The sequence below is a fragment of the Paramisgurnus dabryanus genome, chromosome 3 (genome assembly GCF_030506205.2).
Source record: "Paramisgurnus dabryanus chromosome 3, PD_genome_1.1, whole genome shotgun sequence".
Classification (NCBI taxonomy): Eukaryota; Metazoa; Chordata; class Actinopteri; order Cypriniformes; family Cobitidae; genus Paramisgurnus; species Paramisgurnus dabryanus.
Window position 1 is genome coordinate 32,638,928 of NC_133339.1, and position 72,089 is coordinate 32,711,016.

Here is a 72,089-nt window from a genome sequence, read left to right on the forward strand (position 1 = left end):
TATAAAAAAAACTGAAGCAAAACATTATTTATTATTTTTACACTCCATTTATGTTTTGATAATCGTTTTGAATCTGATCTCTGAACAAAATTCCTTCACAAAAATGCAATTATTTCAGCTTTTTGCTCAACATTTTGTATTTTTGAAGTACCCGTATGGTATTGTTTGTTTGTTCCCGTATGGTATTGCTTGTTTGTTTATTGTTTGTTTGAAAGCAGAAGGTCTGTTCTTTCATTTGATATATTTGTATGTTAATATATTTTTAGAAGAACATTTTCCTGGTAGGCATTTTGTGAAACTTTTGTGAAAATCACAAAAAATGCTGGTGGGCAACTTTTAAAAAAAAGGCTGGTGGGGAATGAGTTATATAACAGTGACATGGTCACATATATCACATATTATCCATAATTATTGTTGGAAAATGTAAACTGTAAAATATCACATTTTGGATAATAATTTAAATCTATATATAATATGTAGCAATGCAAATGAAGCTCCGACCAGCTTGATCTCACAAGAATTCCTGCATATTTTACGAGTTGGGTAACTTGTATGAATTAATTGTGCAAAAACGTACGATTCTCAAGGAAAAAACAACAACGAAACCGAACCCCTAACCCCAACGTCACGGGTGTCAATGCAAATCGTACAAAAACTTACGAATGTGATCATATGAATTTATACGAACTCCTAAAATATGTACAAATTCTTGTGAGATAGCATTGGCTCCGACTCCACCAAAAACTCCAGCACTATCGGCAGGTATTGAAATAAATGCTGACATACGCCATTGCACTTTTTTTTTCATCGTTTCCATAAAGTTAAACATTTCTTGACTTATAGACGCTTTCACCACTTGCTGCACATGGCAGTCAATCCCACAATCCCCAGTGTGAGCCTGACACTCAGCTAGTATAGCGAATGAATTGAAAACACGCAATCATCTCCGATCACTCTGCACTAGTGGGATTTGTTAAATCACTTGGTTTCTATTTGTGTCGTGTTACGCTGGGTACACTGTAAAAAATTACTCTGGAGGGTGTTAAATTTAACCCATGAAAATTAGTTATAATTTAATTAAGTATATAAGCTAGCAAGTAAAATAAAAAATAATGGGTATATTCTACCTTCACTATCCAATTTTTAACAGTAATAACTGCAATACTAAAAAAATAAGTAACATATACCCCAAAATATTGGCCTTAGCACCGCAAAGTGCGCATGAATCAACATCCAGGCGGGACTCGAGTCACCATTTTTTCATATCATATCGGCGGGAGAACTGTGGTTTGTTGACAGGTAAGTTTTTATTTAACTTGTTGATATCATCATGAATGGAAATGTTAAGTTGGTTAACTGTAAAATCTACCAGAAGTTTAGTCATTTGCGTGCTTCTCTGTCTCTGTTGTTGACAGATTGATAGGTTAGAATATGTCATTCAGGTTAGCTTTGAATGAAACATCGCCCAGTTCTTGCACCTGCGAATACGAATAAATATCCATATTTATGATTAAAATATTAACTTCCATTATTATTATTTACATGTCTGAATCTCGTGAACAGCGGAGCTGCTCAATATGAGTGGTTGAACTTGAGCAAGCCACGTGACGAGAGAGAGCAGCGGACGGTTGATGTACGATACAGACGGGAGGGCGTCGAGCAGACAAACAAACAACGGTAAAGCTGTCGATGCTAGATAATTACTGTAAAAGTTTTCTTGCATTTATCTGTTAATATATTGAGTTTTGTTTTAGAAGGGATCCATTTATGAAGCCATTTTATTATTATTATTATTATTATCATTTACGGATATATACTTAACGTTGCCTTTCGCTTTTTAATGTCTGTTCAAAAAAGTATTTCGGAGTTCATATGTTATATATGAGACTTGTATATGAAGTTGAATCACTTAAAATTGAATGTAAGTACTTCTTGTTAGTGTTCAATGTTTTATGCACGTGTACTGTGAGTTATAGCATAATATGAAGTTGTATTTTTGCACTTAATACGTTTTAAATGAAGTTGAAATGTTTGTTTGTATCGATATAGCATGCTAGTCTACTGAGGTAAATGAGATCAGTTTTTCCTCTCATATTATTGTCTTCTTTAATTTTCTAATGATAACGTGAAGAACAGTATTTAGGAATCTTGCTTTTAATGGTTTTTTAACATCTCATGAAGCCTTGGTTTATTTTGTTTTATGAAATAATATGTTCAAGAAGCTTTATGTAAAACTATGATATGTTGTATTTCACTTGAAATGTATTGGGGTTATTATACGTCCAATAATTAGTTTTAAATGTTTACAGAATGTTATTTGGTCAATAAAGCAAGCAATTTATGCAATCTTGTGCATGACTATTTTCTTATTCAACCCTCTCTGAATAAGTAATATGTAATGTTTCTTAATGGCTTATCATTATTAATAATAATTTAATAGATCTGTGCCTTAATACCAATAGGGTTAATGTTATTCATTTTTTTATAAGTAATTAGTTATGAAAAAAATAGGTAGACCTTACCTAATTTTTTTTACTTTATCATAGTAATTAAATTTAGGTACTTTTTAATCAAATATATAGGATATAATTTACTCAAACAAAGTGAGTGCAAATTGTTACAACAATTTTTTTGAGTAAATTCTATAGGTTGTTTTTTACAGTGTAGCGTGCAATGCTATTGGCCAAAACTCCTTTTCCACACAACCAAATAAAAAGAGTGCAAAATATTACCTGTCATTTTCAAATCGCCTGTCGCAGGCAACTTGACACGCCGCTTCTATTTTTGCCCCGAATGTACGACAAACTTCAAAACATCAGTCTTTATGTTCTCTTGATGCAGGGATAATATCCTAGTACTGGATGTGTTCTTTGAAGCTCTGAATTATGAGACAATAGAACAGAAGAAGGCTTATGAAGTGGCAGGTCTACTAGGTAACAGAACACATGGCAATATCAAAATAATCCCTCTTTTATCTCTTCTTTCTCTCTAAACCATAACTATGTTTATGTTGCAGGTGATATTGGTGGTCAGATGGGCTTGTTCATCGGTGCAAGCATCCTTACCATTCTGGAGCTCTTTGATTATGCGTACGAGGTATGCATGCTTTAAATACACCGAGCGGTCAGTGACTACATTTTCGGAGGTAAAGAAAGGCCATACACACTACCATGAGCACAGTAAAAAACACACATTAGGAAAATGTAAAGTATTCAGAGACACACACACACACACAGATTTCCCCCGATACAGTGATGGGTGTGTGAGACATCAGTCTGTCTCTGGTGTAGGATGAATGACACTATGATGGAGAGTTTTATCATAATGAACCTTCATTAATTCTACATTGCTGCCGGTGTCTTTGCTCTGTGGACGGCAGCCAGCACAAGTCCTTACACCACTCATACCCTTGGGTGGGGGTACACACACACACACGTTTTGCATTCTGTCCTCCCCTAATGGACTTTTGATGCAGTAAAACTTTAAATGCATAGATTTTAAACATTTTCATGACACTTTAACCCCTCTGGATTTTTGATCCTACAAAAGAAATCCGTTTTGCTTTATTAAAATGCCTGAGACTGTATATGCCTAATGAGATTTTAGCTTTTTGTGAATGTTGTCATCTTTAAAACTCACCAATTAGCCAGTGATGTTACAAGATTCAAAGCGTCCATGGGGAACGTTAAACCCCCCTGAGGCCCCCCTCCTAGTGTCCCCTCTGTTTTGAATCTTTCTACAGTCTCTGTCAAACAGCAGTCTGCTTGGCTACTCTTTTGAAACGGCACTTTAAAAGCTGTACCACTGTGAAATGCATAATGTTGGAATGCAAATCAAAACCCTCATTTTAAAATGTAATCGCCTGTTCCGGGGCCCCCTAGTGGTCGGGGGCATGGGCTGCAACCCGTGTGGATTTAATTAACACAGCCCTGGCATATCTACAAGGCTGTTTCGAGGCCAACAGTTTTGAGACCTGGTTTAGCAGTAATGAATGAGATGGTGGTTTGTGGTGTGTACTGGCAGGTGGTGAAGGAGAGACTGTTGGACATGTTAAACCGAGAGGAGGAGGAGGAGAGCCGTGGAGAGGATGTGGTAATAAAATACTTCTCTGTTATGTATCAAAGCATTTATTTAGGCATAATTGCACAAGTGTTTAAAGATGTTATAGACAAGAAGTTACCATAACTACATACAAAAATGTGCTTAATTAATTTGTAATACATTCCCAATTAGATATTAAGAACCTAGTGCAGGAAATTAAATAAAAAGTTCACCCAAATATCAAAATTCTCTCATTATTTTCTCACCCTCATTCCTCTTTCCAGATGTATGTGACTTCCTTTCGTCAGTTGAACACAGTTTTATATTAAATGCTGTCATGTTATCTTCTCATATGGAACAAGCTAAAGCTCCAAAAACCACAAACATTCATCATTAAAATGACTGCAGTGGGTCAATGTTTGTCTTCTGAAGCCAAACAATACTTCTTTGAGAAAAAACAATGGGTCTCATTCACTAAACATGCATACGCACAAATTTGTGCGTACGGATGTTTTCACAAACAAATCATGATTCAACAAAAACTTTCTTTTCAAAATGTCTTCTAAATGTACACAAAAATTCAAGAAAACCTAAAACCACTTGTACGCAATAATCACGTACACTATCAAATAGGTTATAAATATAATGTTTATAATATTGTTGATGAATATTTTATGATAATATTTTCTGTATTATATATTATTATACATGATCTATATTTTTATTATTATATACATTATATTATACATTATTATAGCCTACTTATATTTTCTAAACATCTTTCCTTCCTCACTTTTTAAATCTCTATTTGAAAGTGTCTGCTTAATGCCTAATGTAAACGTCATGTAAATGTAATGAGAAGTCCAAACGTCAATCACTTGATCTCCTGTCTGTTTTATTTTAGATACAGATGCGCGTCTCTACAGTATTAATGAAATGTCATATTTGTTAACAAACGCATTTCTTTAATGTTACGATCTGGTCGGTGGACAGCACTGGCTTCCTCCAACGACAGCAAAACCTTCCAAATAAAAAATGCAAAGCAAAACGGAAATTTACTGATAATAAACATGATCATGGATTTCTTTTTTAGCTCTTTTGCTTCTATGACAAACTCCTCTCAAATTTTCTGTGGACCAGCGCAGCGGAAAACCCTGATATGGAGCTGTGGCCGGTTGCATAAACATAGCCGTGACATTAAGACTGCATCTTAAGAATGATTCTGACTAACTAGCAATTAGTTAGGGCTAATCAGTCTTATAATTTGGATTTAAATTAGATCAATCTACCTTTCAATGTAACATACTTAAAACAGTTATGATCAGTCTTGAAGAAAAAAATTCATGACTAACTTTTAAGACTAGTCTTTACGTTTTATGCAACCGGCCACTGGTGTGTTTTATGCAAATACCCAGACTCGTGCACGCGACCGCTCATGTAGAACACTCCAAATTCACTAACGTGAGAACAAACTCATGTGCGTATGCACATGTTGTGAATTAGGTGGAATATTTTTATGAGAAGTTCAAATGTGCCTATAAATATACGAAAATCATATGCAATTATTAGTGAATAAGACCCAATAAATATTTGAAACTTATTTAGCGATCGATATGTTGTGTATTCTTGGAAGCATAGAGATCAAGAATGCCAAATTCAAATATGCGGATATATCGATGTTACAAGTTGTCCAGACTGATTTCACGGTAAGTCGTAATAGTCACGGAAAATTTGATTAATTTATTTGTGTCCATGGCACGAAATTCTTTTTTTTTGTGCCTTGAGCATGAATGTCTTTTTCGTGTCAGTCGCACGAATTTCTATATAATAGTTTTTCGTGTTCTTGGCACAACTTTCTTTTTTGTGTCATTTTATGTATTGTTTTCTCATAGTTTTTTCCTATTTTCTTACCGTTGTCGCTTGGGGTTGGTGTTAGAATCACTTTCTGTTACATTTTTTAGACATCCTAACCTAAACCCCAACTCCAGGTGAGAATAGTTTTAAAAGCAGAAGAAAAACATGTAAAAACCAATACATAAAAGAACATCCTAACCCAAAACCCCAAATCTAATCCCAACCCCAAGTGAAAATAGCGGTGAAAAAATGAGAAAACAATACATAAAATGACACAAAAAAGTCATGCCACGGACATGAAAAACTATTTATAGAAATTCGTGCGACTGACACGAAAAAGACATTCGTGCTCAAGGCACAAAAAAGCTGAATTTCGTGCCATGGACACAAATTAATCACATTTTTTGGGACTATAACACGACTTGCCATGACATCCTGTTGTAGTTGTCATATGAGAGTTTGGCATGCAGGAACAAATTCGATTTAATTTTATCATTATTTGACCCTGCTGAGCACCATGTAGGATATTTTTTTTTGAGTCAAATCTAGAATTGCATTGAGTAATACATTAAAGATTAACGCTTTAATTTGTGTTAACACCGTTTTTTCAGAGTACCTGTGATCCTGTGGTGAACCATTCGGAAACAATCAGTCACTCGGTCAGCGTTCCTCTACAGACCACCCTGGGCACCCTAGAGGAGATAGCCTGTTGAGTGCATTTACTCTCAACACCACCAGGGGGAGACATGAAATTTGCCTGGCTTAGGAACCATGGGGTTAAGGGTAAGAGAAAACAAGGAAAAGAGCTTAAGTTTCTTTTTCTTTCTCTAACCTTTCAAACGGTTGTGATATCATTTGGCGCAAAGAAGACAACTGGAAGCCAATGAGCTTCTTAAGCAACACGAGGACCTCGAAGTTTCTCACAAACACCATCTGTTTGTTCTGGACTGATGAAGAAAATCCGAAGCTTGTGGACCTGTCAGGACAACCCCTTGTAAACAAACACGAGCATGTGGGAAACTGCAAATGCGTAAGGCCTCAGTATGTCCTCGCATTCTGCCCGGTCGCCATTTTGAAGTCTACTGCCAAAAACACTGTAAATTATTAACCACACGAAATGTTGTGAAACTGTTCTAACTGTGCACGTGTCGATTTCATGCGTTACAATGCAGTTTTCTCAATCGTCATCCTCTTCGCACACACAAGACTGAACTGGCTCCTTGTGCTGTTTGTTTGTTTGCTATGTGTTTCTGCATCTGAATTGGCTTGTTGAACTTGAGGTATCATTGATGCATTATAAAATCGAAAGCCTTTTTTCCTTATTTTTAGCGCAAACTAAAATGGGCTGCACTGCAATGGCAGCAAATGTGAGCATATTGTGGCTATGAATGGCTCTTCAAGTAGATTTAAGAAGAGAGAGAGTGACGAATAAAGAGAAAAGAGAGGGTTTTGCATTAGATTATACTGATGCAGCCAGCAGCTTTAATATCATCAAATGAGAGCAAAAGTTTTCATTTTTTACTTCGACCCTCTATATCGACCCTCTAGTTAGATACCGGAAATGATCCTCCATACACTTTATTAAGGCTCTCATTGAAAATACATCAAAGCACTTATGTTCAGTTATGAAAAGCCCTCTAGATCTTAAGCAGACAACCGTCATGATGCTACTTACCTGACCATCTTTTAACAGGAATATAGCAGGTGTGAAAAGTTTTGAGATTTATCATGCCAACTCATATTAACAGTCTTTGTCCAAGTCAACTCATGAGTCCAGCTTTTTATGTGTGCTGCAATTTGTAATACTGTAACTGTTACATTATCTAATATTTACTATGTTGCCGCAGTGTTCATGGACGATAGCCAGTTCAAAGAGGTGGTTGTGTTTTTTTTTTTTTTTTTTGGTTTCTTACTAAATAAGGTTCTTGGATCAATATATATACTTTGAATGAACGCTCAATTGACCCATTCATTCTTCAGTATGTACAGTATTTCAGCCACAATTTATTAACTAAAGAAAAAACTATTAAAGCAGAACATACTTTAAAAAGATGGTTTGTCCCGGGTGAGAGAGCGAGTGATTGCATTTCTGAATTTAACATGCTTCACTATAATGTCTACTGGCACAAAATTGGCTACAAATTAAAAGCTTGTCAAAGTTTATGTGTGTTAACATTGTAAGGGAGGATTTTGAACAAATTGTTATGGGATGAAAAGTCCCCTTACAGATCACAGCAGTAACAACGCACATTTGTCGACAAGCTCTCAAATATCACAAATAAATAATAAACACTTTTTAATTTTGTTTAAAAATTGCAGGATTTTATTAAATCATGGGCCACCTTGTCCAGATATGGTATTTTGACGTTAGAGATGTAAGAGGATGCAAATATCTGTCATACAGTAAATATCCATGTTAAGCTAATTTTATTTTCATGTTATTAGTAGTTATCACTTCCATCCATCCTTCGGAGGTAAGGCCTGATTTAAAGGTGCAATGTGGGATCTCTTGACAGAAATGGAATATAATATACAGAAGTATATTATCAGAGGTGTATAAAGACCTTTATTGTTTTTATTACCTTAGTAGGAGCCGTTTTTATCTATATACACCGCGGGTCCCCTAACATGGAAGTGGGTCGCCATCATGTTTCTACAGTAGCCCTAAACGGACAAACTGAACAGAACGGGTTTCATGCCTTCGATGTCTGAGTCGAAGACATGTTTGTCCTGTACACTGCAAAAAATGACTTTCTTACTTAGTATTTTTGTCTTGTTTTTAGTGGAAATCTCTAAAATTCTTAAATTAAGATGCTTTTTCTTGATTAGCAAAATGACTTAAAGCAACACTATGTAGTTTTTTTACCTGTAAATAATGTCTCTAAAATTATTTCAGTGATAGAACAACTTTTAACTGGATAAATTGTACTGTTGCTGCAACCTGAGCAGCCTCCTAGCTGCTACAAGCACACTCTGAAAGTGGCGGTGGAGGGTAGGAAACACAGCCCCGCCCCTCCCCCTGCCTGCAGAAGAGTGTCTGATACCAGGCACTGTTGCGCTTTTCAACCACATGGGGGAGCTGTTAGTCATTTTTACATGGAAACTAAGAAAATAAGTTTAGACAAAAACTATACAATGTAAGTAAATTAAAACTTAAAACAAGCAAAAATATGTGCCAATGGGGTGAGAAAAAAATCTAAAAATAAGTTATCTTTTTTCTTAAACGCTTCATTTAGGCAAAATTTTCTCACCCCATTGGCAGATAATTTTGCTTGTTTAAGCACAAATTCCCTTAAATTGTATATTTTTTGTCTAAAAACTAGACTTATTTTCTGAAGTCATTTTGCTCATCAGAAAAATACATCTTGATTTAAGACTTTTTAGATATTTCTACTGAAAACAAGTCAAAAATACAAAGTAAGAAAGTCATTTTTAGCGACTACCGTAGCTTCTCATTGTGTTTTAAAATTGAGGCTAGCTACAATTCGCAATCTCACCTCTAGATATCGCTAAAAACCCACACTGGACCTTTAAACCCAAATGTCTCATAATGCAAAATTAAAAAACCATGATGTTAAAAGTGGAAACTATAGTTTTGCACAGAGAATAAAATAATGAATGTGTGCTATATGTCGCCAATGTTACTGTGTTAATACAGACACACGTTGCTTAATGTATGTTACGTTTTGTTCAATGAAAACAGTGTTGGGTGGTACATGCAGATATCAAGTCTGGAAACGTCTTGCAGAGTTTTTGCAAATTTGTAAAGTATGCTATCTGTGAGAATGTAGATTTTGTAACAATAGACCAGATTTGTTTTCAGAATTCAATTTACAAAGTTTCATCAAATATAATAGGCTGTGGAGGATAAACATGTCTTATCTTTTTTTTGTCCTAAATTGTGATTTCTAAATCTGTAACAAAGCCTCACAGGGTTTCAAGATGAAAAAAGAACATAGAAGAAAGATAATGAACAGACACGCAATAAAACGTAAAAAACCTGCCAGTCTGATCTCACGGGAATTCGCACTTTTTTACAAGTTGGCTAATTTGTATGAATTCCTACGAAGTGAATTGTACAGACACGTATGATTATCTTGAAAAAAACAGGGTCGCAGAGGTGAGCTAAAAATTATACAAAAACGTTGAAATGAAGTCACAAATTAGCCACCTGGTAAAATATGTATACATTTTGTTTAAATAATAGCATCGGTCTTAAATGCACACAAGTATTAGAAAATCCCTCATAATGTTAAATAATTTTAGAATTCTTTTTCTTGCTATGTTGCTATGAAACACCAAAGGGGTGTAACATCAACTTTGATATTTTCTCATTAGTGGAAACCAGACAGGTTGATGGTTTCCAACCCTAAGGGTATTTGCTTCAGTACCTCAGACTTTAGAGATAAAAACAATAAAAGCTAAATGGATTACAACTTCTTTATCCTTGCCTGTCTCCGTCTCTATCGTTTGTTTCTTCTGTTGACTCATTATTTCCGGTTAGCTTTAGGGCAGAGACATAGAAAATAAAGCTTTCGTCGTGAGATTTCGGTTTTCAAGGAAATTCTTCTGTTTTTCTAATGTAATTTTTCTTTCACACTTTTCTTTTAATATTGCTCGTTACTTTATTGTATGGATGAAGGCTACGTCTCTCTGTGTTGTCAGAAACGTAGCAAAAAAACTATTTTGACAGCATGTTATTACTTGTGGCTCTGTGCAGTAAAGAAGAAAGAGAGGACAGCAAATGCATAAAATCTCAATTTTCTTAAACAAAAACAAATTCATTTTCACCTCTCTTATGCATGGAGACCAATATAAACAAACATCAAGACATAAGAGCTGTCTTTGAGCTCGGAGATAATTCGTTGAAGGGCTCTTCCATTTTATTTTTCTAAGAAAAACTGTTTGCTAGCTGTCCACTCCAATCATCTTTATAGTAACTTAGTTTAATAGGAATGGACTTCTTAAGATTGCATTGGTTACTGTATGTTGTTACTGAACATCACTACAACAATCATTTTATATAAACCTATATCTAGCAGCTTATCACATTATCAGTACTGGAAATCAAACCCATGATTGTTGCATTGCTATACCAATTGAGCTAAAGTCATTTCACCATAGACGTTTCCTATCGAAATACCACGAATGCGTGCAGTTGTTTTAAAGGCAGGTCTGTGTAATGACTTGTTGCTCTTGTTTATTGCCTCTGCGAGTTTGTTTGCTAATTGAATGGCGAATACACTGATGATAGAAGAGCCTCCACTGTAAGCATAACAAGACCTGGGAAATCAATGGCATTCTTAAGCGACTGCTTTAACAAAGGAGCAACAGCTCTAATGAAGAACGTGGCATTAGTGTCAACCATTTCTCCCTGCTGACAAACAACAGTCTCAGCGTGATCATTCACGCCGACTTACAAACATAGGTTACTCTGAATCCATTCTACCCAAAGGATTTGCATAATAGCTCCCTTACAGGAATACTGCAGATTAAATACAAATTGAGCTCCATCAACAAACGCATAAACACAAAATATGGTGAAAGTTAAGCACTTACAGTGGATGAGCCAACATGCAATGATTTCTCTACAGACTAAGACAATAATGTGTTTTTACAAATTCATATTTGTGATAAAAATTCAACTAGAGTCATTTTTTATGATTTACATAATGTTAAAAACATTCTGGGAAAATATAACCTCCTAATCTCAGTTTTAGTTTATAAGACTTAACCTTACAGGGTCACATATATTAAAATGATTTCTGTGATGGTTTCCAAAATATTTCTTTAAATAGTCGCATATCGTTGGCTTCTAATGTGACAGTATTTTAACAATATCATTAATTCTCATATCCCAGCATGTTAGAGAACTGTCTAAAAGATTTAAAGGCATGAATCCCAAATTTATGTTCATTTTCTAATTTCTTCGGAAATGTATGACAATCTGTATAAAATATGGTTGTCTGTTTTTAAACCCCCTAAGGCTAAAACAATAGATATATGAATAAACAAAAACAGCGAGAGGTTATTTGTCTAAGACAGATTGACAGATTACACAAGGCTTTTCATTTTTCCTCACAATTGTCATGTATGAAATAGAAATGTTTTGCTTGTTGGCAAATCCACTTGTAACTATTCGGCAAACATAGAAACAGCATGACATGATATGAGTATACAAATAATGGTAGGTGGTCACCTGTAGCAAAGAAGCTTTTAGAAAAGGTTTTTATTGCATGCTGTATATTTAAAACATATTTGTAAAAACTTTATATCAGTCCAGGGTTTAATCAAAAGAAGCCGTTATGTTTTACCTTTCCTCATTTGTTCAAATGCTAGTACTTGTAAAGTAAAGTGCCTATAAAATCAGAGGTCATTCAATTAATAAACCTTTTATTTTTCCTCTTATGTTTGTGTGTGTGTGCGTGCGTGCGCGCGTGTGTGTTATTAGTCTTTTTAAGGAAGTCACGTCACTGCACCTGCACTATGTTTGCAAGACCTGTCAGATACTGTGCATGGGCAAACAATCTTCTGGGACTGTCGCAAAAAACAGGCGGGTCTGTACAAAGCCCCTCCCCAGAGGATGTAATTCTTTAACAGTTGACGATTGGCCTTTTTTATTGGAAGGCAGGACTTCCTTTGCTAAAGCGACCATTGCAATCTCCTCCATTCAAAGTAATAGCCAGTGGCGGCCGGTGAGTTCTCTTCCAAGGGGCCAAATTAAAAATATGTTTTCAGAGTGTCACGTGTGGCTCTTTCATGTCAAAATATGTGTTCGGTGTGTCATGTGTATGGCTCTTTTATGTCAAAATATGTTTTCAGAGTGTCGTGTGTGGCTCTTTCATGTCAAAATATGTGTTCGGTGTGTCGTGTGTGGCTCTTTTATGTCAAAATATGTGTTCGGTGTGTCGTGTAAACCTATGTGCATCATGTGTCATGTCAAAATACATGCCTGCTGCACATGCATCGAAAGGGTTTATGATGAAAGAGATGTTCACAAAATCTCACAAACTTAACAGTAAACTCTGATTGCACATAAGATTAAGCGAGTATCTGGCAAACGTGATCATTTCTTATCATAAACCCTTTAGACGCATCTGCAGCATCGTGCACCCTTAAAAAAGAAGTTACTGGAAGTCACTGGTTATAGCAGTGATGTATCTTGGGTAAAATATATTTGGTTTCACTCATATAGTTATAAATATAGAGTGCTGCAGAGATTACGTATTTTCGTAGGCCAACCCGGAAGTTAGCGGGACACTGGTTCCCTCACCAAAAAGCCCATTTATTTTTTTTCACATAGGATTATTGCAAAAAATAATTTTTTAAGAAAAGTTTATGGAAAATTCTATTATAAAAACCCATTGACTTCGGGACGATGGAAGCGAAAGTGCTGAAGTGCTAACTCGCATGCACTCAATTTACACTGGATTTCAATCACAAGAACACTGAGTAAAGCTCATGCTGCGCCCTCTTGTGTTTTTAAGAGACATTAGCTGTGGGCATTCATGGTTTTGGGAAAGATGGATTACCATTGTATGACCATAGATTTTCATTTTTTTTCTATGACTGTAATAAATCATAGTTTATTTGTGGTTACTTTGGTTGTACTATGGTTAGCCCACTATAGATAAACAATGATACATTTTTTATAAAGGCTGGTTGCGTTGAGATTTGAGTGATGTGCTTGCCTGCCTGTCAGTTTTTTGCATGTATCCAATAAATACCCCTAAACCCTGCTGATACAGTACCTGAAGTGTATACTATTTTCAATATTATTTTCAACCCAGCGTTGTGTCAAAAAGTAACAAACCCAGTCGTTGCAACAATGGGTTAAAACAACTCTGCATACAGTAGGTTCATTTAAAATACAGCCGGTTGTGTTTTTCTTTCACAGAGTAAGAAAGAATCTTTGGTGTCCCCGGAGTACATATGTGAAGTTTTAGCTCAAAAAACCATATAGATAATTTATTATAGCATTTTAAAATTGACACTTTTTAGGTGTGAGCAAAAATGTGTCCTTTTAAATGCAAATGAGCTGATCTCTGCACAAAATTGCACTGCCATGTTTGAATAGTGCAGATTAAGGGGCGGTATTATCCCCTTTTGACATCACAGGGGGAGCTAAATTTCAATGTCCTATTTTTTTATTTCACATGCTTGCAGAGAATGGTTTACCAAAACTAAGTTACTGGGTTGTTCTTTTTCACATTTCCTAGGCTAGAAGCACTGGGGACCCAATTATAGCACTTAAACATGAAAAAAGTCAGATTTTCATGATGTGACTTCTTTAAATAAAGTATCCTAAATTTTGAACTAAAAGTTGAGTAGCAGTTTTATGTTAACTGGCCCATTTATCTGCAAAACCTGCTTTCTATGATACTTCCCTAGTCACTTTGCAATTAGTTTTCCATCTTATATGTATTGTAAACTTTGGCAATTTTTTTCCATCCCATTAAGAAGGGTTTAAGCATGTGCATCACGTGTATTGTCAAAATAAGTGCCTGCTGCAGATGCGTCTTAAGGGTTTATGATAAAAGAGACGCTCGCGTTTGCCAGATACTCACATAATCTCATGCGAAATCAGAGTTTACTGTTAAGGAAGTGTCTTTCGTGTATTTTGTGAACGTGAGCATCTCTTTTATCATAAACGGTTTTGACGCATGTGCAGCAGGCACTTATTTTGACAAAACACGTGATGCACATGGTTCACATGACGCAACAAACACATATTTTAAAAACACGAGCAACAAACATGACACTCCGAACACTTATTTTGAATTTGCGTCCCTTGAAAGACAAGTCACCAGCCGCCACTGGTTAGTAGTTTTGTCTGACATGCCGACCACAAAAAACCGCTTCCACATTTTCTTTTGTGTGTTAAAGTAATGGCCATTGCCTTTTTATGTGCCTATCATGCATCTGAAGTCGCCTACTTCTATGCTAGTATCAATATGCAAAATAAGTATATATTTTTATACAGTATAGCTAAGTGGAAGAGAATTGTGTTAACGGTGCAGAACGGAAACAAACCTTGGGGAGCACACATGCTAATAAAAATGTATATGTTGCAATGCATTGTTGCTTTGGATAAGTCCCATAAAGTTGATCATTAGAGTCACTTGACAATGAAAGCATGAGAAAGGTGGTGCAGTATGTTCAGAATGTATGCATATTGTATAGAAAGTCACTAAACTGTGACACTAAATTGTGTACATTATGATCAGAATTATATTTAGCGATTCAAATAGGATTAACCTCCTAAGACCTGGGGCCTCATTTATAAAATGCTGCGTAAAAACCATCCTAAATTTGATATTGCGATCATTTAACAAAAATGCGTACGTGTGATTCATAAACCGAACGTACACGCAGAAAACGCGCGTACCCCTTTCAAATCTATAAATCAGAAATGAACTTGAACTTGTGCGCGCAGCCAAGCAGTTTCAGATCTCCGCCTTTAAACGATGCGTAATTAATGTCAGACATATAAAAAGCGCTTGTCAATGTTTAAACCCAATTTCAAACAGCAAGAATGGCTTATATTTCCAAAAACCTGCAGCAATCAGACAAGCAAAAGTGCGTACGTCTGCTCAGACACTGACGTGACGCTAAGCACTTTTCCACGTCAAAGACGGTTTTTATAAATATGGACTTTGCCGTGGATTTTCGCCTACGCACACTTTACGATCAAATCTGTGCGTACGCAGGCTTTATAAATGAGGCCCCCGGTGTGTTACTATATGTGGACATCACATTTTTATTGTTTGCATCATAATACTTAATTCTGTGTAACTGGAATCTGTTAAACATAAACGTGGACATTTAATCTGCTTCATGTTCAAAGAAGTATATTTGGATATTATATTTAAACCAAACCAAAGCTTGGGTCTTAGGAGGTTAAGAGAACTGTATTCCAGTGCTGTGTAAATGCAGCCAATTAATGTTTCATGCCCCTTAAGTTTTAACAGGTAGTACTGACCATGTTCTCGTAAAAAGACATCATCAGATTTAATGTAAGTTTAATTGACATCAATTAAGCTGATAATAAATCCTCAGGGTACCGCATACATTTAAATCGTTTCAAATAACTGCTACGTAATGGAACAGCCTACCTATTTTAAATGTTATTAATGTTGGCTTTTAGTAGCATTATTAGCAATACCTCATACTGATACACAATTCAATGCAGCGAAATCAGTGTGCTGTGAGATGAATGTTTTACACAGAAAGATAAATGAGTCTTCACACAGTTTTCCGTTTTCAAGAGTTTGTTGGTGGATTGAGCTTTATTCCTTCTGCTGCTTCTAAAAATGTCACGTGTTTATGGCATTATAATTCACTGCTAGTAACAGAAATCCATTTCTGTCAAGACACTTTCATGCTAATGCGATCAATTGCCACCCAGTTTAATTGTTTTTCTTTATCCAGCTGTCTCATTGGGAAAGCATAATGTTCTAGGACTTAATTGCTATAGAGAGAGCGAACAAGACAAAGATGGGATATACTTCAAAGGAGCTTTCTGTTACCAAACAAACAACACTTCTACCCACACAATCAAACTAATGTCTATTAACAAGCATCCCAATCCCCCTTAACCCAATTAAGTGGATGACATTTTATCACACATGTCAATGCTCACAGACCTGTGAAATAAAGCTGGTGAAAAATATGTGAGGTTTCAAAGTGTCTGGGCCTTTTTGTCTTTATTCCATTCAAAGACGGTGATCCATTAATGATCGGAGCACTCTGCCTGTCATTTACAGGAAAGCTTGTCTTTCTGCAGGATTTTTGATGGATTTTAAGATATCACTGAGAAAATGCATTTTGTTTGCGTTGAGTTCCAAATTGAATTTAGCAACGTCACAACCCTGACTGATTGACGCTGTGTTTGCTCTGTTCAAGATTATTCATCTGTGTGTCATGGACATTTCAAATATTCCTCACAGATTCGTAATAGAAGGTAACAGATTTGGGATTGTATTTTTGTTATTGCAGTTTTGATTTAGGTACTGTCAAAATGTCCTGAAAGTAATCTAGCATGAAATAGGAGAGAAGAAACAATAGCCTGCATAGACTGAAAATGGAATAACATGGAGTCTTATTTGATCGCCTGCAGCAAAGCATTCACTATACTCATAATGTTAGTACAATAGTGTCTAGCAGAACAATTCGGGAAACATGCAGCGCTGCATATTTCCTAAAGCAAGATAAATAATGTAATATAATCCCAATGTAAGATACATATAAAATCAAATCTAAAAGATTATTTGAGACAAGCAAAGATTTTTTATCGTTTTTATTTGCAATCAATACATGACATATCATAAGTAATTTGACAGAAGATTAAGACAAATACGACACGCCTTCAAAACCAAGATGAGGTAAGATCAAGAGAAATTCATGATACAAGACAGAAAGAGATTGTAGAAGTTACAGTCAATGTATACCGATACAGGCGAGATCTTGATGTGACTGTGATATAAACACACAGGACTTTCACTCCGAGCCTTACAACCAGATTTTTACAAACCATTTAAAGCAAAACCAAAGAGTTTTTTTTACCTTAAAATAACGTTTCCAAAAAAGTTTCAGTCGTTCATCCACTCGAAACAGGGTGAACGGCACTTTCATATTCGCTTTGCAGCCCTCTATCGGCCAAAACCGCACTTAAGAAATTTCCTACAGTCGGGTCAAGTGAAAACTACAAAAACTTGCTTTACGGCAGACCTACAACACTCTAAAAACAAACGGTGCTATATAGCACCAAAAGTGGTTCTTTGCTCGTAATCATAGAAGAACCATTTTTAGTGCCATATAGCACCGGAGAAGCACCAGTGAAGCACCTGTGTAGAACCAAATAGTGCTATGTAGAACCATATGTGGTCCTATATGGCCCCTATTTGGTTCTATACAGGTGCTTCACTGGTGCTTCACCGGTGCTATATGGCACTAAAAATGGTTCTTCTATGATTACGAGCAAAGAACCACTTTTGGTGCTATATAGCACCGTTTGTTTTTAGAGTGAATCCAATCAGAGCCAGCTTTGCTGCAGTAGGCTAAATTATTTACGATAGTGGTAATGGACAATTCCGCTTCCAACCTGTAGGGGGAGCAAAGACTAAAAACTCTTTAGTGTTGCTTGAATTAAAAGTTTTGTATCTGGTTTTAAATTAAGGGGCTAGGTATTACTGTCTCGGTTCGTCTACAACTAAAACCCCAAGCTTAACGAAGCTTAGTTTTAACATATTTACACAGATATTGTACAGCTTAAGTGCTTTGGCATGTATCTCATAACCCTCTTGTTAAAGAAAATCCGAAGTCAAGAAAAGCTACAGTAGGTGCATTGTGACAGGCATTGGCACCGCAGAAATTTGCTAGGATTAAACATTGATCAGTCATGCTCTGCAAAGAGAACCTGATTTTATGATGAAAGTAGACGACATAATAGCGAAAGCTTTAGGACGGTAAAACAAAATGATTTGTCACTAAGAAAGTCTCTTTATGGGTGTGCATTACAATGAATCAGCTTGATATTTGTTTAAAAATTTATGGTCCAACCTATAAATTTCCCAAAGTGCCCTTTTCCAGTAGAGCCTCGACATCCAGGGGGCGGAGTTGGATCCAGATTCAGGTCCAAAGATCTCTTCCCACTGCATTTTGATCGGTCGGCAGTTTTACCACAAGACACGTTGTAAACTTGTTGTTGCGTTACCATTTCATTTAAAGATGCAATTTGTATAATCCGCGCCGCTAGGGGGCGCCAGATCACATCAATAACAATGACGTAGATTAATGACGCTCTGAAGCAGCGTGGACTGATGGGATTTGTTGTCTTTAACTCAAACGTTGATGGCCATCAATCAGACGGGAATGAGCAATCATGTTACACATGAGGTAAAGTAATCAAGTTTTATAAATGTTGTGTTTGATGACATTATGTAAGGTTTCATGTAATGTTCAAAACACAATTGTTAGTCATAGATGTTACAGTATTAGTCCAATACAATGGTTTGTTAACATAGCACAGAATTAAGTGTTCAGATTAACAAACTTACCATAAAAAAGCGAGTGGCCCGACAGACGCTATTACTTCCGCATTTGTCCACAACACTGTTGTCATGTGTTTTTTACGTCAGTAAAGGCGCTAACAAATGGTAACGTAGATATTAACGTCATTTACAGGCAACCGCACTGCCCCGTGTCACTGTTTAGGGCAGCAATTTTCTCATAATTTACAAGTAGTTGAAAACATTATAGATTTTGATAGTAATAAGCTGGACAAAATATATAACACCGGACTAGTGGTTTTTGGATATTTTACTGCAAATATCTTACAAATTGTACCTTTAAGTTGTAACTAAATTAAGTTATTATTTTGATGGAGAAACAAACTTTTACTTTATTATGACTACAATAAAAGTAGTGCTGTTAAGGTGAAATGTAAGTTTTTTTTGTTATAATGTTTTGGAGTAAAACATTTCCGGTACTACGAGTAATCTTACCACGCGCAGTTTAATACCTATGAATGGATACAGTATTAATATGCATAGTTATTAACATATATATGGCATGTTATTTTGAAATTAATAAATTGAATGTTTATCTTGTATGGACTTTGAACTTGTTTTAATGAGTCTTACAGCCATTAAGAAACAGATTTCCCTCACAGAAGGTTTACTTTTCTTACAAATGTGCTAAATCAAATAAAATTGTGTTTTTATAATAACTCGTATAGGAATAGCAGTGTAATAAGTGGGATAATGTACAGCCAAGCAGGTCGCAAATAAATCCCTTCAGTGATATCATGCTGTCAGGAACGTGTCCCTCACCTCCTCTTACACCTAACTGTGATCATTACTTACTAAATTATGAATCTCTCTCGACTATATTATTAATCAAACGTAGACTTAAATTGATAAGAGCGAACGTTGGCGACCACAGGTTGCAACAACTCAAATATACTGGTTCATTTGTGGGAGGAGCATGATCTAGATCCAACCTCGCCCCCTGGATGTCAGGTTCTGCAGTGAGGACCATCTCCTTTTCCCCAGGAAGAATACTGATGTTGAATAGCAATTTAATATCAATCATTTTTTTGTTATAGCTTTGCTGTCATGAATATGCTACAAACAAATTTCATGACATGTACAAAAAACTAATGTCATTAAAAATAAATAAGATCATTCATGGCCATTTAAGTGCATATGTGCCTACATGTCCCAGCCTACAACCAAAATCTGTACATTTACCCTCAACGGTCTCATTGTGCCAATGTACCTGTAAAGATGGCAGTGCTCAGAGGAGCCAGACCCTAGAGGACAAGAGCAGTCAAGCTGCACAGAATGGAAGAAAATAAGCCCAGCACTGAAAGGCTATCAGTGGGGGTGTTGGTCAACAGTCTGAAGAGGAAGTATGGGGGTACTAAGCCCTGACCCAGCTCAGAGGAACCCAAAAAGTCTCCCGTTCCAATCTCTCCAAGATGCTACGCAGTTCTGCACAGGCACTGGCGGTGTCCTCTTTGATCAGGACCCGATCCACTAGGTGTCCATACTGCTGATCTATCTGGTGTGCCGACAGACGCATTTCCTGCAGGTCCTCTTCCTGAAAGACGAAGAGAAAATGATACAGTGGGGCATGAATATGAATGAAAGTGAGATGATAGTATGCGTGCAATTTAAAAAGAAATAAATAATCAGGCTAGCTAAACGCAAGACCTGTGGATGATGTGATTTTACGAAAAATGTAAATGCGAAATTTGTCTCATTCTGAAACCAGACAGTCTCTGCAATTTCATCCCGATTGTTATTAGATGGCTGATTTTGGAGAGGTGGATTATCTTTGATCAGTATCACGTGGTTTCCTCAGAGATGGATGATGTAAACCTGTGGTCAGACTCACTGTCATTCGTCCGTGTTCGACGCCTCCTGGTGAGGTGGTAGCACTGCGGCGCCTGCGACCTTCTGGAATTTTAGGTTTTACAAAAATGACATAAGGCTTAAACTCTGCTGTCCGCAGGGTCTTCAATGCCTATGACAGAAGGAAAAAAACCGAAAACTTCATTGGTGGTGTAACATTATGCCTTTTTCTTATATCTGCAACAAAATCAAAAAGTTTTAAACCAATATAAAATTAATAATGTGCGTCTAAGTGCGTCTAATTAAAAATGTTTAATCATTTTTAAAGGGATAGTTCGGCCAAAAATGATATTAAACCCGTGATTTACTCACCCCCAAGCTGTCCGAGTTGCATATGTCCATCGTTTTTCAGACAAACACATTTTCGGATATTTTAGAAAATGTTTTAGATCTTTCAGTTGATTAAATGTAATGTTACGGGTCCACGACCTTCAAGTCCAAAAAATTGCGTCCATCCTTCACAAGTTAAATCCAAACGACTCCAGGATGACAAACAAAGGTCTTCTGAGGGTAATCCGCACGAACCGGTGTTGTTGTAGAAATATCCATATTTAAAACTTTATTAACGAAAATAAATACCTTCCGGTAGCGCCGCCATCTTAGTCGCGTCCGCATTCAGGATGAGAGCTTACGCAGCCTACGGAGGCTACTCTGCTGCTGCTCTGTGCCCCCGCCCTCCGAATACGTCACTAAGAAAAGTGCGTACACTACGCTAATACTCTCTCCTGAATACAGAGGAGTCTAAGATGGCGGCGCTACCGGAAGTTAGTTATTTTCGTTAATAACGTTTTAAATATGGATATTTCTACAACAACACAGCGCGGATTACCCTCAGAAGACCTTTGTTTATCATCCTGGAGCCGTTTGTATTTAATTTGTGAAGGATGGACGCACACTTTTTGGACTTGAAGGTCGTGGACCCCGTAACATTACATTTAATCAACTGAAAGATCTAAAACATTTTCTAAAATATCCGAAAATGTGTTTGTCTGAAAAACGATGGACATATGCAACTCGGACAGCTTGGGGGTGAGTAAATCATGGGTTTAAAATAATTTTTGGCCGAACTATCGCTTTAAGCGAGCCATAATTCATTTTTGACAGAGATGGAGGAGGCAGCTCTATCTATCTATCTATCTATCTATCTATCTATCTATCTATCTAGATGGCAAAGGAACTAGTAAACAAGTTAGGAACCTGGTGATGACAGAGGCATCTCATTCTGTGATGTGCTGTAGCATCCAAAGTACAACAAATGCGAGCATTTTAGCCAGATATGTATTAAGTAAATTGAACAATATAGAACACTGAATGCCTGTATACCTCGACAAACTGGCTGTTCAGCTTTAAACACAGTTGTAGTCAAATGTTGCATTAAAAATGCATGAGAGGAAGTTAAAAGATAATCTCCCCCTGACTACAGGAACGATTCTTGTCATTAGGGGTTAATGTAATGGTTGTGCTATCTGCTCTAGATAAGTAGCTCCACCTAATGGATAAAGTGGTCAACACATAGCAGAAGAACCTGGATTATGAAAGAAATGGGAATACAGTAGGACTCCTTGTTCAATTGCTGTTTTCTTATAAATCATAAATGGCAATATTTATAGTTTAGAAGAGCATCATAGCCTGAGGGACAAGCTGTTCAATATTACCTCAGGCTGTACATCCACCAGGCACATCTTGTTCTTGGCTTGAACAGAGCGGATGGCTTCTATACTGGTCCCATACAGATTCTCTTTATACTCCCCGTACTCTATGAATCTACAGATAAAATATTAAAGCCAGAGTACAGCAGACAGTCACGTACACAGGGACTGCTAAAGGAGAACGTCACAATGTCAGTCTATAACTTACTTGTTATTCTGGACATCGGCATCAAAGGCTTGCTTGGTCACAAAGTGATACTCCACTCCCTCTTTCTCATGAGGCTTTCTGAGTCGTGTGGTGTCTGTGATAAAGGACAGAAGCCAGGATGCAAGAGAAGCTTTCAGGTGTTTGTGTTGATTTCTCCCAAAGTGTATAATGACATATTTTAACTATGCCAAAAGGCAACAGCTCCCTGTTATATTCATCACATTTTAAAGGGGACAATTTACAAGACATTTTTAAGATGTCCGATAAATCTTTGGTGTCCCCAGAGTGTGTATGTGAAGTTTAAGCTCTAAATAACATATGATAATTTATTACAACATTATAAAATTGCCACTTTGTAGATGCGAGCAAAAATGTGCCGATCTCTGCGTTAAATAGGAGTGCTGTAGTTAGATTAGAGTGCAGATTAAGGGGTGGTATTTTCCCCTTCTGACATCACAAGGGGAGCTAAATTTCAATGACCCTTTTTTCACATGCTTGCAGAGAATGGTTTACCTTGAGGTAAAGGTGATGTGTTTATTGTGATAGTTAAAACATGTCAGGGTTATGCTGTGTTATAGGTTCAGGGTGTTGGTGTAGGCTGCCTAGTAATTTATTTGAGCAATTGTGTTTTTGCTGTTGTTGTTGCTGTTGTTGTTGTTGTTTTATGTTATGTGTATTGGACCCTCTTGAAAATGAGATGTTGCATCTCAAGGGGCTATCCATAAATAAATAAATTACAAATTACAAATTATAAAACTAAGTTACTGGGTTGATCTTTTTCACATTTTCTAGGTTGATAAAAGCATTAGGAACCCAATTATAACACTTAAACATGAAAAAAGTCAAATTTTCATGATATGTCTCCTTTAACAATAGTGAAATTTCATATTGTCATAAATATTTTATTACTTCTGGTCTGATTTCATTCAAATATTGGTGTGCAATATTTTCTGTGCTAAAAATATAGCAGTTTTTATGAAAATAAGTAAAAATTGGTATTACCCTATAAAGGTTCATGTTATCAAAATGATTTGTAAAAAAATATATATAAAAATATTTTTTAAAGACTAAACGTAAGTAAAGACTTACGGGGCACAGCCACGGCATATCGATAGGGATTTTCAGCTATTAATTTCTGCTTCAGCTCATTGATTCGTGCTCCCAGAGAACCTGCACACAAACACAGTAAGAGTGAGATTATGTGCATAGTAAACGTACTTTACACAATTTTCTTTTAGAAATTATTGCCACTAGGGGTCAGTGTTGTATAATAATGTGAGGTACATTTGCATCAAGTTTTTAAACTGTACAGGCCTTTATCTTGAAGCTAATATGCGTTTATTTTCAATATCCAAATTGTGACCCTGTCTGAAATCCAGGCTAAAGTCTCCTAATCTGAGATTAAAGGCATTTATTTAGATTTCAATCTTTGATATTACCTTACTCAGTCGATATTAAAGATATCAAGGTTATCCGAATGGTTTTATAATGGATGATTTTATTTAGAAAACTTTTACAGAGTGGGTCACAAATATTTAAACATATTTGGGATGTGCAGTTCATGGACTTTGCTATTACAATGCACCAAAAAAATATTTTCAAATTCTCTGTACTTTAATAAATTCCTCAGATTTCCTGTTTACACATTAAAGGAACAGTTCACCCAAAAATGAAAATTCTTTCATTATTCACTCACTCTCATGTTGTTACAAACCTGTATTAATTTCTTTGTTCTGATGAACACAAAGATAGATATTTTGAGAAATGTTTGTAACCAAATAATTTGTGGACCCCATATACTTCTATAGTAGGAAAAAGAATACTATGGAAGTAAAAATGGGGTCCATGAACGATTTGGTTAAAAAACATTTCTCAAAACATCTTCCTTATTTTTTAATACAGGTTTGTAACAACATGAGTTTCAGTAAATGATGACAACATTTTCATTTTTGAGTGAACTATCCCTTTCAAAACATAATATGTATATTTTTCCAAATATAATAACATAATATTTATGGTCTGGTATTTATATTTTATATTGTCTTACCAATGAGAACTACTAATCGAGGTCTCTCATTGGGTCTCTGCTGGTATCGTGTCACTTCTTCATAAGTCAGATACTCCGTCTCATTCAGGTCAGAAACACTGGCATCTCCTGCAGAACCACGACGATCCTTCCGGCTTAGACGAAAACTTCTCCGCAAACCAGCTGAGACACAGAAGAGGTACAAATTAGAAAGACTTTTTTGGATATTTAATAAAAAATTTACTCATACACTTATACAGTGTGATTGTTTGAAAGACAGTTACATCTTCATTAAACTGATTAACCAAGTGTAGAAATGTATACTAACATTAAGGCAACTGATGAAACCAAACCAGTCATTATTATTTTTAAAGCTGTTTGGATAAGCTTTTTTACAATTACTAAACAGAGAATTAAGCTAAATAAATAAGATATAACCAACCCTGAGCCTTTAACATAGTCCATATTTTAATTTAGCCTAACTAACTTCCCACTCCATTTCCCATCATAAGCATCTTCACCCTAACATACAGTACAGTATGCTTCATTGCTGCAGTTATGAAGAACAATGTTAAATGAGTTATATATCAGAATATGGAGGTTAGTGTTGGTCTCTGTGTGAAGAACAAGCACTATACCTGAATAAAAATCCCAGGAAAACACCTGGCCACAGGAGGGTACCACTGCATTACACTTTGAAGAGACTACAATGCGCATTAGACCACCTCACACTTCCGCATACACCACACTCAGCCCTCAACGACTGACCCACAATCAGTTTAATCAAACTATTGAACTCATATATAACTGACCATGAGTGAAAACAACATCAGTATTATTTTCACCAATGGATACCACTCATGTAGTCCCACGAGTTTTCTGTGGAATTATTCTTTTAGGTAGCTGTAATTCATTCACTCACAAAATATATGCAAAATTTGTACCTACCTATAGCTTAACAGTGGGGGGAACTACCCTCAAAGGTACATCTACTGTCCCATAAACATCTTAAGATGTTCTTTAGGGGTATATAAGGTACAAAGATACATATTAGACTGGCGTACAGCAAATTGGGCAGGAATGAGCAGATTCCATACAAAATTCCAGATCGCCTTTATTTAGAGTTCTCTTTTTGCCACTTCCCAAAAGATTAACATTATATGAAATTAAATGATCCTAGGTCAGTGTTTATAGGCTGAGAGTTGTTATTACGTATATTAGGTATCACACACTTGACTCAGTGAGTGAGTGCACAGCCAGTCGTGCAGGGTAAAATGTGCAGAGTGTCCAGCAGCAGGGCAACAACTTTACAGTGGCTATATAAGGGGTGGGTTTAGTAGAAAAAAGGAAGAAAGCAGGCAAGGGAGTTGTAGTGCCTGTCAGAGGGGAGGAAGATCTTTTCACCTGGTTTGGTACTTGGTCACATTTTAACCAGAGACGAAGGTTCCCTAAGATCTGGACCTACTGAGTTGTTTATTTGCATATGCTGTCTGGGTTTTTTTATTATACGGTTTACCTTATCAGGTAGTTGAAGAAATTATTTTTTTCAAGCTCAGCTTCAGAGATCTCTCATAAACAGACTTGGGCTTCAAAGAAAACGTGAACAGATTTTTTATGCAGATAGTAGCCTACATCAGATCTAAAACCATATTGTGTCCTTTCCTCTCTCTTAACAGCTTCTCAAATTAACACTCACTCGCTAATGAGATTTCAAACATGCCAGACATGTTGCTCACACTTGAAACACCAACGCTCGCTCTACCTACTCTTTTTTTATTTTGCTTTATTCATAGCAAATCATTGTTTTGACCTACAATTTGCTTCACGCTGATCAATACGCTCAATCAAGCTCCAGGAAGAGATCTCCCATAACTGCTTCAATAAAAAAAAAACTTTAGCCACGAAGCAGCAACTGAAGCACACTCAGGCGAAAGGTTAGTGTATCTCAGGCACCGGGTACAGGAGAGGGCATGCAGGTTCTCACCTATGTACTGTCCATTGAAATAGCCCTCACAGTCACAGTCCTCTGTAGGGAGGCAAGCAGGGAGAGAGAGGGAGTGAGCAGAGGAAACAAGGAGAGAGGTAACTAGATTTGGGCTGCAGAACTACAGTTAGACAAGCAGGACAAGAAACAGAATGCAGGGAGGCAGGTGGATGGGAGATATTCATTGAGTCCAAACCATAGGGTTTGTTAGTGACTGGATGGAAAATGATGTAATGATAAGAAATAGTTTATTGCATAATGAAATGTCTGTCATTATCTGCATGAGTTTCTTCATTTTCTGAAACACAAAACCTTCATGCAGTTATTTTCTATAGTGACCACATCTGTAAAGCTCCAACAGAAAAAAAAAAACACAATAGTATAATAACATTTTAGGCATTATTTATTATAATCCCCATTTGGTGGCTAGATGCCTAAAACAAGAACTGTATCATAAGGAGTTAATTTAATACGCTCCTGAACAAAAATTGTTCCTGTGGTGCGAAATGACAAAAAGAGGGAGCTCCTGGCAAATAGTCCCAGAAATACAAAATTGTTCCTTTGGTGTTAAACTTAATTAATTAATAAATGTACAGTTAAATGATAGTAACCACACATTTTTTTTCCTTCTGGAAGCCTGAAAATATTGTTTTGTGTTTCACCAATGCTATCTCAAGAGAATTTATACATATTTTACAATTTTCGTATTAATTCATATGACCACATTCGTAAATTTTTGTACGATTTGCCTTGACCCCTGTGAAGCTGCGGGGTTAGGTGCAGGGTTAGAGGTTTGGTGTTGTTGTTTTTTTTTTTTTTTCATGAGAATCGTATGTTTTTGCACGATTAGCCAACTCTTAAAATATGTACAAATTCTTGGGAGATCAGGCTGGTTTCACATGAAAAAACAAATAAGAGTGAATAAATAATGACAGAAGTTTCATTTTTGGGTGAATTGTTTCTTTTAAAATTTCCTGCATGTTTAAGAAGTACTTCAAATGGAATGTGTTGACTGCAAACATTAATTGTTAATAACCCAAGGGAGCATGAGGTCGAAGATTGAGATTGATACAGATGAAAGATGAATGCACCATAGCACCACTTGACAACTGAAAACATTGTAAAAAAAAAAAAACTGGAAATACCCTTAATAAGGTTAAAGATGAGAATAAAATCAGAATGTTGGAAAATATGACACATGGAAAATGACAATGAAGTGAAGATGTGTTTTTAAATATCTCTTCTCTCTTTTTTTAAATGTTACCCTGACACGTTTTATGTGACTGTAATAATTCAGGTCTTAAACTTAAAGTCCTACAGAAAATAAATTAGATTTCAAATGTAAAACTTGACTGGTAGACTCAGTCTTGACTGGTGTGCATGTGTTTGTATAGTAAAGTGGTAATATTACTGTAGTAGCATATGTCCACACACACTGAGGTATTAAAGTGGATTTAGTAAGAGACTGGCCTAAATCCACAACAATCCTGTGGCCCCACCATGTGTATGTGTGTGAATGTGTTATCTAGAAGACTCACCTTTATCACATCCCTGGTCATCTGGTGTTGGCAGAAATAAAAAATGAAAAAATGTTGATGACAAAAAAGGCAAAACTACACAGTTAATTTTACATTTTAAATTATTGACTTTGGTGCTTGAAGATAGGAGAGAGAGAAAGTTTTCTATAGACGATTTCATCGGATGCACGTGCGGTGATGCGGTTACGCATCTGGTCAGAACTTTACTTCCGGTTTCAGTTCGTTTAATGGTCTGATTAGTTGCTGAAACTGAACTCTTGAACAAATACCTCGTGGAAAATAACAAATGTTTTGGTTTCCTACGTAGTTAAATCTACGTGTTGTTCATTTTGTATGTTATATAAATAAACTACTATAAAAGAACTTTGTTGTTATTTATTCTTAGCAGAGTTTTCCGAAGTTACGTGTTTTCCATGAAAGCCGTTTGTTTATGTTGTTACTGCTGAAATTGTCTATACACTCTAAAAATGGCTGGGTTATTTCTAACCCATACATATTGGAAAGAACACATGCTGGGTTAAAAATGACCCAATGTTGAGTTGCTGTTATGCAACCATGGGTTATACCAGGAGTGGGGAACTCTGGGTCCTGGAGGGCCACTGTCCTGCAGAGTTTACTTCCAACCCTAATCAAACACACCTGCATTTCTTTTCCAAGTAATCCTGAAGACTTCAATTAGATTTTTCAGGTGTGTTTAATTAGGGTTGGAACTAAACTCTGCAGGACAGTGGCCCTCCAGGACCAGGGTTCCCCACCCCTGGGTTATACCAACCCAGCAGTTGGGTTAAAACAACGGTGTGTCCTGTACAATATTTACCCAGCATGGCTTAAAAATAACACAACCATTTGTATGAGGGTTGGGGTTAGGGTTTACGTTTATGGAATGTCCCCACAAAACATGAAAACCAGTGTGTGTGCGTGCATGTGTGAGAGTGAGAGAGAGAGCAAGAGCGAGAGAGAGAGCGAGAGAGAGAGAGTTGACATGTTTCTAAATTGCAGATGTGTCTGTTTTCTAATCAGCTTAGATTAGTAGACCTGAAGCACTTGGTTGAAGCTCAAATAAGCTTAAATAATTAAAATAAAGAAATCCATTAAGCGTCTATTACCACTAAATAATGACTGAATGGATTTTCGATAAGAATACGTAAATACTCACAGAAAGATTTTTTTGGCGATTTGGAATTTGGAAGAGAGCCCATTTTTGTTCTGTATGCTAATCGCCTGAACGGAAAAAAAACACATAATTAAAACTTCAGACAATGTGAAACATGCTATATCTTGACAATAATCTCATGTCCAACTTTCCACAATACACTCTAAAAAACAAACGGTGCTATATAGCACCAAAACAGTTGCTTTGGATCGTAACGATAGAAGAACCATTTTTAGTGCCATATAGCACCGGTGAAGAACCAGTGAAGCACCAGTGAAGCACCAGTGAAGCACCTGTGTAGAACCATATAGTGCTATGTAGAACCATATGTGGTGCTATATGGCCCCTATATGGTTCTACACTGGTGCTTCACTGGTGCTTCACTGGTGCTTCACTGGTTCTTCACCGGTGCTATATGGCACTAAAATGGTTCTTCTATCGTTACGATCCAAAGCAACTGTTTTGGTGCTATATAGCACCGTTTGTTTTTTTAGAGTGTAGTCTCAAATATAAATCCCGGAGCAGTGAGAAATGTTACTGAACAAGATCAAACACATTGATGAGTAAAACTTTTAACAATTCTTAACATGAGAGTATCCAGTCAAGATAAAACCGGAAGACCACAGGTCCAATTCTATACCTAGTAAGATCTACATGGGATTAATCTGAGATCCAGAATTCAGTTTTATTCCCACTGATTTTAACAAGAGAACTTATAGCAATTATTTATTGCTAGCAATAGTCAAGCTTCACTGTTTTTATTCACATGCATTTGGCAGATTAGAAAGCAATTTACAGTGCATTCAAGCTACGCTTTATTTTATTATCAGTACATTCCATATCAGAATATTCTGTAGCTCTATGTTAGGATGGTTTATTCGGATTGGTATTGGTTTGATCCTGGTCAAGCCTGTGGACTAACATAGCAGATTTGTTTATGTTTTTTTTGAAGACACCAGTGGCAAGATATGACCTAAAGTATTTCCCGATAATAACTTTTTTTTTTTTGAAGACTCCTAAAATGTACAATAAGCTGTTTGGTGTATTTCAGGAGTTGTTAGTCTCACCTCTCCTGAAAGAGTTTTGATGGGATGAGTCCTGCACGCAGGTTGCTGTCTCCGACTCTCTTGGCCTGCCACCACGTTTGATCATCGTGACTGACCACCTGCAGAATGTCGCCACGTTTAAACGGAAGCCCCGCCTCCTGGCATGGCGTGGCTTTGTCCTCCAATGGAATGTAGTCAAATAGTGCCCGCATGTACACCTGAAGTTACACAGTTACTTCATTATGAGGCAGTGGTCAACAAGAATGAGGTAGGGTTTCTAAATCTCTTTGGTTTTAATAATCATTTACCTTGCTCTCCTTCAGCTTGTCTTCCTCTTTTATCGCTGGGATGATCTTCAGTGTAATAGAACCTTGAGATTGAGACTAAGAAAAAACCTCTTGATTAATTCTATAAAATGAAATTATTATAATCAGGAGAAAGATTGGATCCAAAAGAAAGTATTACCAGCAGTTGACTGATCTCATCCGGCCTCTTGTACATTACAGAGATGCCATTCACCTCTCTTAGTTCATCACCTACATGCACCAGACCTTTGGAGAGATAGAAGGGCTACCAGATTCACAGACTGTCATTACACATTTTCGCTGTGCCTATACCTGTCTTTGAATCCATTATGCGCTTTATATAAGCGGTTCAATGAATTTTTAATGAAGGAGAAAATCATTCCAGCCACTACACACACTGCCTGGAGGATGGATGATGATGACAGCTGTGGTCAGGTGGTTAGTGAGTCTCTTTGATTCACTTGATTGGGTCTCTGGAGACTCTGCTTGACCACACAGATTCAGCAGATATGCATGCATGACAATAAGCATACCTATTGGTATGTTTAGAGACAAAGAAGTGTGTGAAGGCTGGAATGGTTTTCTATTGATATAGCCCATACAATGCCAAAAACAGCAAAATAGTTGACTTAAAGTGGTCATATGATGCAATTTCATGTTTTTTTTCATGTAGTCTTTGGAGTGTTCAAAGCTGTTAGTGCATATAGAAGATCTGTAAAGTCTCAAATCCAGGGAGATGTGAAATGAAGGCTCATCTACTCTTTCCTAAAATGCCTCATACAAACACACACCCACATATTTATGTCACTGTGTGGAAAGATTTGCACAACATTGCCCAAATGTTTATCCAAAAATAGAAGGCATAACTTTTATTCTCGCCCGTAGTAGTGTTGCCGCTGATGCTATGTCATGGAGACACCGTGTCAGTGTTGCTTTGGGATGAAACGTCTTTGTTATGACAACTTGACATAAACCGATACATCATAACTTGTCATATATCTGTAATAAACAATGACATAGAAGAATAATTATGAAACTTAAAAACTACCTAGCTATATGGGTTAACATTACATTAAACTGTCATTTAAATGTCATTTGTACTGTTTTTATTTAATTATATGAGTCAATTTTCAAATGCAATAAAATATAATTTGATCAATTTTAATTATTATTATTACTATTATTGAATGATTGATTTTATTTGTTAAACACATATAGAAAACTTAAAAAAAAAATGAACTGAAGAATATTTATGATTCTGTTTGAAGAGTATTAACACTTAATGAAATTTAAATGACATTATATTTGTACCACTATAGATGAGGTCAAGAAAAATATTCATGACGCTTTTATACAACTATAGGACATATAAGCCTATTAACACTAAATTACATTTGAATGACAAATACAATTTGCATCATCGATAAAACGTGGTCAGTTATGTTGTCTTGGTAATGTCAAGTTGTCATGAGGAGTTATGATGTATTGGTTAATGTCAAGTTGGCAAAGACATCTCAGACAATGTCATCTTTGCAATATAAATGAAATAATTGAACAACTGACACTTAATGACATTTGTCAAAAACGTCTTTAAAATCTCCTTCATGTTTATGGCACGTGTCATGTCATGAATATGAAGGTGTCATGTCAGTCTTATGAACACCCCTTTAAGTAAAGTGTTGATCTTTGGAAAAATCAATGAGTTTCAGAAAGGCAGTGCATATGGGAACAACTATACAGTAGGTAGAGCATGGGCGAAAGTACAATTTTTCAGAAAAACTTAATTTTAAAAGCTAATGTTATAGACAGAGATATATTTTGCTGTGGTCAGTAACTCACAAGTGTGCTCTATCAATACCAGGTGAAATTTTGAACAAATGTAAAACGACTTCAGTATAATTTCACTTTGAACATAAGTAGTGAATTGTTACTTTTGACCTTGTCAGCTGGGACGAAAGTAACACATACCTGTATGTGGGTCAAAAGTAACACAACAAAACAAGAAAGATTTTTGTGTTACACTTGTTAGTATTACATACAAATCACTATGACCTCTTCAATATGTAACTGCAAACATATTTTGACATTATCTTTGCAAAAAATAATGAAATTACATTTTTATTTTAAAATTTCAGTTTTATCCAATGTTTCAAAAGCAACCAACAGTACAAATTTAAATTGTTGAGCTTGAGATTGAACACTATGAAAATGAAATTAAATCAAATTAGAATAAGATAAATTTACAACAGTATTAGCAGCGGGACAAAAGTACAAGTGTTACTTTCGTCCCGACAGGATCTCCTCACATTTAAACCCGATTTACTTTTATATTGAAGAACTCTGAGGAGGCAAAGTTTAGGATGTGTTAGAACACTAAATAACCTGTAGATTGATCAGTATTGTAACACATGAAATGAGAAACACAACACGTTATAAGAAAAAGAAAAACGTTTTTGGAATTTACTTATCATGGTTGAAAACACCTTTCTAGATCTACACGCAGAAAACGGTGAGTAAATAACGTGATATTTGACAGGTCTGTCAAGGGTTTGTGTGGTAAAGATGCTGTCATAGTTTGGAATGCAAATGTTATCAGGGCTCTGAGAAAATTGCTTTGTTACTCTTGTCCAGTAATTCTTAAAGTGTGGTCCGCGGAAACCCCCCCAGTGGTCCGCCAAAAGATGACCTAAACTAGGCAAGTGTTTATACAATCGTCACTTATTAAAGTAGATTTTTAATGCACTTGCGAAACTGTGATATCAGTTCTTGCCATTCTGTTTTAATAACGTAAAAATTGATCGGTGGCTAAACCAAAGAGGAGTCAAAAGAAAAGATCAAGCGTCTACTGAAAGCAGCTAAAATCCACAGACCTCTTAGTTTTGTAATGTACTCGTTTTTGTTTCATGTGTAAAATCCCTGTAATTTCAGTGATTTTGGACATTAAGGCGACATTTTTTTTCTTCAGTATTTTATTGTTACCATAGTTACAACCATAGACTTCATATAGCCACCACCAGTTTTAAACTAATGGCTCTTTGGAATGACATTAAGTGGGACCTAGGCTGCTACAGTATGTTTAATTGCAGTTTTTTGCACATGTGCAGTTTGTTGTTCATCTTAAGCTGCAACTCATTTCACATTTACTTTTTCAAATGAAATAAAATTCATACTGTATAATAATTTCTGAACATAGCATTGCATTTGTGTTTAAAAAATAAGTTTTTGACTTGAAACAGTTCCATATTAAATTTAAATTTAGCTTATCCTTCATATTTGGTTGTTTTTTGGGGGCGTGTTAGAGTGGGATTCTGTTAGGTGGTCCTCAGAAAAAAATTGGAAGATAAAGTGGTCCTTGGGCTGAAAAAGTTTGAGAAACACTGCTCTTGTCCAACGTTACTTTTGCCCCGTTTCTCCCCTAATGCACGGTGTGTGGAAAAGAATGTTTTTTTACCTAAAGCCACGTAAACACGTTGTATGACACGAAATACACAAAATATACGTCATATGACCCCTTTAATAGTTGATTTAAAGCACCCAAAAATAAAATTATATCATAATTTATTCATCCGAATGTTGTTCCATAAATTTTATTTTATAGTGAATTATCCATTTATATTTATTATGCATTCCAACAAGAACTAAATGAAAGATTTAACACATGATTTGTACTCACCACTCCTGTCTGCAGCTCCTCCCTTCATAATACGAGCAATAACCACAGACCCCATAGCATCATCCCGCCGAATAGTGGCACCCTGAGAGAGGAGAGAGAGACAAAGAGAGAGAGAGAGTGAGAGAGACAAACAATACATCGTGACTATAGATACTGACACAAATATGATTGCTAAATATTATATATTGTTATTTTTTGCATATGACAGGTCTTACCAATGGTTCTTTATTTTTAACTAAACGGACGATCTTGACCGACTCCTCGTCTAGATCATCCTCAAAGTCATCAGGCAGAGGAGGAAGCACCGGGTCAAAGTTCTTTTGGGCCACTGTGTCATGAACTGACAATACTGCCTAAAAACAGCAGAAATGTGAGCAATGGAATACACTGACTTTTATAGATCTATTAATCCTCATTATAAAGGCACAACTTTTATAAAGATGTAGTTTGTACCTTGAGATGAGGTGATGTCAGCAGATGTAGAAGCTCTTTCTCCTCTACACTCATTGGTCCACTTTGTAACTCCTCGGCCACCTACAGTACCAAAATCAGAAAATGTGTTTTATTCACCCAAGTCTGATCCCATCGACTATTTTCATGTATTTTAATAAGCCATTAATCTTTCCTGCACTTACATCTTCTGCTAGACTGGAGGCACTGTGGAGGACTGGAGTGGGGCTCTGCCTTTCATACTGACGCAACTTCTCATGGATCTAGCAAAGACGAACACAATTCACATTAATACAAATGTTCAATAAACAGGTGACCACACCATGCAAACATATCCTATGTATGATTGTCCAAATGACTAAATTAAACCTTCATGAGATAGCCGAGACTCCTCTCACTAAAGACGTCCTTGAGAAAAACCATATCTTCTTTGTGATTGGCATCTGGGCGCAGCTGTGAGGTCAGCAGGGCAAGCGTCTCATGCAACCCTAAAAGTGAAACTGCATGTCAGTGTCAGTGATTATACATTTATATGTTCAGTAAGTGTGTGTATTCATGTGATATGCACCTGCTCCTGCAGAAAGGACTGGCATTGCTTCTTTCATTGGTCAGAAAGGAGGTTAGTCTAAAAGAGAGGTTTACATTATTACAGTATATGCACACATAAATCCGGACAGTAAGAGGTATATTATTCTCAAGGATTGTTTTTCGTATATTCTTTAAAAGGGGACACATTGGCAGTACTATCTCACTTGGTGCCCTATGGAAGCTATTTTTAACATTGTAGTTATATAACAGTGCAGGTTTTCATCTATTGTGAAAGGAGACCTGTTGCCCCTTTCCCAAGTCTTTCAGTTTTACCCATATTTAGAGAGCCTACTGAAATTTTTGCTGTCTCATCTGCAAAATCATTTATGTCTTATCTTCTGTTCATCTCTTCCTGGTTTTCTCAAGGCATGTACATGCATGCGGTGGATGGACAATTCAATATCCTCTTCCTTTCAGGCATATGACTTATATTTCATCCCAGTGTACCGAGTGAGCATTGCCTTGATATGATTAAGAAAATTCAGTTTGGATAAAGTGCCAGGATAGATTAGAGACATTGGTTGGATGAGAAGAGTGATGCGATTTCTCTGGATGCCAGAAACCACAACTGGAACACAAAGTTCAGAGTACCTCACAACGTCCTCCTTTGCACTTTTTTTTTCTCCAAATTTAGAGATGTCATACTTTCTGAGGACCCAGAAAAAAGCACTTATAAACTGCTGCAAAACCTGTTTATTTATTAGTTTTTTTCCAGGTGCTTCAGATACTGTAATGGCTGTGTCTATTGGCTTTAAAGGATTCAGTATAGGGCATCTGTCTCACACCTCAGTCATTCAATGACCTCACAGACAGATTTACAAAATCAAATCAATATACTGACTGACCTAATGTAAAAATAATCTGATCTATTATCCATAGTGACCAAGAATATAACAGCATTATGCATTCTGTTCAAAGTAAAAAAAACTCTAAATGACCATAGACTGAAGTATAAAACATGATAAAGATGGATTTACTGAATGAGAAACTGATTTAATAAAAGAAAAACTGAGTGTATGGCCAGATGGATACACTACATGCAGCCAGACTACGTAGATAACTACATGCAGCTATAATTATATAAATCATGAAATTCAGTTTCAGGAGAGATAATGTGAGAGATAAACTAATAAATGATTCTCACAGACAGGGAATTCACCATCACTTACATTTGCTATAAAGATGATGTCATTCCCACTCCATGCTGCTCTGGTAATGATGTAACTGGCAAAAGAGCTTTGTGGAGGCAATACACAGGGGTATGAGGTGTGTTTGAGCGATTGTGTGTGTGTTGCATGGATGGCTGCAATACACAATTTGCTGCAATGCATCAAGATTGATAATAGGTCAGGATTATAAGAAATATTATGCGTACTTGCTTATATATATATATATATATATGCCCATAAAGTCAAATATGTTTTTTAAACATCAATATGTCATAATTTCTGTACAGAAGAGCTTAGAGACATTTTAGTTTTTTTTTTTAGTTTTTTTTTTTGATCTGAGGAAGCATTTCAGATGTCACAAGCTTTTCCGTTCAACCTTATTTGCTTTCAAGTCATTTTTAGGTCACAGAGTCATCACTAGATATACACCTCTGGTCTTCAATCTGTCTCTATTTTGTGAAGACAATCTGTCTATTTTTTTAGTTATAATTAGTGTGACCTATGAAACCAATATTTTAACTTTGGTTTATTTTACCGATTTGAATAGGATTCAACATTTTGAAAATTATTTATAAAAAATATTCTTTTAATATGCCCTTTTTGTATACTACAAGGATTTATGATAAAATCTTTGCTTAGACAGTTTCTTAGTAAAGTAAACCCTGCTACAATATATGTGAACGGATACTGCTCCCTTAAACTGTTATAATCATTTCACATTAACAAATTCGTATGATTTACAGAGAAAGACAAAAGCATACACGTGACTGTTAAAGTGTTTTAATATCCCCCAGGATAAATTTGATCCAGTGCTGAAGATAAAGTGCACGTGAGATGCTGAGATTTCGATGTAGACACGAGCACATTCAATTCCAACCTCAAAAACAGTATATAAATGACTGTGGAGTACTGTCATCACTAAAATCCCTGCATATCATCTTGAACATTACTGTAAATGATGCTAACAAGCAAATGTTTACTTTAAAGTCTGTAGGCCTGCTGAAGATGCAAATATTGTTATTCCAGTGATTCCCAACTATATATAGGCTGGGCTGATTGGAATGATTTCTATATTTACTTAATATATTAATAATAATTATTACATTATTATTCTAATTTTTATGTCAGTGAGCATGAGCACTAGAAATCTTGATGGCTGTGATTCTCAGAAAGAATTACAATTAGATGTCCACAAAAGGGGCCTGTCTTATTGACAGGAGTACCAGTTTAGGTGAAGATTTGAAATTGGTGTTTTTACGATTGGGTTTTATAAAATATAATTTAACCCTAAGGACCAACCATCACATCAATAGTGGTTATAAAGAGCATGATGAATGCCATTTTCAATTTATTTCTTTAGATCAGTAGATCATATTCCAAAAAATTTTTCGGATGTGAGGAATACAAGTTGCATGGAGGCTGCACTTGTGTTTTAATCATAATGTCGTGCAAGTATCTCGAGTAAATGTATTGATGGCTCAACTGCCTGTTGGCATGAGCTGAGCATATTCGTGAACTCAACTTGCAGTGACCTAATTCTTTTTCACTTGCATTGTTGCATTGCCAGCACGTGCACAAACAAATGCAACAGACATGCATGCATCTCAGACAAGCAGCGGGTAACAATGAATAACAGATACATAGAGGCACACATCATTTTCTCTCATATAGCTACAATAAAGGCAGTCAGGAAAACGTCTCTCTGCCATCACTGGCCTTTTTTCTGGCCTACCTCATGCATTTCTATCTTTCTTTCTCCATCTCTCTGCGCTACTCTCTTCTATTCCACCATCTGCAGTTGCTCTGCAGTGCTGCTTTGCACATATGTCACTGCTGGAAGAATAAAGCCCCTTTAGACTGGATAATTACCAAGACGCACACATCCAATCCCAGATAGCAGATAGCACTGCAGTGTTGTGTTTAAAGCATATGCATGTTAGAAACTAGAGCAGCTTACCTCTGTGTCTACTCTTCTATCACTGGATATATCGCTCTCAGATGGCTGCCTTACTGATGCTTTCACAGTGGCTCTTCCTCTAGCTGCTTTCTCTCTCTCTCTCTCTCTCTCTCTCTCTCTCTCTCTCTCTCTCTTCCACACATATACACAAACCCCCTCCTCTTTACATCGTCTCCCTCCAGCTCCTCCTTTTCTCTCCTCCGATCATTTGGGAACTCCCAGCCAGTGTGTCTCTCTCCCGGCTGGCATTATGTCACCAGAGACAGAAGCAGGTGGGCGTTGTGCTGTTGTTCACCCCCCCCCCCCCCTTCTCAAAGATAATTGCGTTCACTTGAGCAGCTCTGAAAGCCTGAGCATCATTCACAGAGACATGGAGGCAGAGAAAGACCAATAAGTCGCTCCCCATCCTCCTCTCATCCACACACGTGTGTGTGCGCGCATGCGATGGCGCGTGTGTGCGTGCCTGTGCGCATGTGTGAAATTCATTCTCCTTTGTTCTGCTGTGCATATAGGTGGATACACACTGCACTCGATCTGACTGTCTGTCTGCCTGTATGTTTAGCTACCTACCTATACTAATGTCATTGCTTTTTTAGATGCTCTCTGAAGCATTCTCTGCTTAATCTTAAACTGAACCAAAATTAAACTAAATTAAAAAACACACATCTAGATATTATAACACACATCCCACCAAATAATAGTTCTGATAGAGATGAATAGACTTGTTTGAACCTAGACTTGTTCTTTAGGCTTACAACTAATCATAGGCTTAAAGGTTTAAACCCTTTGCTTGGGTTTTTGACTGAGCCATGTGGTCCTCTGTGAGACAGTTTCTTGCATAGATAATGTTCATTTTCAGTCAGAGCTCCTCATTAACTGTTGCATGGGTTGTTCAGGGTTAATAGGGCTGTTTTATGGCCTTTGTCTAATGAATTCAAAGACATCTGTTACCCCTGCTCTGACTCTGAGGAAATGATTTACAAGTGTCCCTCTGTCACGCTCTATCAGGGAATTAAAGGTCATATCTTTATATGTAAATAACCTGTTTTCAGCCTTTTCACAGGTTTGTAATCAAGTTATTTTTATGTGTCCCAGTTTAAAGTCGCTGGTCTATAGCTAAGACCATAAGTTGCAGAACTGACCCATTTAAAGAAAACCATGCACACAAATCAATGAGTGAAACATCCAAAGTATTTAAATCCTAGGAATCATAGTACAGTAGTAGTACTGTAATAGTAGTATAATTAATAATGATGATGATGATGAATTGGTTATGGTATGGATTGTAATTTAAATAAACCTCTGTAAAATATCCCATTAATAAAAATTTAGAATTTTCCAATACATTTCTAAAAAGCTAACAAACAGAAACTAAATAATTTAATCAATATAGAAATCAATAATTAAATACAACATCTGTGCATTTTCTTGTGCATTACCACCCAATTCAAATGGCCTAAATCCACAGCTTAAACCCTGAGCTGACTGATGAATAGATGCTTTATATCGTACACTTTGTGATTTGTACAAATATTTAATTACTGAGGAATATATCTAAATTGTTGTTCCTCCTTATAGATGAAATAACACTCAAGCAAAAATTTTTAAACATTAAAAAGCTATCGTCCAATTCACAATTTTACATTTCGTTTAGTGTGTAAGTGTGTATTAGTACATGTTATTGATACTGTATGAAAAAGGTACAAACCCCAAAGTAAATGATGACGTGAGTTATTGTCTCCAACGTAAATCTCTTTTCTTGGACTACAACAAACACACAGATTGTAGGCAACAGTTTACTTCCTTGGATTGGTGATGTAGTAAAGGCCGACATTATCATAATTCCTCCCGCTTCAGACTCACAGCCTGTAAGTTAACTCCTGTTAGCATTGCGTTGTGACCTTATCTTTCAAACATGGTAAGGAGCGTCACATTTCCTGCTGACGTCAGAGGTACTCAGGCCAATCACAATGTACAGATTTGCTGGCCAATCAGGGACACAGAGCTTTTTAAATCAATGAGTTTTGTACAAAATAAGTGCATTTCAGGAAGACAGGGAAATCTGGAGTTACTTATATTGTGAAAAATAATGTATTTTTGAATCATAAACCACATGAACATATTGTATTATACCAAATACAAAAAAATATTTTTTTTAACAATGAAATAGGTGCACTTTAACACTTTACAATAAGGTTGTGTTTGTTATCAATTAGTTAATGCATTAGCTAACATAAGCTAACAATAAATACTACTTATACAGCATTTTTTCATCTAAGTTTATGCTAATTTTGGCATTTACTAATACATTTATAAAATTAAGCATTGTAACTTAATGTATCATTAACTAGCATGAATAACTGTATAAACATTAAAGGTGCCATAGAAAAGTGTATTTAGCTAGACATAGATAAATAATAAGAGCGCTGTACATGGTAATAACATATCGTGAGCTTCAAACACGTTTGTTTCCTTATTTTTATCTAAACCCCGTGCACGCAAAAGTCTGCTGGAAAACAGGCCAATCTCAACATAACACCAAATGTGATGTCACAGTTGAGATGTACACCCCAACATTAAATTACACATTAAATTAATTACAAAGATGTTAAAATGTTTACTAATGTGAGCTGCATGAGCCTCAGAGCAGAGCCAATCAGAGCAGGGCTCAACATTATTATTCATGACTCTTCCAAATAGGGCAAAAATAGACCATTTTATTCAAATGACAAATCCTATGGTGGTAAATAGCATGTAAAAACGTTTCTGGATAGTTTTTTCACTTAATAAAGTCATATACCTTCTATGTAAATATCAAAGAACAATTTTTCAATGCATTCTTTGGCACCTTTAACATTAACAAGAATTAATGTTGAAAAACTAAGTTGCTTAATGTTCTTTCATGTTAGTGAATGCATTTACTATACAAATAAAACCTAATACAATCTTATTTTAAAGTGTTACCATTTGTACTGTGTCCTGTTCGTTTATACAGATTAGTCTTGTATAGGGCAAACCCTTCTGAAAAGTGCACGAACAAGTAATGGATCAACTACAGTTACTGCCACTTACTATCTACATGAGTACTGAATAATAAATAAGTTCTTTACACCACATGCAACAAGGATGTAGGTGTGGCTTTTTCTGTTTTCTATTTAAGAACGATACTAAATAGAAACTGATAGCATCAAAATAGTGAACAAATATAACACCATGTGGACACACCTGTTAATAATACAATATAAGGATATGCATAACAGTGTATTATTAGGCTTAAGTATCGAGTTGAAAAAGAAACGAAACCAAGAAACAAAGAAAGAAAGTGAATGTGCACATGCATGTGTGGAGAAATATACACAACGTGGCAAATGTAGGATAACTAAAGTTTTAGTTTATTTCCTTTCAATATACAGAATAAAGTAATCTTTGTCCCAAAAGAGCAGTATTGTTTTACAAAAGCTTGAACAGACAAAAATAGTCCAAAAACATAAATTAGTGATATATGAACCAAATAGTTCAACATGAATTGATTGGAATAAATATGATTGTTGGCACAACTGCAAAGGAGGACTTTTTGTAAATCCCCCTTTAAATGAAATCTGTTCAAAAGACATCACATTCAGGCACAAGAGTTAACTTTCTGGTGACATGCATCTTCCTGATACAAAACATACAAATTCTTTGCAGGTTTCAACCAAAAGAGTTTAAGACCTTTCTGGAAGACATTATCTTAAAGATATGGAAATACACACATATGATACAACTGTGTAGAAAAATATGCTTATTTTAACAAGAGTGCTAGTAACGTCGTTCTACCGGACTACATTATATAATTTGTCACTTGTTAGCTAAATGAAATGGGTTTAATATTAATGTAAATCTTAAGAGTCTTTCATTGTAAACTTTAAATGTTATCCTTCATAATAAAGCATTTTCTGTACTGTAGTAACATATGCAAGAGCTCTAAAAGGTGCATTAACAAAACTTTCAAAATGAAAATAACAAATAAAAAATCTACAGATTTCGGAGTGTGCATGGTGTTTAAAACTAAAACCCAATCATCAATGCACTTCTAGTAAGTTTGCATTTTTTCATCCTGGGTGAAAGAAATTGGGAAATAAAAGATTAGATGAGTTTGACAGTTTCAACTTTCATATTTCAGACTTTTCATATTTGATCCAAGGCCTTTTATATTATGTTTTATTGCACTGTTAACTTCTCTTCTCATTCCTTTATCTGTCCCTCTCGTACATCTGCCCCATGCCCGTACCACAACCTGCAGGCATCTCTGCTCATGTGGTGCTCCTATCTCCTCCGTCCAGGTAGTAGGGGTTTTCATGACCCACCAAGTAGGAGTAACGTGACGAGTTTTTCCCCGTAAAGGTCTTCATGCCGTCTGTTGTGAGATCATATGAGCCCGTCTGCAATGTAGGTGACAGTGTATCATAACCGCATGCAGGCAAACACACCATAACACGCACCCTTCAAACTCCCTGCCCATTAATTATGGTATCAAATACCAGCATGCAAATTTTCAATTACTTATCCAAATAAAACAGGGTAGAGTCATAAGCAAAGCTCATGATGGCATACAAACATAGGTGATCAATATTTTATCCAGAAAATAAACACAAAAGCAATTCAGAACGAAGTCACGAGATTAAAGCCACAGTAATGCTAAAGGAATATTCTGGTCTAAATACAACTTAAGCTCTGTGAATTGCATTTGTGGTGCATTGTTTTACATAATCTGAAACTTGTTCCTCAGCAAAAGAATGAGATTACAACTGAAGTAGTGCTCCTGTAAACCGTGTCCTGTTTAATGGTAAAGCAAATGAAATAATTGCTTATGTAAAGATGCAATGCTAACATTGCATAAACATTTTAACAATAACAGGTTCAGTTAAATCCACACTTGTCTGGTTGGCCTACATTATTAAATTTTTACGTGGCGTAGACACCTATTGTATCTGATAGTTATCTAATTATTCTTCCTCTTTCTTCCGCCATGGAAGTCAATGGCAGCCCATAGAACCGTACGTAAGAAAGTTGTGAAATTTGGCAAACATGTCTCAGCAGTCAGTATAGCAACATTGGAGTCTTTAAAGGGGGTCGCACACCGGACGAGAAGCGTAGCGCTGCGTCACGCCATGAATCTCAAAACAGAACACATTTTTTTCTATGAATGTAAGCACACCGGCGGAGCCTGGCGGCGGCTCTCCGCTGAGACTATGGACACTGCTCAAACCCCTGTCGTGCCACAGAGCGCCACTCACATTGTTTAACATTAAATAACATCATGTTTGTCCCAAATCGTTAGCGATTAACATTGGCTGCTAACGTATATTTTGCATTGTGGAGTAGATGCTATCTAACTAAGCTCGTGCTATTTAATGTGCACTTCCAGAATACAATACCTCCAAGTTGTCCTAGAAGCGACGTGGCACTGCGCTTCTGGTCGGGTGCGACCACCTTAACTCAAACCCGCTAGCGCCACCAACAAAAAATTGTTTCCTCTGAATCTTTTGCTCAAGACGATTTGATTGCACCCTAAGGGGCTAATCACACCAAAAGCGTTTATGGCAGTTGCAGGCGCCTTTTTTGAATGATATTCTATGGGTAGGGAGCGTTTGCGCACTGTTTATGAGCGTCGAGCGCCTTGCGGTTTTTGCCGCCAACCGCAGCAAGCGCTTTTGAAGGAGCGCTGAGAGCGCTCTGATTAGCGTCATTCGCGTCTGTCCATTGTCCAATCGAATGAGGGGAAAGGCAGGACTTACGTTGTGGTGAGGGAAGTTTAAAATTGCTTTGAAGAACCGGTCTCCTGCGTGTTTGTGCACCTCTCACCCTCAAACAAGGTCAGAGCAAGCGTCCTCTTTTTAAAGTTTCTGCTAATATGACAGTTAACAGCAAAAGAGCGCTCACGCTTCAATATTTGATTGACAAGACAGCTGACTCGGTGGTTGCCTAGCAATATAAAAAGCCGCGTCGCACTGCTCTTTTTAAAAAAAGGCAGTGTGTCGCGCCTTGCGTTTCCAAGCGTTTAAATCGCTTTTGGTGTGATTAGCCCCTTAGATGTCGTTTCCATCATGAAATTTTTTTCCACCATTTTTAGTTATTCGTAAAACCTACTTTTTTGAACTCGTCCTAGAGTGTTTGTCCGATTAGCATGGCCTTTGGTATAAAGCATCTAATAATTAATTTAATTTAATATTTGTTGGCGAGCGCGCCAAACGGAGATCTTCACAAAACTTTTGTGTATCGACATGAAAGTTGGTATATGACATGTTATGACCTAAGGGTGCATGTACCTTTTCATCACATCGCCACCTAGTGGTCACGAGATTTGAAAAATTGCTATTTTTACTTATAACTACTGCAAACTTGAGTCTAAAATCATGATAGTGGTCTTGGTAGATGCCGTGACATGCCAAGTCAAACGATAACAAATGGTTTTTGGTTGGCCATTTTGGGTGTCGGCAATTTATAATTTTCTTGTTAAGTTCAGTATTTCACAAACGCAATTGTGTATCGCTACGAAACTTGCTATGGTTAATCAGCGTCATGCTCTGAGAGCACCTGCAAACCTTAAGGCCGGCGCTACGTAGTGGTCAAGAGATGTAAAGAAATTAATCAAATGTTTATAGCATTTGATTAAATTGGCTTACTGTTATAAGACTTCACTCTATTGATTCTTTGACTCATGCTGAGTACGATGGTACCAAAAATGTCATAGTCGAACCTACTTTCTGTCCGCCATTTTGAATTATATTGCAAACCTAGAGCTTTTTTGATTGGCTTGAATTTTGGTATGCATCATCTAGAAGCACGCCATATTGAATTACGTTGTTAAGTTCAGTATGCAATTGCTTATCGCTACGAAACTTGTAAAGGTTTATCAGCAACATGTTCTGAAAGCACTTGTAAACTTTTCTGCACCCCCTAGTGGTCAAAATATTTGAGGCTATATCTCCACATGGCTTTGCGTATTTTCACCAAATTTGGTGGGGGTCATCACAAGCATGACCCGAGGCAACATCCAATGTTTCAGCACAGCGCCACCTAGTGGTCTCAAGATATGCTCTTTTTGCCTAAAACCGACACTCATGATGGACGATTAATTTTTGTGCCTTTGTTCGGCTTGACCCCGGTATTGCTATATTAAATTTATTACTGTAGCCTACATAATTTTTTATGTAAATATTTTGACTCATATTCCAGTGCAGTGTGTAGAGACATCTATAAGTAACCCCTTGATAACTAGATGTCTCTGCAAAATGTAAATACTGAGGCTTTATTGCGTTTTAAAAATAATATAAGACCAAGACCAGGAGCTCTTGTTAGTTTACTAATCAATGTTCACAGTGTTCACAACCTTTTCAAAAAACATAAATAAACTTTAAGTTGCATTTAACGTAGAATATTCCTTTAAAAGGTAAAAGAGGCTTGAAAATGCACACCCATGCACACACACACACGCGCACCAATTTTCCCATAATTTCCGTAAGTAGGAGGGATTTCAGCAAGGTGGTCACTTACCTTCTTTTTAATCTTCTACAGTCATAGAGTTTGGGTAATCATGCAAGACCAAGCATACGGGATACCACATACACAACATAATGATGACAAATACATGCACAGACACACACACACACACGTACACATAGAGAGGTTTGTTTAAGAACGATCTAATAAGAAAACTCTATAATACCAAGCAGTGACTTACAACCATGACTTTAAAAAACCTACACCATCTTTTTGTGTGGCCCTAATAAGAGATCATCTGCTCACAATGGACTTTTAGTCCGATATTAAAGTAATACAAATTTTATCTCTTTTTTTTAATCTAGGAGAATGTCAGTGGAAGTCAGCTTGGCAGGCAGAGTATAGATTGGTTTACGGCCTTGGTTCTGACGTTATTAGTATCTATTAGAATGAGGTGTTCACTATTGAGGCTGGTGACACTCTTAATGTTGTTAGTATGAGACAAGAAAGATACATGCAGGGTTGATGGTAGAATAAGATGGAACTTTAACTTACAGTGGGCTATTAATTATTAGATAATATATTTAAATTGAGCCAAATCCTGAAACAACAACTTATAAACCCACTATAAGTTAAAGATAAATGTGTGTGATCTGTAAACTAGTGTCTAAGTTGTTTGTGACACTTTTGAATAAAGGCGGAGAACTCACAAATCCATTATTAGGGAATTTCCTTCCAGCCCCCTCTGTCATCTCCAGGCTGTTGCCACTGGAAGTGGAAGTGAGATTGGCACGTGGAATACGGGTGACGCCCTGTGACTGCCACGTGGCCTGGATGTCATCAGCAGGGTATGGGCTGTTATAATAACTTTCCTGAGTCTTTTCCCTGCTTGAAAATGTAAAACACACACAAAAAACACAGATCGTCACCAGTGGAATCTAATGGACAGTTATGAGTGAGATGACAGCAGTCACATCATCAGATGACACAACCACCTGAACTTATTGATTATCTGATGCAAAAAAAAATTGGTGCAGGCTGAAATAATCGTATTGGCTGGTTACATGTATGAGTACCATAAGTTGAATACTCACCCACGAGTACAACAGATGTAGATGAGAATAGCCAAAATTGTAATGAGCAGAATTCCCCCTAAGACACACGCCACCACCACTAAAGCCAACAGGGAGGCTACACAAAGAGACAAAGATCATCATACACAGACATATACATGCATCTCTACACCCTCAATGATTTAACAACATAAAAAAGTAGATATAATGTAATAAATGTGTAAACTGGTAAAGGTATTCTTACAGTCATTGCAGTTGAACCCAGAATAGCCAAACGGACATCTATAAAAGAGGTAAATCAATGTAAAATGTAAATGCTCACCACAAAGCTGTGATTGCTGTACTATTGCCATGACACTAGGGGCAGTAGTTTTAATTATACATACTTACAATACACTTTACCACTGAATTACCCTCTATCTATCTATCTATCTATCTATCTATCTATCTATCTATCTATCTATCTATCTATCTATCTATCTATCTATCTATCTATCTATCTATCTATCTATCTATCTATCTATCTATCTATCTATCTACAGTATACCATAGACTGTAAAAAATATGGACGTAGTGTCTGTGACGTCACCTATAGGTTTGTGAAGAGCTTTTTTGATGCCAATAGATGCATGGGTAAAGAGGCGGGGAAGGTTGAATTTGATGTGGCTGGTTGTCGAAACCACGCCCGCCTAGCTTGAGGGTAGTGACAGCGTTGGCAGTTAATCTGTCACTCATGTGGCCACACCCTTAATTAGGCAGAACTTTAAGGCTTAATATAATTTAAATGAGTTACCAAAAATTTAACCCCCCTCACAGTTGTCTTGAAGGACAAAATTAGCTATATAGATCCAAAATAACTTTTGTACCAAGCTGTAAACACATTTATTTTTTGCTGTAAAGTTGGACATTTTAACATGGGGGTCTATTATTCATTTATTACAAATTGCTGTTTTTTATGAAGTATTTTGTTATTGTACAGCACTTTGGTCAATGCTCTGTTGTTTTGGTGGTGCTTTATAAACCCTTTTTAGAATCAGCCTCCAGAGGCAAGTCCAAAATCTTAAAATATATCTTTGTCATTGTTTTATCATAAGATGCACACCAGTAATGATTTTTGTAAGTTGTGTTTGTAAAAACTATGTCCTAATATAACTAATGCCTAGTCCTGCATCTAAACCCTGTTTAGGAAACAGCTCCATAAAGTTTACCAAGTACTTTAAAAAGATGCTGTGTAAGAAGAAATGAATTGTTACTTACGGAACACAACTAATATTATCTGCTTTCTGACCACTGGGACAGGCTTTAAAAAGAATACAAAGTATTTAGTGGCATGGTACAATCATATCTGGGTAACTAAAAATAAGTTTGAGCTGACCTAGACTTAGTTTATTTTGTACAATAAAATGTTTACTTACAAAGAAATATATATATATATATATTAAATATAGATATATTGTACAATACTGATATGTTGTAGGCTACAAAAACAATCTATAATTCATTCATCTGGGGGTTAATTTGTGTTTCCGTGGACAATACCATGGAAAACTCATAATGATATGCACACAAAACACCCATTCAAGCCCACAAAACCGCACATCCTCTGTGATACTTTACTGCACACACTCACCTATACAGCTCTTGCTCTGGTAAGGACTGCGTACATAGGCAGATTTGCAGTTACAGCTGGCAAGACCATCATTAACATTACATTCTGTAGTGTTGAGATCACAAGGAGGAAGTGGCTGTTCACATGCACTGGTCCCTAGGAGAAGGAAAAATTTATTTCTTACTGTACTTTAGTCAATTTTTGTTTTAATTGGTGCTGTGGTGTGGCAAGTCACATGTGACTTTTTTAAAAGTAAAAATATTTCATGTAATCTTATTATTATTGAGGCCTTAAAAGTAGTACATACATAACAGTAAATTAAACTGCAAAATGCTATTGATAACTACTTGCTGAAGTTTTATAAAATGTCACACTTCAGAACTTGCTAACTTTCCAGAAGCAGTTCATTTCAACTGTTCTGCTCTGAGATGGAGTTTAGTGGTATAGTGAGACAATTGTTTCATTTCAAGCTTATCACAATAACAATACTACATTTCATCCATTACATTTTACCACTAGCATTGTTGTGTAAAATATTCAGATTTATTAAAAAAAGATCATTATTTTTGAATAATAAAAAAAAGGATATGGACATTCTTAGGCTTTTAGCGAAATGGTGTTCAGAAGTAACAAAACAATATACATAAACATACACATTCAAAATATCTTTACCTTACATCTACTATTCTGTTATTTCATGTTTGCAAGATATTCACTATGTACTGAGAATTAAAAAGTCCTGTGTATAAGATACTCACTAGTATAAGTAGCATTAGCAAGAATCCCACAGTTTGCCACACTGCATTCTTCTATGGCTTTAGTCATATTCCCATCAAATAACGTCTGGGTGACTGGAGAATGGTTCTCAAAAAAACTGTTTACTGTAGCCACTATACTGCCAGCCCTGGAAACATTTACATAGAGATTAGATACTTGTAAATATGATACACATTGAGAAAGCTGTGCTTAAGAGCTACTTACCTTAACTTGAGAACTTCAGTCCTAATGTAGCCTGATTGGCTACTCATTGCATTCTTTACCTAGACGAGAGGAGGAAAGAGCGTGATAATACAAACTAATAGAAAGTGAACAACATCGATCCCAGATATGGATTTGTTTTTGAATGTAGATGTATTTACTTAGTTCATGCAATGAAAGCCAAGCCCACATTCAAATTTTACTAGTATATTTTCTTTATATCTTTTACATAATAATTAAAGTGAATAGACCAATAATGTAATGCAAGTTTGTAACCTACCGCTTTAATTATCTCAGCAGCAATTTTCTTGAATTCAGGTGATTGAGGATTACTCATATTGGGTGAAAAATCTTGGTTTAAATGCAGCTCACTAGAGAACATTTTTTCTAGGAATAAACAGGTTGTGAGAAGAGAGAAAGAGTTTGATGTTAAAAGAAAGTCATGTTAAAGTACAAAACGTCCTCACTATAGACTCATATTGAAGTATTGCTCTTAAAGAAACAGTTCAGTCAAAAATAAAAAATAAAATGTAAAACTAATCTGTCAGACTAAAGGAAATTCCAAGATGCTATGTGATTGTCTGAAATGATAAAAAGTTATTCATTATTCTTATTTACTCTTCTTATTTAATACAACACTGTTTAGCATGTATACAGGTTCATGTGTACATGTAAATGAGGTTTTTGCGTCATGATGTTTGCTCAGAATCAATAAAGTTTGACGTCTTTTGTGTTTCCCAGAAGAAAACAATGATGAGAGTTGGAATGACAAGGTAATTAAGGGTACATTTACACGACAATGATGGACCAAATATAAAAGGTTTTCCATTGTGTGTCCTGGATATTGATAAAAACATTGTTACAACTATCCACGGTCACACGAATCCATAAAAACGACTAAAAATCCTGTGTTATGCATGGCAGGCCAGTAGTTGGCGATGAACACTTATGCATTTGCATGGTCAACTATTTCATAAATTAACATTGTCATTTATATGGCGACGATAATGGTGTCATTTTCAAAAACGTGCAACCCACCATGAAACCCATTTTGAAAAGTTACAAAAAAGTTACAAAATGTCATGTAAACGAATGGCCAAAACAAACAATAACATTTCCAAACAAAACAATTGTGAGTCTATGTGAGGAAGAGAAAATGTGACTTCCATGTGTAGTCTTTAAAACTTACTTTCCACACAGACACCGTTTTCAAGCAAGGTTCCTGACAGACACTGACAGGTTAAATTTATACAGACGCTGAGTGCTGGGCATGGCACATTAGGACAAGTTGCTAAAAGAAATACAAAAAGATGTAATATCACTCAGTATTTATGAACTGAAGAGGATAATAAAGGTTGTCATTAGAACAACACTGCAGGACATACACAGACACAAACACATAATGGATTATTTCAAACACACCTTGTGGGGTTATGGTGTTAGTTGGGTTAGTAGTAGCTCCAGTAGTAGAGTTGCTTGTGGTTAGAGGTGTTGTTGTAGAATTCCCATGTGTAGTTATGGGTGTGGTAGCATTTCCTGGTGTTGTGACGGATGGTGTTGTACTGTTACCTGATGTAGTTATGGGTGGTGTGGTTGCATTTCCTGGTGTTGTGGAAGATGGTGCTGTAGTGTTAGCGGGTGTGGTTGCATTTCCTGGTGTTGTGGAAGGTGGTGCTGTAGTGTTAGCTGGTGTAGTTACGGGTGGTGTGGTTGCATTTCCTGGTGTTGTGGAAGATGGTGCTGAAGTGTTAGCGGGTGTGGTTGCATTTCCTGGTGTTGTGGAAGGTGGTGCTGTAGTGTTAGCGGGTGTGGTTGCATTTCCTGGTGTTGTGGAAGGTGGTGCTGTAGTGTTAGCTGGCGTAGTTACGGGTGGTGTTGTTGCATTTCCTGGTGTTGTGGAAGATGGTGCTGTAGTGTTAGTGGGTGTGGTTGCATTTCCTGGTGTTGTGGAAGGTGGTGCTGTAGTGTTAGCTAGTGTAGTTATGGGTGGTGTGGTTGCATTTCCTGGTGTTGTGGAAGATGGTGCTGTAGTGTTAGCTGGTGTAGTTATGGGTGGTGTGGTTGCATTTCCTGGTGTTGTGGAAGGTGGTGCTGTAGTGTTAGCTGGTGTAGTTATGGGTGGTGTGGTTGCATTTCCTGGTGTTGTGGAAGATGGTGCTGTAGTGTTAGCGGGTGTGGTTGCATTTCCTGGTGTTGTGGAAGGTGGTGCTGTAGTGTTAGTGGGTGTGGTTGCATTTCCTGGTGTTGTGGAAGGTGGTGCTGTAGTGTTAGCTGGTGCAGTTATGGATGGTGTGGTTGCATTTCCTGATGTTGTGGAAGATGGTGCTGTAGTGTTAGCTGGTGTAGTTATGGGTGGTGTGGTTGCATTTCCTGGTGTTGTGGAAGATGGTGCTGTAGTGTTAGCGGGTGTGGTTGCATTTCCTGGTGTTGTGGAAGGTGGTGCTGTAGTGTTAGTGGGTGTGGTTGCATTTCCTGGTGTTGTGGAAGGTGGTGCTGTAGTGTTAGCTGGCGTAGTTACGGGCGGTGTGGTTGCATTTCCTGGTGTTGTGGAAGATGGTGCTGTAGTGTTAGTGGGTGTGGTTGCATTTCCTGGTGTTGTGGAAGGTGGTGCTGTAGTGTTAGCTAGTGGAGTTATGGGTGGTGTGGTTGCATTTCCTGGTGTTGTGGAAGATGGTGCTGTAGTGTTAGCGGGTGTGGTTGCATTTCCTGGTGTTGTGGAAGGTGGTGCTGTAGTGTTAGCTGGTGTAGTTATGGGTGGTGTGGTTGCATTTCCTGGTGTTGTGGAAGATGGTGCTGTAGTGTTAGCGGGTGTGGTTGCATTTCCTGGTGTTGTGGAAGATGGTGCTGTTGTGTTAGCTGGTGTAGTTATGGGTGGTGTGGTTGCATTTCCTTGTGTTGTGGAAGATGGTGCTGTAGTGTTAGCGGGTGTGGTTGCATTTCCTGGTGTTGTGGAAGATGGTGCTGTAGTGTTAGCTGGTATAGTTATGGGTGGTGTGGTTGCATTTCCTGGTGTTGTGAAGGATGGTTTTGTATTGTTACCTGATGTAGTTATGGGTGGTGTAGTTGCATTTCCTGGTGTAGTAATGGATGGTACTGTAGTGTTACCTAATGTAGTTATAGGTGGTATGGTTGCATTTCCTGGTGTTGTGAAGGATGGTGCTGTAATGTTAGCTGGTGTAGTTACAGATTGTGTGGTTGCATTTCCTGGTGTTGTGGAAGATGGTGCTGTATTGCTACCCGATGTAATTATAGGTGGTGTGGTTGCATTTCCTGGTGTTGAGATGGATGGTGCTGTAGTGTTCCCTGATGTAGTTATGGGTAGTGTGGTTGCATTTACTGGTGTTGAGATGGATGGTGCTGTAGTGTTCCCTGATGTAGTTATGTGTGGTGTGGTTGCATTTCCTGGTGTTGTGAAGGATGGCGATGTAGCATTAGCTGGTGTAGATATGGGTGGTGTGGTTGCATTTCCTGGTGTTGTGATGGATGGTGTTGTATTGTTACCAGATGTAATTATAGGTGGTGTGGTTGCATTTCCTGGTGTTGAGATGGATGGTGTTGTATTGTTACCCAGTGTAGTTATGGGTGGTGTGATTGCATTTCCTGGTGTTGTGATGGATGGTGTTGTATTGTTACCCGATGTTATTATAGGTGGTGTGGTTGCATTTCCTGGTGTTGAGATGGATGGTGTTGTATTATTACCCAGTGTAGTTATGGGTGGTGTGATTGCATTTGCTGGTGTTGTGATGGATGGTGTTGTATTGTTACCAGATGTAATTATAGGTGGTGTGGTTGCATTTCCTGGTGTTGAGATGGATGGTGTTGTATTGTTACCCAGTGTAGTTATGGGTGGTGTGGTTGCATTTGCTGGTTTTGTGATGGATGGTGCTGTAGTGTTCCCTGGTGTAATTACGGGTAGTGTGTTTGTGTTTCCTGGTGTTGAGATGGATGGTGTTGTATTGTTACCCAGTGTAGTTATGGGTGGTGTAGTTACATTTCCTGGTATTGTGGTGGATGGTGTTGTAGTGTTCCCTAGTGTAGTTATGGGTAGTGTGGTAGAATTTCCTGGTGTAAAGAATGGTGGTATTGCAGTGTTTCCTGTTATGGGTAATGTTGTTGCATTGCTTAGTGTTGTCATTGGAGACGTTGTGGTATTTCCTGGTGGTGTAACAGAAGGATATGTAGCATTATTACTACTACCATTATTGGAGCTGGCCGCAGTAGTCACAGATGCAGGTGGGGTTGTGGCATGTTCTGGTGTATTAACAGGAGCACTTGTGGTAATTCCTGTTGAAGTTGCAGGATGATTTGTAGTATTCCCTGGTATAGATACAGGTGTACTTTTGGAGCTGGCTGCAGTAGTCCCAGATGCAGGTGGGGTTGTGGCATGTTCTGGTGTATTAACAGGAGCACTTGTGGTAGTTCCTGTTGAAGTTGCAGGATGATTTGTAGTATTCCCTGGTACAGATACAGGTGTACTTTTGGAGCTGGCTGCAGTAGTCCCTGGGATTGTGGCATGTTCTGATGTATTAACAGGAGCAATTGTGGTAGTTCCTGTTGAAGTTGCAGGATGATTTGTAGAATTCCCTGATGTAGATACAGGTGTACTTTTGGAGCTGGCTGCAGTAGTCCGAGATGCAGGTGGGGTTGTGGCATGTTCTGATGTATTAACAGGAGCACTTGTGGTAGTTCCTGTTGAAGTTGCAGGATGATTTGTAGTATTCCCTGGTACAGATACAGGTGTACTTTTGGAGCTGGCTGCAGTAGTCCCAGATGCAGGTGGGGTTGTGGCATGTTCTGGTGTATTAACAGGAGCACTTGTGGTAGTTCCTGTTGAAGTTGCAGGATGATTTGTAGTATTCCCTGGTACAGATACAGGTGTACTTTTGGAGCTGGCTGCAGTAGTCCCTGGGATTGTGACATGTTCTGATGTATTAACAGGAGCAATTGTGGTAGTTCCTGTTGAAGTTGCAGGATGATTTGTAGAATTCCCTGATGTAGATACAGGTGTACTTTTGGAGCTGGCTGCAGTAGTCCGAGATGCAGGTGGGGTTGTGGCATGTTCTGATGTATTAACAGGAGCACTTGTGGTGTTTCCTGTTGAATTTACAGGATGATTTGTAGAATTCCCTGATGTAGATACAGGTGTACTTTTGGAGCTGGCTGCAGTAGTCCCAGATGCATGTGGGGTTGTGGCATGTTCTGGTGTATTAACAGGAGCACTTGTGGTAGTTCTTGTTGAAGTTGCAGGATGATTTGTAGTATTCCCTGGTACAGATACAGGTGTACTTTTGGAGCTGGCTGCAGTAGTCCCTGGGATTGTGGCATGTTCTGATGTATTAACAGGAGCAATTGTGGTAGTTCCTGTTGAAGTTGCAGGATGATTTGTAGAATTCCCTGATGTAGATACAAGTGTACTTTTGGAGCTGGCTGCAGTAGTCCGAGATGCAGGTGGGGTTGTGGCATGTTCTGATGTATTAACAGGAGCACTTGTGGTGTTTCCTGTTGAATTTACAGGATGATTTGTAGAATTCCCTGATGTAGGTACAGGTGTACTTGCGGAGCTGGCTGCAGTAGTACTAGTTACAGGTGGAGTTGTGAAATTCTCTGTAGATAATGAAGAGATTGTGTTTGTTAGTGCTATATTAAGTGTTGTTGACCACAATAAAACATCATCAGAAAAATAAAACTTTAAATGCATTTTTAGGATGATTGTACACCCAGCCTCACTTCATTAAACACATGGCAATGAAACCAGTATAAACAACAACATTTTAACTAAGAAATAATTTGATTATAAAACAAGCAATAGGAGAATCTAAGCAATGCAGATGTATTTTGGTATACTATTTTCAAAAGGACATGCAAAGCTTGAATCTCTGTCTGACCACAGACTAAAATGCTTATACTAACATTTGATGACTAAATGACTTCATGTTCATTTTTCTCCTTCAAGTTTGATAAACTCTGGTAGGCATGATAGATATATTTGTGTGGTTAGATTTGTTGGGAGTGTGGAGCAGCCCTGCTGAAACAAACAGCATCAAACCAGCATGGACCAGCATTGGAATTATGCTGGTCTATGCTGGTTTAGCTGGTGGTCACCAGCATACCAGCACCAAAACACAACATATGCTGGTTTTGATGGTATGACCAGCATGGAATGTTGGTGCTAATGCTGGTTTGGTGCTGGTTTAGCTGGTGCTAATGCTGGTTTGGTGCTGGTTTACCTGGTGCTGGTTTGATGCTGGTTTAGCTGGGGTTCACTAGCAAACCAGCACCAAAACACAACATATACTGGTCTTAATGATATGCTGTTTTTTTCAGCAGGGAGGTGTGGTGATGTTGAAAGTTGGAACAGAGATAAGGCTAACATGCTAGTTTTGGCTAACAGAGAGACAGCATATGTGTGGTAGATAAGGGGCCATCTTTGTTACTTGAATTATGATTGACCTTGCCAATGTTTTACTGGAGGAAGTTAAAGTTGTCTTACCGCCGGTAGAGGTTACATTGTTTGTTGTAGAATTACTGGTGTTTGATGAGTCTGTGCTAATAGTCGTGTTTGTAACTGTTGATATTTGAGGATTTGTGGTAGTTGAATATGTGATAGTTTTTCTCATCGTCATAGATGTGGATGTGGTGGGAGTTACATTTGGGAATATTACAGCTGTAAAAACACAGACAAAATTTGTCAGGCACTGCATGATACAACAAATTCAAACAATCTTAGAACAAACATCTCAATCTTCAGTGTGATTGTTAATTTCCTACAATCAGTATAAGGGATTTAGCAACTAATGGTGCTGTATTATCTAAAACAAAAACTCTTTAAAGTATGCATCATATCCCGGAAGTAATTTCATTATTTTCCAAGCACAAACAGTGATATGGATATGGCACCTGCAGCCAATGGAAAGTGTTCTTGCCTAGCAACCAAAGCTCACGTGAATGAAAAACTACAAAAAATAAATAAATCCAAAATACACACATACACAGCTGTCAGGCACAGTTTTGATGTTGTTTGCTTTTGATTTTACTCATAAAACACTGACACACAGAGAGAAAAATGATATGTAGAAATTGAACACTGCTTGGTTGTTTGCATAATTGCCCAGTTATTTGTTTATTACCATTTTCTCACACACAAACACATAAATCGCACATAGGACTCAGATTACCCCAGCTGATTCAGTTTACTATGCAACCCTGTCAATTTATTCAAGTGTTGTTTAAAAAGTAAAATCACATGTTTGCACTAACACATAATCAGATTTAAAGAATGAGTATGTGGCGTGATTTCCAGGAGCTCTGAGATTTGTCCCGAACCCAGAGTACCCCCCTCCTTGACTGGGATAAGTACCAGCCGAGAGTGAGAAGATCGTGTGGCGGAGGGATGCTGCAAAACTGCCACGAGACAAGATGTGAGGTTCTATTAACCTTTTCTGGGACTTGGATTACATGACTGGCTTCTCACGAACTTTGTTAAATAAACATGATTGAATCTATTGTAAACATTACTATTTGCTCTAACACATTTCTTTATTTAGGCAGCATAAAATAATTGTAACACAATATCATGGCAATGCATTTTAAGAGGTCAATAAATCAAATTATTCTTTTTGTACTATATGTTTTTGTTCCCATGAGGTTGGGGCTTAATTATAATTAAAGCTATTTCTAATAATCGATTTTGTATTATTTACATTGTTTAAATTTATACAAAAAGCAGTTTACTTGTTAACTGTTTACCCATAAAGTCTTCTTTTTATAGGAACCACACGAGGCACTATGTGACATTTTCTGCAAGGTTTGTTCAACCAAAAAAAAAAAAACACACACTAGAACTATAAATTCTGACTAATTCAGAGCTTCCTATATATACGTCGCTTCCAGATATGTGTTTTTTTTTTTGCACAAACCTCATTGGTTTTAATGAATGCACCATGTGCGATTGAGAACAAGCACACGTGGGGTTGCAGGGACACTCAGGGTGATTAGCTTACTACTTGCTAATCCTTTCCAGACATAGACAAGATGAGTGGGTTACATCAGGTTCAGTTTCAGCTCACAGCGCACACACGGTAAACTATGCCAGACTGAGAATGTTTAGGTCAAAGTGCAAATTCAGTCTTCACCGCTGACCAAAGAGGTCAGGTCAGACCTGGGCTTACTGGAATTGTCAGTTTAATCAAATTTAAATGGGCAGGACAGGAAAGATTCAGATTCGTGTGGGGTTTTTTTTGTTAACTTAAACAATAAAATACTTCAAATGGTTCATAACTTCTCTCAGTGGATATTATTTTGAATAATATGTGGATATCTGGGTATTCAAAATTTGGATGTTTAAATTCATGTTTAAATTAGAAATTATATTTAACATAATTAAAGCAATCCAAATAACAGTGGATTAATATGTATTTGAACTGAAATGATATGTTTGTGATTTTTTTAAGCTTGTTTAGAGATTGACCAGTTGTTAATATTGTGATAAATCAAATTCAGCAGACAGACGGGAACCAATGAGATGGTAAGTTATTGACTTTATTTGAATATCCCAAATATACTGTATGTCTAGGATGAGTAAATTATAATCAAGAAAAATAATAATAACTATTTCTTTATCAAATTAAAATTATTTAAGCATAAATATAACCTGGTATGGTCCAAAACACTGACAAAATTCTCATACAGAAGCAGTGGTGAGGCTGCAGAAGGGCCAGGGTGGCACTGGCCCACTCAGATTGATGGCTGACCCACCCAGTTAGAAGCAGAGGAAATCACACATAAATGATAATAATCTCTTTAATAATAATCCCTCAAATATGCATCATTCAGGAATAAATAACTAAATAGAAAGTTATCATTGGCATGTTTCTAAACTTTTCAAATGTTGAAATTCAAGCCATTTTAAACAGCACGCAAACACAAAATCTCTACGCACTTGACAAGACACATACATGCTAAATTATCTCTAAATACCAGAGTTGTGGCAAGTATTCTCATAAAAACAGTCAGTTATTTCTTAAAGTGAACGCAAACATTTCAGACAAATAATCAGATGTGTGTGTCTGTATATGGATCCATGCTTATTCGGTCTTAAAGGGGCAATACCCTGGTTTCTGGTTTTGCAAACCTGTATAAATGTCTTTTTTCTGATGAACACAAAGGAAGATATTTAGAAAAATGTTTGTGAGCAAATCGATCATGGGCCCCACTTCCATAGTGTGAAAAAATAATACTTCGGAAATGAACGGGGCTCATTAACGGATTGGTTACAAACATTTCTCAAAATATCTTTCTTCGTTTTCATCAAAATTAAGACATTTCTACAGGTTTGTAACCAGTGGTGTAGCGTCTGGCGTGCAGGGTATGCACGTGCAAATGGGCCCGGGCCAATAGGGGGCCCGACCTTGGGCCCGCCCCAGCTTTTAATAAAACATTTTTTTTCAATGTAATTTTTATTTGTGGCAGCAATAAATATATTTTGTATGCATATCATGTGTAGTGATTTCTTATTTCTCCGTAATGTCTAATTTCTCCATCATTTCTTGTTTGCGTTTATAATTATTTTTGCACTCTGCAGCTGCTGTAGACTACTACGCCATCATTTTTTTACATGACGCATCGCCACGCCAAAAAAAAAGAAAACACAGTGTGGGAGGTTACTTTAGCGGCTATCTACATGAACATTAAGGATGGACAAATATAAACATAAAATGGGGCCTCAAAGAGAAAAGAGAATGCCGAGAAGTTAGTCACGAGTCTAAAACTACCCAAAACATTTTGTTTTTCTTTATTTAAATCTACCCTTTAAAGTAAAAAAGTAAAGTAAAAATATTTGACTACCTTATTTTAAAGGTATATGTTGTTAACAGACCTGCGCGCCGCAGTTAACAGTAGTGGTGTAATGGAGCGCAGTTGATCCGTGATCCGTACGGATCACGACCCACGGTTCGGCTCACATGTGATTCGTGGATTAATACGCAAATTTAAATAGAGAAAGTTTATCATTTGTAATCGTTTCAAAGGTTTGCAAATGTTACGTTAACATTCAAGTGTAGTGGTGTAACGGATCGCAGTTGATCCGTGATCTGTACGGATCAGGCCCACGGTTCGGCTCGCATGTGATTCGCGGATTAATACGCAAATTTAAATAGGGAAAGTTAATCATTTGTAAGGGTTTCAAAGGTTTGCAAATGTTAACATTCAAGTGATTTTAATCCGTTTAACCACAAAAAGGCGCTAAAGTGAGCAGTTTACGCACAAACGCACGTGCGGTTGAATGAGTCCGGTCCAACGTGATCATCCTTCAACCATCAGAACTCTTGATGTGTAAACTTCAGAGAGTTGCGCCACTCTCTCTCATACTGTAGTGTTTCAAAATACATTTGGCTAATAGAGCAATGAAAAACAACATAACGTTTTTATGTGGGACGACTGTGATGCTGCACCGTTTGTAATTTGCCCTCTGTCTGTGTGTGTGCGCTCGTTTAAGGGGACTACGTAGTGCACAAATGGAGAGATATGCAGTCTGTGCATATTTCTTAAAGAGACAGTAACCTACTTAAGTCTGTGTCATTAATGTTAATCAAACAACCCAAGACAAAGAGAACATCACTTCTGAAGCTTTAAAAAAATAATAATTACATTTAATTAATACAATAAATGCAGTGTTATTATTCATTTCTGTACCTAATGATTTTAGACCTTACTTAATGTGCAACTTTGTTATTTTTGTTTTATTATGTTTGATCCGAAAAATGATCCGATCCATGCCTCAAAAACCGTAATGTGATCCGAACCGTGAGTTTTGTGATCTGTTGCACCCCTAGTTAACAGTGCCAATGGGCAAGGTTGGGGGGGGGCTTTGGCTTAAGGGGGCCCGCAATTTTTTTTTGCATATGGGCCAGGGACTCATTTGCTACGCCACTGTTTGTAACAACATGAAAGTGGGAGCCCTTCAAGAGCTTGTTGTGTTCAGGTGATTTGTTGTCGGAAGGAAAAGAGTATTCCATCATCAAACTTGGGTGTGTCTTGGAAAAATGTTATTTAACACTATAACCCTCATGCTAGACCAACAAAAGGAAGGAAAAATGCAGATGCTTACTAATACTTATGTTGACACTGTAAATATCTAAAAATATTCCAAAACAATTTCCAACACTTACACCGAAATCTACCAGTACTGCTGCCATATACATGAAATAACACATTCAGCCTGACCCTATCTACCGCATATCACCAAAACATTTTCTCACTGTATCTAGGCGAATGTAGGTGACCCTTTTTTTACTCAAAATATGAATTGTCACCAAAAGGTGGGGAGTTTGCATCTCTGTTGGATCAAATCAAATAATGGGTTATCGTCAAAGGTCAATTAGGTTCATGAATATTAGTTATCTGAATAAAGAGTACTTGGCTTTAGAAAGAGCTCATTGTTGGGTTTCCCCTAGATTTTAAACTACATGTTGACAGTAACCGGTCATTCAGGCAGACTGATGCTTCTATTCTGTTACCAGAGCAGCCAATGTCTCAACACCCTCTCCTCTAACCAAAGCCCCCCATTACTGTGTACAGTAGGACCTCTATTTCTAAACTAATGGGTGTGTGTGTGTGTGTGGCAGGTGTAATAAAATGACCTTGAAGCTTGTCTCACTCCCTTGCATACAAAACAAACTTACCAGATTTATCATACAGCATTTTAATTTTATGATAATATTTGTTCATTAAACATCATAAAAGATGTGCAGGTTTTATATTGAATGCAAACATACTTCCTTAGACACTCATAGAGAGTGTGTGAAACCTGGGGGTTGACGGGCAAATCTCTTATGTCCTTAAGCTGAAGTCTTCTGCTGCTATGGATCATTACTTCAAAGGAGCAAACTTGACGCCAGGCACAAGGAAAATCCTGACAACTGTGAGCCGATTTCACTTCCACCTCCCACAGACACGTCATCCCACAGATAAACACACACTCACACCCAAACTACCATCTATCATGCTGGCTCTCTAAAATACACAAACACACCCATGCTCATTTTCTCTTTCTCATAAAACCCCATGCAGGCCATGCGTCACTTGAACTCTGATGTTCTGATTAATGCATGTTTAATAATATTATCCATTCATATTGACAGATAAATCAAATCCACTCATATTGATGGCTAAATTAAATCCATTCATATTGATGGCTAAATTAAATCCATTCATATCGATGGCAAAATTAAATCCATTCATATCGATGGCAAATTTAAATTCTTGTGTTTATTTTAATTTTACATAAGAGTTTTTTTAATTAAAGTCAACGCCAAGCTGTTTGTGTGACTCGTGCATATACCATCTTATGTAATATAATATTTAATTCTCATTTTAAATCTAATTGATGTTTTACTTATTACATGAATGTAATGTATACTATTACTTAGATTTAGGAGCGAATCATGTTCCTGTTTTAGGTCAAATGTTTAAGTATTGACGCAAATACAACAGTGCTTGAACAAAATCAAGCATTGTTTTAAGCTAAAGCAGAACTGTAAATAATGTTTGTAATTTAAAAAATGTATTTATCTATTCAGATCATTGTCAGAAGAATGCTTACCAATAAATGTGAAAGAAATGACATTTGCAACTTCCGTGTTATTACAGCAAAGGTGTTAAGTGAACACTCCATCAGCCTGTACATAATGTTATGAATTGCACATACATATAGAGCAACCAAAGTTTGGCCTGGCAAGTACTTTTGTATAAAATTTTGTAAAAAATGGTACTTTGTATGAACAGTGGTACAAGCCAAAAATACCCAAACTTGTCTTGTAGCCAGTGGCGTAGCGTCTGGGCATGCAGGGTATGCATGTGCAAATGGGTCCAGGCCAATAGGGGGCCCGGCCCTGGGCCCGCCCCAGCTTTTAATTAAATTTGTTTTCAATTTACTTCTTATTTGTGGGTGCAATAAATATATTTTTGTATGCATATCATGTGAAGGGATTTCTTATTTCTTTATAGTGTCTAATTTCTCCGTCATTTCTTGTTTGCGTAAATTGCCATAATTACTATGCCATAATTTTTTTACATGACGCATCAAAAAAAAGAAAACACAGTGTGAGAGGTTATTAAAGCGGCTATCTACGTGAACATTACGGATGGACAAATATAAACATAAAAGTGGGGCCTTAAAGAGAAAAGAGAAGGTGGAGAAGTCAAAAACTACCCAAAACATTTTGTTTTTCTTTATTTAAATCTACCCTTTAAAGTAAAAAAGTAACGTAAAAATATTTGACTACCTTATTAAAAGTATATGTTGTTAACAGACCTGCGCGCCACAATTAACAGTGCCAATGGGCAAGGTTGGGGGGGGGCTTTGGCTTAAGGGGGCCCGTAAATTTTTTTTGCATATGGGCCCAGGACTGACTTGCTACGCCACTGCTTGTAGCCTATACAAACTTGTGTGTGTTCCACTGCTTGTTCAGTATTTAGCTACCGTCCCTAACTTTTTTTCTTGGCCATGAAGTTGTTGTTCTTCTATCTTATCTTTCATTGTTCTTTTTCATAGCAGTAACATACTTTCCCACTCAACCTGTTCCTCCTATAGCACGGCCTTATTGGCATTGATATTATCACCATGAAGTGACTTCTGTTTAGAGCTCCTGATGTTCCTCAACCAGTTGAGAATCTAAACTAAACCTTCAATTTTCTCCCTGCATCCTAAACACAGCACAGAATTCAGGGTATGGTGTGCATCAAGTCATCTAACTGTAGGTTTGGGAAGGCCCACACAATGAAAGGACCGGGCGAATAAGGGTCCTAGGCCGTATGAAAAATGATCAAAATATGTACCCCAGCTTTCACAGTGGCAGTAACATTTAAAGGTTATGTTCCTGATCCTATTTTTCAAACTTTAGTTTGTGTGTAATGTTGCTGTTAGAGCATAAATAATACCTGTAAAATTATAAAGCTCAAAGTTCACTGCCAAGCAATATATTTTCTTTAACAGACCTTTCAAAGCCTACAGTGACTGGCTGGTTTGGACTACAGTCCTCTACTTCCTGGTTGAATGATGTCGAAGCAATAGGGTTTGACTAAACTCCACCCACAGGAATACGTCAGTCACCAGCTAAGCTCAAAAGGCTCTTGCTATGCTAAGCAGCTGTCGAATCACAACATACTAAACAAACTACACAATCAGAACTCGATACGTATTTCTGAAGGAGGGACTTCATAGAACAAGGAAGACATCAGCACGTTTTTAGGGCAGTGAAAACAGCGCTATAAAGTTAAGTAAATTGTGTGAAAAATACCACGTTTTTTACACGTGAATCATGAATACATGTTGTATTGCATACCATAAACACAATCATAGCTTCAAAAACACAGGAAGAATGGGACCTTTAAAAGTGCACCTATTTCATTGTTTACTTTTGCATATCGTTAACATGTACTAATACACACTTACACACCAAAGGAAATTTATAAACGTGAATTGAATGATAGTTGCTCTTTAAAATGTCCTAATATGTACTATTAGGATACATTTGGTACTGATATGTACCTCTGAGGTACTTATATAAACTCTTTAGGTCCAAAGCTGTACTTTTTGCCCTAGTGACAGCTGGGGTATATATTTGACTGTTTTTCTGGCAGTGTAGGAAACAGAATAATATTTAATGCTTGACTAGGCTGTTTTGGCCTAACCATCCAGAACATCCAAGACGAATCAAAGTTCTCCTCCTATTACCTTTATTTTACCTTTACCAGACTCATTCTTTGTCACTAATATTGGTTAATATTGCCATTGAGAGACCCATTATGATGATATATACTCTCTCTTGATTATAAAGGCTTACTAAGCTCTAAAGTGCCCTTAGATAACAGATGGTTCCCATGAGCAGCACTCCTGCTCCAGGACCCACAAGAACAACTTACACTCTATCATATCCAATTAAAGAACAGCCAGCGTATGCTGTCCAATTAAAGACGGGAGATTTACTGCCTCTAATCCAGCAGAACATTAGAAACAGACAGGGTAAAGCACCACATAAAGAGTTTTTCAAAACTAAAAAAGCTGAATAAACTTTAACGCTTCAGAGGTTCAGAACCTTACAGATGATTTTTTAATTAATTAACTATATTGCTGTATAGATCTTCTTTATCCCACAAATACACAGATTAGCATGCTTGGATTACAGCACTCTCTATAACAAAGGCTAACAAGCCCCTTACTTTACAATCCTCCCAGATCCGGCCCACATATCTGTAGCTCCACGACCTTTGCCCAACTCTGCTGTCTATATGTGTGTTTTAGGGTCCAGAACTGAACTCAACAAATCAGTCATACACGCATAAAACTCTGGGCATAGAGTTGTTAGTAAACCACATTAAAATCCCATTAGAATTGTATAGCCTTTATAGCCTCCATCATTACTGACACATTTAGATAAAGCAAAGATAAAATATTTCTCTCTCACACGCACAAACGCGCGCACACACACTTCCTCTCTTTCTTTTATGTCATCTGACTTGCCATCTTGTATTTGCTAATTTCTCACATAAATCCTATGACTTTACTGCAATCCTACCATCTTGTCATTCTGTATTTCACTCTGTTTCTATATTTAGGGGTCCAGTGATGTGGCACAGCTTGACCCCGGTGCCAGACTGAACAACAGGACATCTCCTCGGGTTATTACTCCAGTCTTTACACACATTTGGGTAAGGCTTACTTTATTAGAAACACAAACAGCCCTGAGGCTGACATTCATGTGATGTGTGTCCTTTCGCACATTAAATGACATTCATGCAGTTTAAACAGAACTGCTTCCTGATTTCAAACAGAAGGTGACTTTATTAACTCACTCCTTAACTACATCTACCATTTAACGCTATGGAGTTTGAAAGACATGATTGATTTTACCATATCGGAGAGTCAAATCAGTGAGTATCAAATGACTGCTCTTGTTAAACACTGTCATAACATTCAATGCGGCTATACAAATGCAATTTTCCTCATAAAATGATATGTGATACTCATAGGGTACTAAACTCAAAAGAACGTGACGTTTACAATTCCCAAGTGCTGACTCGCATGAATGAACTTTTGGGAGTCTCAAAGTCATGCGTGAATGTGTGTGATACAGTGAGTAACTCAAGACTAACCCTCACAACAAATGAAATGGCAACATTTTAAATTGAGTGTAAACAGAAAAAATACGTTTTTTTGCAAGTAAATCCTTCATTGGCACTTTTTATGTTTATTGTTCACAATTATAAACAAACTTAAAATTGTTATTAAACTCCTCATGCCTTGTAATATGTACGTATTGCACAACACAATTTCATGAGACTTTGTGTGATAGTGTAGCATATAAATAAATAACATGTTTTAAAATTAATTCAAATATAGTAATGTTCCTAATCTCATTTGATAAATACACTAGTCAACATTTGAAGTGGATAAAATCCTCACATAAAAGTTTTCTGAATAATTGATTCATTATCCTTTGTTGTTTTAGGATAACTTTGATTAACATTTTTGATCCACTTCAAATGTTGACTAGTTGCGTTCCCACAAAACACACAAAAATGTTCAACAATGTATAGCCTACTTTGAATACATTGTAAGATGCTTTTTTATAAAAGCGTCTGCATAAATGTAAGTAAATAGCCTATAGTACCCTTAAAATATTTAGGATAAGTATGAGAAGCGCATTGAGCCCAAACGAGCAGTAAAAGAGATTAGGTACTTATATTGTATTGAGAAAAGGACACTGAAGCTCACAATAGTTTCTAGGTAGTAAACTTACAACGTTTTGGGACAATTTAACTTGTAAAAAACGTCGACCAAGGTGCCTTATACAAGAGATAGTGTATGTACACAGCAAGACATGTCGTATTTCATTCCGCCTAATTTCCGTGTACAAATGTACCTCGCGTTTGTTTGCTGTAGCCTATGCAAAAATCTTACAAACTTCTCCTCAGATATTAACTTTATATGATAGGCTATAAAAAACTTTGCGGGTTTGTCCAAAGCACGAGACTGTCCATGGTCCTTAAACAAACGGACGGCATACTTAAGTCAAATGAAAATATGCGAATTAGTCTTTAGAAAGAAAACTAATAGTTATCTTTCATATATATTATTAGTTTATATCCAAAATAAACTTATCAGCACACACAAACAGATGCGGATTAAATAGGAATAAAGGCTTACCTAAAGTTGAGATGAATATAAATAGCAACTGTCGATGCGTCAATAACATTATTTATCCCTTAAGTGACGTTCATAAAATCCGAATCAGAAGATGTTTCAGTAATGCCTGTATGCTACAGCGTTTATTGTCCCGTAACTCTTTCAGATGTTTATTAAGCAGTGGGCATTGAGACAGATCCGCTACAGGTGGTTTCTAAGAGTCCTTCATAGTCATCCAGTTAAATAGCCTACGCCTCCAAGAGGGAGGATACCTACACGAGTTTGTGAAATAATACAGGTTAAACCGATGTTTAAAATATGTCGAACTTACTATTACTTTAATTTTTAGATTATGTTTATTGCTTCCAATACTTATTTTTCATGCTAGTAATGTACTAAACAAATAGGCCTATGATAAATATTAATAGTCCTCTGTAACCTTTAAAGAGGAAAGTTACAAATTGCATTGGTTAATGAATACTTTTTGATTCCTTTGATTCTGAAGTTGCTGAATTAAACGTTATAAATGTATATTAAAGAACATAATTATGTAATGGACAAAGTCAACAAATATTACATAACTGCTATAGTTGTTAATAAAGAGTATGGTTGAAATAGGAAAGAATACAAGAGAAAGCAATCATACTAAAAGTATGTAAAAGTAAAGGATATTTGGTTTAACGCCATGGATTTGTTGAGTGTTGAAAATCTAGGCAATGGTTAACTTTCTATTCTTATACTTTCTAATTTAGATTTAGTTTGGAGCTGCTTTGGGTTTCACTGTATTTGCATAATGTTTTTAGCATTTGCATAAATGCGCAGGTTTTTTGGCTTTTGATGTGGATGATATTAAAATCAAACTAGATCTAATCCTATTTATATTGAAAACCAGAATAACGTTAAACATACATTTGAGCCAATTCTAAATATGACACATATGACAAAGCAATTCTATATATGGGTGGTATGCGTAAACTGCAATGGGCAATCTAAGTGAATGTTATTGCTGTCAGAATGTACATTTGAAATTACTGGGGGGCAATTTTCTTAAGTGTATAATAGACCGACAGAAACTTTAAAATCATGTATAAAGCTCTTGAAATATCAATTAAAATATAACCTTATAAACATGGCAGGAGAACCAGAGCAACCATATAAAGGAAGAAGATATTTTATTACACCGGTATTTTATGGTCATACTGTTAACATTGCCAACATTCATAGCATTGCGGTAAAATAAAAATTTCCCCTTAAATGTGGAAAAAACAACAAAATTGATTTGTATGATGTCATTTAAAATCATGTGCAAAATAGCATCTACATAGATGCCACTTACACTTATACATTTTTATAATGATGTGTGTTCCACAGAAACTAAACCTAAAACTTTTACACTGCAAATGCTGCTAACGATTTAACAATTGACCATATTGGAGTGCTATTAAGAGTGCATGCACAGTTATAAAAGCCAGCTAAAAAACTTCCTGTCACTCTTTGGTATGTTGGTATCTTTAATATACTGAGGAAGCTTAAACAGCATCAGTAGTGTAATATTTAATTTATAATCAAAATGTTAAATAGTCATGCCTACTAATTTATTTGTTCGAACTAGCTGACACTTCACCGGAAATGCTTGAGCTGTCTTATCGAAAACCATGAAGTAAGTATATACAGTAGTCAATTGAGCAACAGGTAACACATTATTATTGAGTCTCATTGACAGAAGGTCAGTCAGAACAAGGTATTGTAAAACTTTCTAAATTTGTACCAAATGGTTGAGGAATTAACTCATGCAGTATTTATGACTAAGAGGAAAATCACATAAATGTACTTTATAAGGGTCTAAAAAGATTCCTGATTTGAACTACTGTAGTATCCAATGTTGCCTAATGTTTGCAGACCTCGAAATGAAGCATAAATAACTTCAAGAGCAAATATGAGAAATTGAAATATGGAAAGTTAGAAAATAACTTAACAGGGAGAAGGACGTCACACTTTTATTGGTCATAAATAACTAAAAAGAACATTCACAACTAGGGTGGGAATCTTCTCATATCAGCAATGAAAACTACCTGTTTGATACTGAGAAGAATGTCTTGACACTTCAGTGCTTAAACTCTTCTCTGTATATCTCACTTTTACGGACGCTCCCTTCCTTCTTATCACACTGGAAAATGCGTGGATGGCCAAGGACAGTATGACAACACAGAGCTTTTGTTTTACTTGCAGTGATAAAAAGGACAACTGTGAGGACTCCAAGCTCATATTCTCCAGAATTATCCAAGCAGATAAAATTTTGCCATGCCAAGACTTGGTGTCGGCTAGCAAGAGCCAATGCCAAAACAGCCACAGCAAAATGTCAGGAAACTAACATCGTTGCCACTTCTGTTGCTACTTATGATAAGAAAATATACACAAAGGGGCAGTCACAGTACACTTGTCGTTCTATTGACTTCCATTCAAACGCATGTTACTGGAAACACAAGCTCGTGCGAAGATATTTCACTGCGTACTAAAGTTCAAGTCTAGCGAACTCTGAGCTGTGAATTTGTATCTTGTGGAGACACAATGTAGCTGTTACTGGGGCAGTACCCTTTAAAAAGGTCCTAATATGTAACAGTACAGATATGTATACATTTGGTAGAAGTATGTACCTTTGAGATACTAATATGTATCTTTAATAAGCTTTGTTGGGTACGAACATGGTACTAATATGAACCAGTGGCGGCGGTGACTTCTTTTTTTGAGGGCGCACGATGCGAAGTTCGTCACAACATGTATGTAGCCCGTCATGTGTGTGGTTCGTCATTTCGAAATATGTGTTCGGTGCGTCGAGTGAACCTATGTGCATCACGTGTCTTGTCAAAATAAGTGCCTGCTGCAGACGCGTAGGGTTTATGATAAAAGAGACGCTCGCGTTTGCCAGATACTCGCATAATCTCATGAGTAATCAGAGTTTACTGTTAAGGGAGTGTCTTGCGTATATTTTGTGAATGTGAGCATCTCTTTTATCATGAACGGTTTTGACGTGTGTGCCGCAGGCACTTATTTTGACAAAACACTTGATGCACATGGATCACATGACGCAACAAATACATATTTTGAAAACACGAGCAACACGCTTGACCATCCAAACACTTATCCAAACACTTGACAGTCATGAGCCGCCACTGATATGAACTCCTTAGGTACACCTGTACTTTTTGAAAGAGTACAGCCCAAGTGACAGCTGGGACACATATTCTGACAATTTTTTCTGACACTGCATGTGACTAGTAGAAAACCGGTATGTCACGGGCATGGCCTTTCTCTATACTTAAAAAGTAAATATGGATGAAGGGCACCCCGCCCATATTTACAGTAAACATATTTGTCAAGGTAAACAGTGACTTAAAATTCCACATAGTGATTTATATTACATATAATCTATCAAAACATCATGCGTCAAAACATTGTAGCTGAGTGTTCCTGGTGTAATCTTCTTTCCCCTTTAACACACACCCCACATGCTATATTTGAAGCATTTTGTGTCATGTACTGTAGGAGGCCTGCTGTGTTTTTTTAATGCTGTGGATGGTCATCAGTGTTGGGTGTAACTAGTTACAAAGTAACTAGTTACTGTAATAATATTACTTTTTTCAGTAACTAGTAGTGTAAGGCATTACCCGTCTGAAAATGGTAATATTATTACAGTTTTCCCGAGCTAGTTACTTTAGTTACATTCGCCAGTAGCACCTTCATCACACAAGGCACAAAACACAGAGAACAAAAGGGAAGGGGAGGAGGGCGTGAATGGAACAGTGATTGGTCTAAGTTTGGCACGAGGTATCATTTACCATCACCGATTGGTCGACACCCGGCAGCCAGCAGCACAGAGTGGCAGCGGCACACTCAAAGCCGATCGGGAAAATGGAAGCGTCAACAACGGCAAGCTCTTTTTCAGAGGAAGGTTCCCAGCAACAGAAAGCTAGTTTCGACGGGTGGAGATTCAGTCATATTTTATTATGTTCAACGGAAGGAAAATAACTTGACGGTGAAGTGCACACTCTTTAATGTTTCTCCGAACGCTGTGCCCCGCGTCCGGTAGCGGGTAAGGAAGCCAGCATTTTCTTGGCCGTGGCTTGCCCAAATAAACATTCTTGTCCAGAAAAAAAATGTAACTAGTAATATAACTAGTAATATAACTAGTTACTTTCTCCAGGGAGTAATAAAGTAAAGTAAGGCATTACTATTTTTGAGAGTAATATGTAATACGTAATATATTACTTTTTTGAGTAACTAGCCCCAACACTGATGGTCATAAATACACCAGGAGGACCTCATTACCCTTATCTGTGCATGAATGCAAAGTGATTCATTTTTGAGTAAATAATGTATTTAAATCAGTATACAGAGCCTGGCAATGTCACTCAAACAAAGACAAACGGAGGAGATGGATACGAACAGAACTCAACTCATGTAAACAACTAAACATGTAACCGAAAATAATGAAACTAAACCTTGCCCTAAAATTGCTTTTCATTTGCTAAATAATATATACTGTATGAGTAAAAAATGGTCAAAGTTTCTGAAAAAAAAATGGTTCCTAGCTTTCTCCGGGGCTGTACCTTTTCAAAAAGTATATTTTTGCACGAAAACATATTGGTACCAAAGATACATATGTAGGCCTACCTCAAATGTATATATTAGAACCTCAGAGGTACATATTGGTATCAAATGTTTAAATATCTGAACATACATGATGCATATTAGAGCCTTTTCAAAGCCCCAGTGACAGCTTTGAGCCATTTATTGACCTTTTCTGATCTTAAAAAAAGTAAAAGTCAAGAAAAGTAAAAAAATATATTTTTATACATAATCACACTAATCTACTCTAAAACATCTTTATATGTCTGTAGAACCCTTATGTGATCTGTTTTCTCATTGCTTGGTATACATAATATGTCATATTAGTGTAATGATCAACTTCCTTTTCCAAGAAGGAAGGCGTATAAATATTTATGTCAAAGAAATGGGGTTGTCTTACGCACAGCATGTAATTATGTGTTATATGGGAGCTAAAATGATATGACAGTTGACTACTGCTAATTGTTATTGACACATGCAGAAACAGGAAGTTAAATGGGGAAACAGAGAAATAAAATATCTTGTAATACATACAAAGCTCTCAGTGGAAGTTCCCTGCAATGTATTTAATACTGCTAGT

General features: G+C 36.9%; 2 protein-coding genes across 6 annotated transcripts in view; one reads left to right on the forward strand and one right to left on the reverse strand.

Moving 5' to 3' along the window:
• asic2 (acid-sensing (proton-gated) ion channel 2) overlaps positions 1 to 10,335 on the forward strand; it is a 391,924-nt gene extending 381,589 nt beyond the window's left edge. For all 4 annotated transcript variants that reach the window (XM_065255498.2, XM_065255499.2, XM_065255497.2 and 1 more), the window contains 4 exons: positions 2,842 to 2,933; positions 3,017 to 3,096; positions 4,024 to 4,092; positions 6,507 to 10,335. In XM_065255498.2, the coding sequence (XP_065111570.2) occupies positions 2,842 to 2,933; positions 3,017 to 3,096; positions 4,024 to 4,092; positions 6,507 to 6,608 (343 nt within the window). In that variant the 3' untranslated portion in view covers positions 6,609 to 10,335. The remainder of the gene's footprint in view (positions 1 to 2,841; positions 2,934 to 3,016; positions 3,097 to 4,023; positions 4,093 to 6,506) is intronic.
• A 9,639-nt stretch (positions 10,336 to 19,974) lies between these two features.
• mpp3a (MAGUK p55 scaffold protein 3a) lies at positions 19,975 to 38,854 on the reverse strand. Of its 2 annotated transcripts, XM_065269820.2 has the most exons (20): positions 38,560 to 38,854; positions 35,414 to 35,470; positions 35,215 to 35,333; positions 35,031 to 35,108; positions 34,849 to 34,929; positions 34,611 to 34,748; positions 34,396 to 34,477; positions 30,883 to 30,968; positions 30,726 to 30,800; positions 30,439 to 30,635; positions 29,375 to 29,439; positions 28,219 to 28,239; positions 26,681 to 26,722; positions 25,335 to 25,400; positions 24,718 to 24,879; positions 23,760 to 23,840; positions 22,671 to 22,764; positions 22,469 to 22,577; positions 20,797 to 20,925; positions 19,975 to 20,499 (listed from the first exon to the last, which is right to left on the reverse strand). In XM_065269820.2, the coding sequence occupies exons 2-20, from the start codon at positions 35,448 to 35,450 to the stop codon at positions 20,320 to 20,322; spliced, it is 1,842 nt and encodes a 613-aa protein (XP_065125892.1). In that variant the 5' UTR covers positions 35,451 to 35,470; positions 38,560 to 38,854; the 3' UTR covers positions 19,975 to 20,319. The 2 variants fall into 2 exon arrangements, with proteins under 2 accessions (XP_065125892.1, XP_065125958.1); XM_065269886.2 differs by lacking the exon at positions 25,335 to 25,400.
• Positions 38,855 to 72,089: the final 33,235 nt, after the last annotated feature.

Excerpts from the sequence above, each read along its gene's own strand:
- mpp3a (XM_065269820.2), bottom strand. The coding sequence starts at position 35,450 with ATGAAAGAAGCAATGCCAGTCCTTTCTGCAGGAGCAG. Across the intron at positions 35,334-35,413 it reads AGTCCTTTCTGCAGGAGCAG|GGTTGCATGAGACGCTTGCC; the intron begins GTGCATATCACA and ends TTTCACTTTTAG. Across the intron at positions 35,109-35,214 it reads GTCTCGGCTATCTCATGAAG|ATCCATGAGAAGTTGCGTCA; the intron begins GTTTAATTTAGT and ends CGTCTTTGCTAG.